The following is a 72,089-nucleotide window of genomic DNA, read 5'->3' on the forward strand; positions in this document are numbered from 1 at the left end:
GAATGACCAAACTCGATTATTTTCTATTAGATTTCAAAAGTTGTTTATTTAGGTTTGATTTTTGTTGAGTTCGTTATATGTTTATCTAGTTTGTTGAGTTTGAAATATGTTAATCTAATCTTATGGAGTTCCTTTCTAAACTTTTGTGTTGTTTCTGTGACCAGGTTTACAAGGTTCTTTGAATAAATATGTGTAGAAGTCAAAATGTAATTGAAAATAGTTCTAATCATCTAGTTAATAATTTTAAAAATATATCTCGCATTTCAAATTATTTGGCTAATATTCCCAATGATTTTGAAAATAATAAATATGTTGACAAAGAAAAACCAACTGATTCTAATACTTTTAGGTGTACTTGAAATGTTGTTTTTAGCTGATTTTGTTTTTGTTTGTATTCTTTGTTTGAATATGAAGTTTACTATATTTTTTATTTTTATAAATTTTTTGTGTTCACGTTGTCTATTGTACCGTACATATATAAGGGCATGAAATTTTTATCTCGCCCCGGGTATCAAAAACCAATGGACCGGCCCTGTCAACTGTTTATACCTCCTAAATAACAAGCATTCTCAAAAAATATGGTCTTTTTAGGGAAAAGGTAAAACTTTTGGTTTAAATAGAAAAAAACTGTACTGTTAAAAAGAACCCAAAGTTATATGCAAATATTGAATAACTTCATAGATACGTGGCTATTTTATAAATTTAAAACATTGAAGGACGTTATATGTGAAAACGAAGATGATCATCACTCTCAAGTCTCATCGTCTCGTCTAACCGGAACCCTAGTCGTGTCTGATTGATTGGGGTATCGACGACCGCTGTTAATTGCTCGGCGTTTCACTCTCCTCTTGAGCTCATCGCCATTACCTTCTTTTCCGAGTGCAAGTAAATCTCTAAGTTCTTATATCCCCCTCTTTGAAACTTTACCTCGCTGATCTGTTCAATATTTGTTGTATTTATTAGTGTTATCATCTCTTCAACCGTTGAATTTGTAATGATGTTTATTCATTGTTTCAATTTCATAATTGCGTTACTTGTTACTCAGCGTTAATTTCGAATTTGAATGTTCTAAACCTAAAGGTGAATATGGAACCTAGTACTTTACAAATGCAAAATTGGTATCCTTTGTGTTGCGAAATTACCGAAATCACTTTGATTTGTGCTTCGCAGTATAATTCAGCTGACTTGAACTGAAGATTGTGATTATAAAAATCTTTTTGCTAGAGACCTAAGAATTGCAAATCATCTGATCATCGTCCTAAAACGGGCTGTTAATACTTTTCTATAAAGAATATACTACTGCATCTTATGTCAAATGTAATAATACTCCATGATTACCACTTATTTGAATCAGAAGTCTTAACGTTAAGAGAAGGAATTTCCAAGAGAAGATAGAATCACAGTAGCATATATACATATATTTTTTCAAATCTTATGGATATGAAAACAGTTTGTTTGTCTTTCAGAAGTTTAATTTCTGGGAAGAAGGCTGTAAACGTCCTTATTGAAAAACAATCTGAATAAACCATTACTTAAACTAATCTTCTGTTCTTTCTTTCAGATTAGAAAAAGATTGATAAGAAATATGAATCACAACCAGCAATCAAATGAAGCTAAACACGATGACGAAACTGCCCTCACAGATTTTCTTGCCTCTTTAACAGACTACACCCCAACTGTAACATTTCTGAAAATATACTTGGTTTTCCCTCTACACTTATTAGCAATTCTTTATCAAAATAGTCTTATCTTCTTCTTCTTCTTCTTCTTCTTCTTCTTCTTCTTCTTTACAGATTCCTGATGAACTGGTGGAACATTACTTAGCCAAAAGTGGGTTTCAATGTCCAGATGTTCGATTGTAGGTATCTGGTATCATCTCTTATGTTCTATGCATCCACATATTACTTGTTGATTTTCATATCTTTGCATAATTGCACAACATTAGGTTTAAGGAAATGAATATTCTTTCACATAATCATATTATTTACATTGTGTTTGTAGAATAAGGCTAGTTGCAGTTGCCACTCAGAAGTTTGTATCAGAGATTGCTACTGAAGCTCTTCAGTAAGCTTTTTAAGATACGTTTCCTTTATTCTAATATGAATATCATATAATTTTTTATTTTTTTATGTTATTGTAGGCAATGCAAGGCAAGACCAGCACCCGTTGTGAGGGACAAAAAAGACAAGCAACAAAAGGTAGATCTTTCAATTCACATTATAAAAGTTATCTTTTTTTTTTTTTTTTTTTTTTTTTTTTTTAATGTGTGAAGTAATTGGGTAAAAGTTTTTATATTTATTTCAATGTTTTAAGCACTTAATATGTGAATTCTTTTACACGTTTTGCAACAGGATAAGCGACTGATTATGAACATGGATGACCTGTCAAAGGCTCTTCAAGAGGTAATCCCTAATGCTGACATGTAATGATTATAAAAATAGTTATCTTTTGAAATAACAAAAGATTATTGTTCTTGTGATTTTCATCTTTTTGTAGTATGGTATAAATGCGAAGCATCAAGAGTATTTTGCAGATAGCTCTTCAGCTGGAATGGAATCTGCTCAAAGAGATGAATGATTTTGTTATATTTTGATGAAAAAAAAAAAAAATCATTCCATATTGTTGTTTTAGCATGAGTTTGTGTTTTCCACCAAGTTTTAAAACATATGATCCTAAATTGCTTATTGTTTATGTCTACAACATGCTTTTACACATTATTCATCATTAAAACTCCAACAAAATACAAGTTATCATAAGGTTCTTAACAAACCAGAAGAAAGACACCAAGATGCAATTGAGGGTCTAATGTTAGAATATTTCTAATTAAGTATAAGAAACTTGTTTTGTAACAAAAAGATAATAGTGCCAAAGATAAACCTGAATTGATTAAACATTGAAACATTGAATTGATTAAACATGAAAAAAACAAAAGTTAAACCTGGCTATATAGTGTTGGTTGTAATTCTTTGTTTACAGCTCTTATTCAGAAGGTTCATGATGTAAAAGAATGTTAAAGACTTTCATATGATAAGTCGTATTGTTGGTAAAATTCTTGCCAATAAGTTGGTTTTGGTTATTGATGGGTAGGTTAGGGTAGAGCAGTTTTCCTTTACTAAAGGGAGACATATTCTAGGTGGCACGATGATTATGAATGAGGTTATTAATCGGTGTAAATTGAATAGAAAAGTCAGCTAAGGTTTTCAAAGTCAACTTTGAAAAAGTTTACGATATAGTGAGATGGGATTTCCTAGATGATATCCTAGGGAGGATGGGCTTTGATGATAAGTGGAATGGTTAGATTCGTTGTTGTCTTCATTGTTTTAGAGGGTCTGTAATGATTAAAGGCTCCACTACTAAAGAATTTAGATTTTTTAGAGGTCTTAGACAGAGAGATCCGCTTTCTTAATTTTCTCTTTATTTTGGCGATGGAAAGTCTTCATGTGGCTTTTCAAGGATTCTTTATCGACATCTTTTTTCAGTAATCGATCTTGGGTGGAATCCTCCTGTTATTGTTTTCCATTTATTTTATGTTGTTGATGATGTTTTTATTGGAAAATGGAGCGATTCAAACATTCAAAATATTGTTAAAGTGGTTCATTGTTTTCATATGGCTTATGGGTTAGAAATTAATCTTCATAAAAGTAAATTGTTACTTTGTTAGGCATTGAAGTGCAAAGTTTCCAAGTTGAGGAGGTGGCGGCTCATATTAGTTATGTTATTGTGAAGACACTCTTTTCTTATCTTGGTCTTATAGTGGGTGGTAACATGACTCGTTTGGAGTCTTGACGTGAAGCGGTGTAAAAGGTGGTTTCTAAACTATCTAATTGGAAAGACAACCCTTTTGATAGGAGGTAGATTGACTCTTATTAAGTTAGTTTTTTCGATAGGAGGTAGATTCACTCTTATTAAGTTAGTTTTGGGAACTATTCCTACTTATTTCATGTTGGTTTATAAGGCTCCTAAAGGTGTCGTAGCTAATTTGGAAGCTTTAAGTAATAAATTTTTATTGGGAATAGAGCTGGATGAGAAGAAAATGTCTCTTTTTAGTTGGAAGAAAATTTTATCTCAAAAAGAGGTTAGTAAGTTGGGAGTTAGTAGCTTGTTTTCTCTAAATCATGCCTTGCTTTTTTAAATAGGTTTTTTATTTTTTGTCAAAACCTTTGGGTTCGTGGGTCTTTGTAATTAATGTTATTCATGGGATTGAGGTGGCATTGGTCTTTCCTTTGCTCCTTGTAGGAGCTCTACTTGGGAGAATATTCTTAGAGAAATGGAAGATCTTAATGTCTCGGGAGTGCACTTGTTACATTTGTGTAACAAGAAGGTTGGGGATGGCGAGTCTACTTATTTTTAGGAGGATGCTTGGTTGGGTTGTCTGGTTCCAAAAAATCAATTTCCCATAATTTATAATTTGAATTCGGTGGTATTGGTCTTTCTTCTGCTCCTTGTAGGAGCTATACTTTGGAAAATATTCTTAAAGCAGTGGAAGATCTTAATGCCTCAGGAGTGCACTTGTAACATTTTTGTAACAATAAGGTTGGGGATGTTGCGTCTATTTCTTTTTAGGAGGACGCTTGGTTGGGTGGTTCCTAAAAATCAATTTCCCATAAATTATAAGTTGGAGGTTGAGAACCAAATTTCGATCAAGTCTAAGATGGCCTAAGACTCTTTGTTGGCTTCTTTTCGGTGTTCTCCTAGAGGAGGTGCCGAGAGCCTCCAAAAGGAGGGTCTCCTCTTGCTAACTAATTCAGTTGATTTTTTGTTTATTCCTGACAAGTGGAGTTGGTCTATTTCGAGGATGGGTGACTTTTTGATGGCTTCAGTCCGTTCTTATATTGATGGTAAGATGTTATCGAATTTTACTTCTCCTACTAGGCGGATTAGGGAGGTGCCTATATAAGATAATGTTTTTCCTTAGAGGTTAGCTCTTGATAAACTGCCTACTAGAGTTCTTCATAATAGTAGTGGTTTGGATATGTCGTCTTCATTGTGTTCGTTTTGTGAAAGGGCTCTTGAGTCGTCTGCTCACCTATTTTTATTGTTTTGTTTTCTGCTAAAATTGTTTCCCAAGTTAGTAGGTGGTGGGGTATTTCGTTTCTTGTTGTTCATTCGTATGGAGATTGTTTGATTTGGTTTATGGCTCTTCGGTTACAAGAGATGATAAAAAGGGTGTTGGAAGGATTTTTTTTATGTTTCTTGGTGGTATATTTGGGACTTCAGGAATGCTTGGTTGTTTGACTTACATAAACCGAGAGCAACTGTCATTTTTGATAACATTGTCACTAAATATTTCTTTGTGTGTAACCCTAGAACTAAGAAATACATCAATTGGGTTGGATGAATCCAAGACCCTAAACTTTTTATTATGTAATTCTTTTTCTTTTCGCAATGAACTATAAACCTAATAGAGGTAAATTTGCAGGCTTGAAGTTGTTGAAAAAACTCTTGTAACATCCTAAAAATTTCAACCAATTTAAATTTTTCAAAACGATCCTTTTACTAATAAAATGTTTACAAAATAGTGTTCTCAAAACATTATTTGAAAATCAGTGCCTCCCAAGATCAATGACATAAAGTCACGATGTGTACGGTCATGCCTGCGCCTTGCCACGAATCTCTGAAACGCCTGAAACCATAAACCCAAAATTGTAAGCACAAAGCTTAGTGACTAGTGAGTTTCCCCCAAAGTACCAACATACAACAGATAACATATACAACAACAACATGTATATAGAGCCTTCAACATGTCTGAACCGTGTCACTAGGCCTTCAGCATATCTGGAACGCTCACAAAACCTTCAGTATGTCTGGACCGCCTCACCGGGCCTTCAGCTCGTCTGGACCGCTCATAGAACCTTCAGCATGTCTGGTCCGCCACTGGGCCTTCAGCCTGTCTGGACCGTTCTCCGGGCCTTCGACCTAACTGGTTCGCCTCACATGCCTTCAGTCTTTCCAGGCTGCACTGGGTTTGTTGGAAATCAGCATAAAGCAGGACTGCCTCAACCAATCACATGTATAAACGATGTCGACATATACATAACAGATAAGCTTACATATAATATACTGATCTAAACATTACTTTTTGACTGGTAGCACAAAGCAATACAGTCTCAACCCAACCATACTATATCAACACATGCGACTGGTAAACATATAGCCATAACAGATAGCAGGAAGATCTAGCAGATCCCTAAGCATAACATCATCCTATTTACCAGGATACGGATCTAACAGATCACCATAGTACTCAATCATACGATAAACCAGGATAACAATCCAAAGGGTTGGCATTGGTGCCTTCGACTCGAAAATATAGTGAGGAGAACTCACCTCACAAGCTGCATAGATCTGACAAGGCCCGACTCGCCAATCTCAACTCTCTACTTAATGCCTATAACTACCATGTGACCAATTTCCATCAAAATCCTAAAATACCCAAAGTACCCTTAAGGTCAACTTAACTAAAAGGTCAAAAGGTCAAGAAAAGTCAGTTTAGCTTGATTTCCACGTCATGGTACCCTTGTACCACGTCGTGGTTCTGGATACGACAAAACAGTCGCGAACCGCCCTGCCACCACTTTGTGGTGGCCTTGCCACGTTGTGGTTACAGGGATTTCAGCAACTTACTGCATTCAGCTGCCTCATTTGATTCCAAAAGGTCTCTAATCCAAATCTGGTCCAAAATAGGGTCTATATGGATAAAGTTTCCAACTTTATCCTACAGAACCCTCCAAATGCATAGATCTCGATTTTTAAAGTCTAAAACACTTCATGGCTTCACCAATAATTGTCCAATCCATGGGGTTACTTGACCAAAGCTACAAGAGAGTCTCTAACACCATAAAAGTCGGCGCTTTTCAGACATGCATGCCCAATGCACATATTGAACTCTTATTAGGTCAAAATAGGGCAAAAAGGCCAAGATTTCATGCATCACCCTCAAACTCAATTCTAGACTAGATCTAAAGAGCCAAAATCTCCAAATGGTCTGGAGATTCATAAAGTTGCAAGCTTTATGAAGTCCAACAACCCAAGGCAACAAGATCTAGAGAAAGAAAAGGAAAAATCCATAGATCTACTCATAAACTTATCAAGATGAAGAGTTTATACCTTGTTGAGATGCTAGAGGAAGGTGAACTCCTGGATCTTCTTTGCCTTGGACTCCCGATGAGGTCTTCCACCACCTTTTCCTTCATAAGCACCAAAAACTCCCACTTTTAAGGCTAAAAAATCACAAAATGGCTATAGGGTTTGCAATGGATGATTTTGAGAGATGGAGGCTGATAGGAGGAGGCTAGAAGGGGGGCTAAGGATCTTTAAATAGGGATCATCCCTTAAACCTTAGGGTTTTCCCTAACAACCACCACCATGTCATGGCGCAATCACCACATTATGGTGGTTCATTAAATTCTGCGACCCAAAATTCATCACCACGTCGTGGTGAGGCTTCACCACATCATGGTTTCCAAAGAAGATTGCCATACATACTCGAAATTCATAAAAGGCCCGAGCCAATGCCTTTCTCGATATCCTTGGGCTTTAAAGTACAAAACGAACCCTTTCATCACATAACGAACATCACCTACATCCAAATGGGCCTAAACCTTCCTTCCCCAAGGCCCTAAGCCTTATGATAACTACTGATCGGGCCATAGTCCCGAATAATGAAACGATTCGAAATCGAGAGTTACATCGAAAAACTTGTAATAGCAAAGAACATGAGGAATTTGAACAACATTTACACAATTCAAGGGAAATAGTCGAGATTAAGAGTACTATTCTTACTATTTCACTACATCACACACTTATGAACTCCGCTTTAAGGAACCACATAAAACAACACCAGAAACGATGAGGATCATCAGATAGATTGAGGTCATGATTTAGTAGCTAAAATGATGCCTAAGCATCAAGTACAACCAAACGATTTGACCAATCATCAATTTTCACGATCATTTAGATCATCTCCAACCCTTAACACTACTTTTTACACTATACTTATACTTATAATATAAACGATAGTGTAAGCACTAAATTCCTCCAACTCATGACATTATATTTAAAACTAAAAAGAATATTTTAGGTATACTCTTTTTTATCCAAATTTTCTAATTGTACAAAAACAACCCTCATATTTATTAGGTTTGTATAAAGTTGACTAGTATTGTAACATCCTGTTTCGAGAAGTTTCTTATTTTGGGATTTTGGACAATAAATGGATCAAGTAAAGGTCTTGGGCTTCAAGGGAATGAGGTTTAGACCTTATTGGATGTTGATAATATTGGTTATGTGATCCAACCCCTTGGTTTGTGTTTTGGAGTCAAAGGTTAAATGGGAAAGTGGCGTTTCAAACTTCTTTCATGAGTTAAGGATTTTAGTTCGATATGGTTTAGGTCAAAAGTAATTAGATAGTATTATAGGGCTCTTCAATACCTTTCCGTGCATATAAAGAACGCTGGAAACGGAGTTGAAACGAAGAAGTTAGGGTCGTTTGAAGTTGAAGTGGAGTTTGGGGAGTTATACATTTGGTACATAGGGTGTAATCGACCAGAGTGCAAACACTAAATTCAGTGTTTTGATCATTATTTAAATACCTTAATCTCCATAAGCCTTTTCCATTCTCAACCTATATCTCTCCAAACGACTCCCTTGAAAACCTAACCCCATATATGAGCCTTGTGAGCTAAAAGTGTGTTTTTGGGTTCCTTTGAAGGAAGAAGAAATTGGTGGTGTTGCTTGGAAAGCTTCAAGCTTTGTGAATCTATGATTTTTCACCTCTCAAACATTCTCTAAGAGGTATAAAGTTCAAAAATTGGTGAATAATTTGTTAGATCTAGTTAGTTCTTAGCTTTATGTCCTTTTTATCCCATATTCTTCTTCTAGTTGAGTATGAGCTACTCCAGACCTTATAAGTAGCATGTAGCACCTGGTTCCTAGTATGTATTTTAATCTAAGTATTTTTGCATTTTTAGCTGGAACTCGGCGAGTTGTAGGACCGACTCACCGAGTAGAGACGAGATATCGAGCACGTTTAAGTTGGCGACTCGACGAGTCCATATCCTGGACTCGGCGAGTCCTCCAGTCTGGATGAAACCCTAATTTCTAAGGTTTGCACCCTATTTAAACATCTTTTTGTGCCTCATAACGGCCCCCATTACGTCCAGAACACCCCTCACGAAGCCCTAACCCCTCTTTTAGTAATTTGAGTGCTTTTGGTGCAATTCCTTGAAGTTTTGGAGAAAAGAAGAAGGTAGATCAAGAGGAGAGGAAGAAGATCCAGAATCTTTGTGCCATTTCAGAGCTTCTAGAGGTATTAGACTCGAAACCCTCTCTGTTCCTTCATTATTATCTCCTTAAGAGCTTAAGATAGTCATTTTAAGGCCTCTTCTAGTCTTGATCTTTGAGTAATGAGCTTATAGTGTTAAGGGACTTCAGATCTAGGCATGATTGAGCTCTAGGAGCTCGGATCTATTGCCTTTATGAGCCTAACTTGTGTATAAGTCCTAGATCTACTCTTCTAGTCCTTGTTAAGCCTTTTATTTCCCTTTTGATGCATGAATACACGTAAAGTTGGAAACTTTACGTGTAAAACCTACCCTAAGAACCCAGATCTATGAATGGAATGCATTGGATTCAAGCATAATCGAGTATATAGTAATTGCATGCATGCGACTCGGCGATTCGTTCTTCGGACTCGGCGAGTCGAGTCACGAGTTCCCGATTTTTCCCTTTTGAGTTACGCTGAGTGGGATCAGTGAGTTTTAGGTGGACTCAGTGAGTCGGAAGCCAGACTCAGTAATGGAAGGACTCGGCGAGTCAATGCCCTGACTCGGCGAGTAAATGCCCTGACTCGGCGAGTCAATGCCCTGACTCGACGAGTCCAAGGCAATCTTCTTGCCTCAAGAACAGACTCGACGAGTTGTTCATACAATTTGGCGAGTCACAGACCAGAGTGTTCATCGGATGAAGATGAACTCGACGAGTTGTTCATACACATCGGCGAGTCGAATGAAGGACTATGGGATATCTGTATAGAAGGATAACTCGTCGAGTCAATGCCTAACTCGACAAGTAGGGACAGGAGTGAGGACAGTCGACTGGATAGGGACTCGACGAGTTAGCGAGCCAACTCAGCGAGTCGGGTCAATTAAAAGTTGACTTTGACTTTGACTCTTGACTTGGTTAGGGGTAAAATGGTCATTTTACCCTAAGGACAGCAGTGTTTGATTGAGTGTTTCGTGGGAATTACAGCCGGAGGATTTCCGGAGCAGCAGCAGCAGACAGACAGTTCCCTTGCAGATCAGCAGCTACTACGAGGCGAGTTACCTTCCAGTAGCGCTGGGTCTACGGCCACAATGTTGGCCCACCAGTAGGAGTCGTATGATTAGATGATTGTCTTTGTGATATCATCTATGTTTGCTACTACCTGATATGTTATATGCTAGCATGATATGTTATATGTGATAGTAGTAGAGTTCGGTTGTTAGGACCGAAGGGTAGGTCAGACACCCCAGATATGTCTGATAATATGTGCTAATATGTTTATATAGGGCCGCAAACGATCCGAGCCGAGCTCGAGCCTGACTAGGCTCGGGCTCGGCTCGTTTAACTATTTATAGGCTCGAGCTCGAGCTCGGCTCGTTCGAGCCTTATGGTACAAAGCTCGAGATCTGCTTGTTAAGAATTGTATGGGCTCGGGCTCGGTTTGGGCTCGGCTCGTATACGGTATACTCTAATTTCCTAAAATGGTATTTATTAAATTATTATTTATTTTAATATATAAAAATAAAAATAATTTTTTTATTATATATATGTAGGCTCGTTTAGGCTCGCGAGCCTAATCGAGCCAAGTAACAGAGGCTCGAGCTCGAGCTTGTTTAATAAACAAGCCTAATATTAAGCTCGAGCTCGGCTCTGGCTCGTTTAAAATCGATCTCGAGTCGATCTTTTAACGATTCGATCTCGAGTAGCTCACGAGTAGCTTGGCTCGTTTGCACCTCTATGTTTATATGCTGGCATGATATGTTATATGAGATTGTGGTAGTAGGAGGGGAATAGTCCCCAAGTTCGGTTGTTAGGACCGACAGGTAGGTCAGGACCCCAGAATGGCTTGACATGGGTAGGACGGCACCCCATAATGGCCGCATGGGTAGGACGGCACCCCAGAATGGCCGCATGGGTTAGGTCGGCACCCCCGAATGGCCGTATCGGGTAGGTCGGGCACCCCAGAATCGCCCGACAGTATGTATGCTATGTGATTGCGTGTTATGTGGTACGATGGGGGAAATCACTAAGCTTCGTGTTTACAGTTTACAATTTTGGTTTCGGGTACCTCTTCAGCGAAGGGGAAGGAGCTGGAGCGGTAGCGGCACATCATACACACACTCTTGTTTTCCGCATCATGAGTTATTCTAGGATTTGTACTCTGACATTATTATGATTTTATGTTTTGGGTTTGCAGACACGAAATATGTTTAAGAAATGATATGATCGAATGTCGTTTGTTTACGAATTTTTTGCAAAGTGTTTAATTAAAAATGAAATTTTTGGACTCGAAAATTGGGTCATTACATAGCATTTCGATACATTTTTGTAGGCATGGAATCATAAAAATGAAATCTTGATCCTTTCTTCCCACCCATGTAAGAGATATGAAGCTTTGGGTTGTGTAATAAGTTAGGGTTTTGGTTTTGAGCACTTTCTAGCCATTCAAAGTCATAAAGTTGGACACTTTATGATTTAGGATGTTATTTGGGATTTGATCTGATTTTTGGAGAAAAGGTATTAAAAGAATAAGTGCTTAATGAATAAATGTAAGATGGACGCAGTACGTAGTACGCAGGGCGTGCCTAAGGAGTACGCAACGTGTACCAGGGTTGAGTCCCATACGCCATGCGTAATGATGGAGTACACATGGCGTACTTAGCCTGATGGGAATTTTGACTTTCTTTGATTGTTGACTTTTTGACAGAGTTTGACTTTGGGTCAAACTTGAGGGTCTTGGACTGTTGATTAAAATTCTATCTGGTTTTGGTGTTAGTGGACTTGCTAGAGCAAGCAATGCAGAAAAGGGAGTACGTCGCAGTGTTACTAGGTTTTTCAGTTCATGTGAGTCTCTTCACTGTACTTGTGGGTCAAAGGCACCAATGCCGACCCACTAGATTATGTTGTAGGATGATGGTTGTGTTTGTGACACTTATTGACATGCCTGTATGTGCTTGTTGTCTTTGTGACTCTTGCTAATATGATTGTATGCTTAGATGTAGGGGTGAAGTAGACTCGTAACGATTGAAAGATACTGAGGGAGTTAGAAGGGACTTAGGGAGTTATAAGGGACTTAGAGAGTCGGAAGGGACTCAAGGTTGAAATAGACCCGTTACAGCTTTAGTTTGATATGTATGGATGATGTGTATGTATGGTATGTGTTATTTTTGGGAACTCACTAAGCTTCGTGCTTACGATTTATGTCTAAAATGTTCTAGGTACTTATGGTTTCAAAAGGAAGGGACCCGACTTGATCGCACTACATCCCCCAAAGATTTATTCTCCACTGAATGTTTGCGAATTTCTCTGATGTTTTCTGAATACTTGAATCTGACCGTATTTTGGAACAATAAAGAAATGGTTTTAACTCATTTAAAATTGAAATTTTTACTTGGTATTTTTGGGACATTACAAGTTGGTATCAGAGCCTTGATTTGAGGGATTTAGGCACACTCTCAGGTGTGGCTAAACTCAAACCGATGAATTCGTAAAATTTTTGAAAGAAAATATTTTTTTTCAAAAAATATTTTTACAAAGAATGTGATGCATGCAATCAGCCGAGCTCAAGTAAGTATTTTCTAAAATACCCATACATGAGTTATGCTTATTGTTTTGGTATGAATATATGAGAACTGCATGCTAGATTATGGCTAAGGATCTGCTTAGGATTGCATGATAGAATGTTAGGAGAGATGCTTGTATATGCATGTTGATTGTGCTTTTTGAACAACATGCTAGTATGGATTTCAAATGTTGGATATAATGGTCTGATTTCTGATGCTTTGTAGCCTATGAGGAATTGGATGATATGAAAAATTTGGAATCTATGTTGGTGGAATTGATTGCTAAGTGTATGTTTTAAAAAATGTATATGATAAAATTGATATAGCCCTAGAAGGACCGATTTGACCTTATTTGCTGTTTCTTGTCTAGTTGTGGGCTTAGGGTAGAATCTTTCATTCGACGGTCTATGTGATCCCGTTTTATGTATAATTTGCATGCATAAGGCAAACGACAGTGTTGGTAGATGTTCCTAGCATCATAGAAGCAAGTTAACTGGAGTATGCCTTTTTATGTTTTATGTCCTATAGAATGTTACTGCATGAGTGTTGCTTGCTTTGTGCTTTGTGGGACCCATATAGATGTAAGCTAACTATTGAACAAATATGTTAAGTTACATGCTGCAAAGGTTAAATAAGTCTAGAATGATTGATTTTTCCCTATTTCACAGCTCCCATTTAAGTCTAACCATTGTAGGGTTGGGTCTTAAGATTATTTAAGTTTTGTTGCAGGTAATTGTATTTATGAAGTATTTAGTTGATATTATTAGGGCTTCTTCAGCAGCTGATGGCAAGGTGAGGTGGGAATCCTATGCGAGCCTAAAAGTGACTTTGAGGAATTGGTGCACTATTTAGTTGTGTGTATTTGTTAGAGAGGGTATATGTGATTGGATCGAACGGTAGTAAACATGAGTAGTTACTTAAAGGGCCCGGAACAATTCTTGGGGAAAAGTACAGATAGGTGTGGAAGGTAGTATTGGGACTGTATAACTAAAAGCACAAGATCCATACTCGAATTGAGGAGGATTTTGTGGATTCTAAGGAGATGGTGGAGGGTGGATTGTATGGTTTGGCACCATGATTCATTGCAGTGTGTTCCCATCTTTATCGACCTTTTAGTTTTGGTTTTCGGAAGGAGGAATGGGTCTGGTGATTTTTTGGGCCTTAGTAGCCATGTCAGTATGGGTTTGAATGGTGTAGACCTAGGTGAATTAGTTGATTTTGGAGGTCTCGAGGGCCTTGCTCAAGGTAGTGACAGTTCATTTGCAGGACTCAAGAAGGAAGCAATTGTGACGATCGGCCCGAGGATTGCATCCGGAGACTGGTTGATTGGTGGGTGGATTGGGATGTGAACATCTTCTACGAGGGTTATGTTCTTTTAGCTTTTCGTGTTTGGAGGAAAGAAAGGGCAGACATGTGATTTTCATAGTTGGGATATAGACCCATCATGGGGCTAGATGGTTGCAGTTTTTGGCAGCAAGTATGGAAGTGTGGGAATGCACAAGAGGATTCTTGTGGTATGATTGCCTTGAAATGAGAACAAGGGTCTTCTTTCTTTGAATTTAGTTAAGTCAGGTGCTAGTTGATTGTTTCCGGTGATCAAGGGAGGTGAAATGGGTATGATAACTTTTATTGTCTCTGATGTACCCTGACTAAGAAAATGATACCTCTTGTATTTATGAATGATTCTCGCGATGAATTGATGGTTGAGGATTTGTAACGAGGTATGGGGTAGTCCATTTTTTTCTAGATAGAGAATCGATGCTATGAATGGATTTTCAGAATGAACATTAATGGCCATTTTCATTAGACGTAGGTTGTAGCAAGCAACCACAGACGGGACTATCAAACTGTATAGATCTATATAAAAAGTTTCCCGTTCCTTACAGATTAATGGTTATAAAAAGGGCTTTACTAAGTTTTTGTATTCTTAGTTGATGAAGAGTATAAATCAAATAGTAAATCCCGACATTGATAGATCCATATGTGTGCACGTATATTTAAGTCCTAAACGTTAACTGAAAGTTTATTAGACAATTATTGGTTTCCTAATTTTAATTCATTCAAATATAGGAACCCGAGTATTAACATTAAATAATAAAGTTTATAAGATTTGATGTTTATTTATTGTTTAAAAACTATTTTAATGTTTCTAACCAAAATCGGGCAACATAACGGTTGCATTTTGACCAAAACCAAATTTCAACCAATGTGAAATCAACCAAAACAAAGCATATGTACAGTTTATTGAGCATATATACATGTTATATGTCTCTCTCTCTCTCTCTCTCTCTATATATATATATATATATATATATATATATATATATATATATATATATATATATATATATATATATATAGAAAATGCAAAAATGGTCCCTGTGGTATGCATTTTTTCTAGGTTTTCGTCCAAACCTTGAATTTTTTTTGGCTTTGTGGTCCTTTTGGTCATGTTTCTATGTGGAAATCGTCCCTCCAAAAACTAAAATGACTATTATACCCTTTTATTTTTATTTTTACATTTTTAATATCTATTTTACTATTTTAATAATTAAAACAATATAAAGGGCCTACACACACACACACACACACTCTCTCTCTCTCTCTCTCTCTGTCTCTCTCTCTGTCTCTCTATCTCTCTCTACCACCATCACCCTCCTTCCACAATGAATCAATCAATCCACCCTATAAAACAATTTTTTTTGAATCTTCCTAACTATGGATTTGGCAGTAGGATCTGGTTCACATGACCCTAGAGAACCTCCAGGCACATCCCAGCCTGGTGGTGCAGTTGAGCCACCCAAAGCCACTGACACTGTGTGCTTGTCCACTTAAACAAGCTTCGGGGAGCCTCAATGCCCTTATCGGCCGGCTCAGGGTAGCGTACGAAGAGAATGACGACTATCATAGTCAACCCGTTTGGTGCGAGAGCTATGAGGATATATTCGATGGAGGTGAAAGATAGTCAAGCCAAAGCTATAGGTATTCCATATGATTTCTTATGTGTGTGAACTCATCAGATCTGATTTCGTGTGTGTGTGTGTGTTTATCAGATCTGATTTTGTGTGTATATATGTGTGTTTATCAGATTTCGCGTGTGTGTTCATCTGATTTCTTGTGTATGTGTATGTGTGTGTTCAAGATTTCATGTGTGTGTGTTCATCAGATCTGATTTCATGTGTGTGTATGTGTGTTTGTTAGATTTTGTGTGTGTGTGTGTCCGTATGTTCATCTGATTTCATGTGCGTGTGTTCATCTGATTTTGTGTGTGTGTATGTGTATTCATTTGATCTGATTTTGTGTATGTGTGTGTCTGTGTTCAACATATATGATTTCATGTGTGTGTTTGTTCATCAGATAGGCGCAAACTCAAAAAAAAACCCAAATTTTGTGTATTATTTTTGTTTCTAGGATGATTTTTTGGCGGAGTTGAAGTGGCAGAAAAAGTTTGAGTGGAGATGGAGGTGGAGGTGGTAGATGGTGGTAGTGGCAGATGATGATCGAGTGGTGGTCATGGAGGACGATGATCGAACGATGGTCGTGGCGGAAGATCTTCTTAACTGTTCTTGAATCTTTAAATATGTTCTTGGGTCTTAGACAAACCTGGATGGAGAGAGAGAGAGAGATAGAGAGAGAGAGAGAGAAAGAGAGTGAGTGAGTGAGAGAGAGAGATGATGTGTGTAGGCCCCTTCTATGATTTTTGTAATACCCGTTCCAAGTACGAATCTAAAATTGAATGTTTATGCTTCCTGGGTGGCCACGGCCTGGTGGAGTTCCACCAATGTGTGGCAATTCTCTTTGGGTTGCGGATTTTGATGGACCACCATGGTATGGCAATAGCTGCCACGACGTGGCTGTCGCTGTAGAAAAAAACCCAAACTTTTAGGGTTTGCACCCTATTTAAGCATCATTAACCCCCAATACCTTTTACCCTCATCATACTCACACTATAGCTTAACACCTTTAAAGTTTGACCAAAAGTTAACTAGTCAAAAGTCAACGGTTAATGGACAAAGTCAACCTCCAGCCGAAACCTACGTCGTGACCACCCATTGGTCCCATCGTGGCAGCTTCATGACAAAAAATCGTAGTTTCGAGCATTGCCATGTCATGGAAAACCCTAGGCCCCGTCGTGACTTCTGGCAAAATACAAAAATCTTCATTAAGTGCTTAGTTCCTTCAGATCAAGGTCCCTAACTTTAGATCTACTCTTTCGCAATGACTTAATGGATAAAGTTTCCAACTTTATCCATTAGGACCTCACCACAAGACAAGATCCTAAACCTTAAGTCCATTATAGCATAAAACCTTCCTAAAACATGCATGGCTCCAAGAGTAAGATAAAAATGAAAACTTTCTAGGACAAGCTAGATTATGAGGTGATAAAATAAGTTCAAAGGGTGCTGGAGTTCACCCAACTCCAAGGCATAAGCTCATAAGGACCAAAAAGGACATATATGATCAAATTACAAGATCTAGCAAACTAAAAGTCAAGATGGAAGCTTTTTACTCATAATGTTCCATAAATGAAGTCCCTTTTCTAGATCTACACTTGAGCTCTTTACCAAAACACTTTGCAAGAAACTTGGTCTTCAAGCACCACACCATAATATGAGAAACGAGTCTTCAATGGCCAAGAACACCAAGAACACTCAAAAGGGCTAGGGTTTTCGAAATGGGGAAATTGGAGGCTGAAAAGGATGCCCTAACTTGAAGTTAAGATGTTTAAATATGGGGAAAACCCTAAAAAATCATGGGCTTGGGCTGCAGCTGTTGTCACATCGTGACCTTCCTTTCGTCACGTTATGACAACCATCCGGTATACACACTCTTCAGTTGAGATGCCATATCGTGACACCCTTTATGTCACGTTGTGGCATATGGTTTTCCTCAAAAAACATGCATTTGATTATGAAAAGTAGTGGTGGGGAGAAGGTTGAGAGTGTGAACAACATAAAGAAGGGCTTCAACCCAAAACTTGGGTGGAAGAGTAGCTTGAAGAAGAAAAGTATGGATGATGATGATAATAGTATGAATATAGTGTTTATATTTTCTATTTTTTTGGGATGTATAGGGGCATGAAAATCTTGTTTTATGAAGTCCGAGCGAAGCAACGAGGAACTACTGTGGTGCGCCAGCAACGTGAAGCAGCCGAGGTGGTCTAAAGTTGATAGAGGCTGTAGTAGAGCTCCAAGAAGGCTCGGAGGCAGAGCTGGACGGATGGATGCTTGACTTCCAAAAAAGGCACGATTTTGTCCTTGAGAACTCGGATTACCTGAAAAGGAATTATAGTTAGTACAAACATTAGATCTACCTCCCATCGGAAGCAAATCGCCAATTATTTTCACCCTTATTAAATTTATTTTTCGATTTTCCATTAGTAGATACAAAGAGTACAACGTAGCGGAGGACGTAATTGTAGCATAAACCAGTGAGATCGATCGACTCTTTACGAGACTCGTGTAAGAGGCGCATGTTCTTTGCTTCAAGGAACAACGAGGAAGGTTTTGTGTTGGTGATCAAATCAATTATGTTATGATAGGATGGTGTTAACTGTTTAAGTATCTGCATAACAAATTTAACTTCATCAATTTTTGAGTCACATTCTGCTAGGGCCTCGGCTAAATTCTTCAAGGAGTGACATAATTATGTAATAGAGGAAGATGCTTTCTTCGTGTTGCAAAATTGCTCTTAAAGTTGGAGCATTCGAGATATTTTGTAGTTGATGAAGAATTCATCGATCTTATCCCAAAGAGTTTTAAAGGTACGATTGTCACTAGAAATTATCTACGGAAGAATAGCATCACAAGTAGAATAAAACCAAAATTTTATTTGGGAATCAATAGCCTCCCAATCCTCATCATTACTTTGAGATTTGGATTTTCCTATGATATGACCATGAACTTTGACATCCTTGTCCTGATGCACATGTCTAGAAATATACGACGCCATAGCTTATATTTCGAGCCATTAACACAAAGTTTAAAGCGAAATTATGAGTAGACATTGGTAAGTGGAAAAACAAGTTGGGTAACGCTCGGTGTCGTGATGACGCTATAGGAGGTTGATGTTAACATGTGGCCAGAGAAAATCGAGAAATAAATAAAATAAAAGCAGAAAATAATTAGCAAAACACTAACCACAAGTAGAGAGATAGAGATTTGGATTTTCCTATGATATGACCATGAACTTTGACATCCTTGTCCTGATGCACATGTCTAGAAATATACGACGCCATAGCTTATATTTAAAGCCATTAACACAAAGTTTAAAGCGAAATTATGAGTAGACATTGGTAAGTGGAAAAACAAGTTGGGTAGCGCTCGGTGTCGTGATGACGCTATAGGAGGTTAATGTTAACATGTGGCCAGAGAAAATCGAGAAATAAATAAAATAAAAGCAGAAAATAATTAGCAAAACACTAACCACAAGTAGAGAGATAGCAATGTACATGTGACCTAATCTTTTGGAGAAGGTAGGTGGGCTTAGGGAGGGTTTTTACGACATAAGCAAAGGAGGTAGAGCACCCTAGCGTCAATGGCCGGTGAGAAAAGCAATACCGGCTGACAGTAGCAGCAAAGACCGAAATGATGACACGGGATTGAGGACGTCGGCACGGGAAAGAAGCGAGCAACATAGGGGTTTGCCGAGAAAAGGAGAATGTAGGTGGACGAGATTCTGGTGGGCACTCACAAGTAGTTATATGTGTGGCTTGATAGTTAATACAATGTTGAATATTGCGGAAACCATAATTAGGGTTGGCGTATATTGCTATGAATATATGGATACACTATTACACAAAGGGTCCGAACTATAAAGAGATGTATAAAAAGTAAAACATACAATAGATATTTAACAGCTCCCTTATGTGCTCTTGTAACTAATAAGTAATAGCAATCACAAACATCTATAAATTTTCCTATAAAAAAATCAATCGGAAGAAACACATAATCAATAACAAACTGCTTTGCTGTTTTTCTGCTTTATTAATTTCAATCCGAGCTAAGTTGGTAGCCACATCAAACTTGTAATAGAATCTAAAAAAGAAATCAAGTGTCATTCACAAAGGATATCATATGACCACATTCTTTTTCTGTAAGAAAACACTTGTACACAAAAGCAATGCATAAATCAAATCATGAAACCTATTTGACTTTAGATGGATCGATGATCCCGAAGCTAGAGGATCGGGATACACTTGTGTTTAATTTTTTTTTTTTTTTTTTTAATTAACAGAAACATGCTAGTACATATTATAGTCCTTTTTTAGCAGGTAAAATTGGATTATAAGACCATAAACTATCAAAAAAATAAGGGAACTTCCAAAACCTAAACAAAAAAATAAAACATAACCAAAGAGTTTATATGGCTATTTTATAATTTTCCATTAAAGTTAATAAAACAATGAAATAACAAAAAACTTAAGTTTTAGCAAAAAAAAAAAAAAATGAGTTATAACATAGATTTTGAAGAGATGCTTTAACAAGGGCTCCACAATCTATAGAAATAATTCAAACACTGATCGATGGCTACCAGTGCTAATTCCGTGTATGTTCCACGATTTACACAAAAAATTGATGACCATATATTATATGTTCTATTATGGCTAGGTTCCAATTTATTAGCACACAAGGCCCAGTGAAAGGTGACATCTAGCCATGTGTCTAATTTTTTGTGCAATAAATCGACAACTATCCGATCGAATGATGTGGGGAAGTAATGACCACAAGTCCTACTCCTACCAAGTCCACCATTGTATATATATACGCATACACATATGCAATTTAATGTAGAGAAAAAGTTTAAGGTTTTGGAAAACCAAAATTCCCAATTCGTTTTTCTTAAAAATTTAATTTTTTAAAAAGTTATTGAGAAGAACATATCCTGCTGCTACTTCACATTTCATTTTCTCAAACTCATTTGTGTGTAGACACGTTTGTTTTTATAGAAATACAGAGGTTATCCGAGGAAAAACACAACCAATTCTACAATTGAGGTAATCCCTTTTCTTCTATATTTCGATATTTATGAAACACATAGAATCCAAGATGTTTATTCTTTTTTTTTTTTCTTCTTTCTTTTCCTTGAAAAAAAAAATAACATTTTATTCTGTCATTTCTACATAATTTTGGGGAAATATTAGGACATGTACAGTCATTTTAGAAAAATTCCTTAAAACCCAAAAACTTTTTCCAACCTCTTTTACGATTTTATTTTATTTTTTTGCCAGAAAATATTCTTGAATGCCTTGGGTGCATGAATGCATAACATTTGCAATGTGATATATGCACATTTCTGGTCAACAAAGATTCATGTGTACATACAAAAAAACATATATGTACATCGGAAAAAAAAAATCCGATTTATTTATTTAATTAATTATTTATTTATTTTTTACAACGAATTACCATTCATACATGCGTCTAAGTTATTTAGGCAGGTTTTATTTTCCTTTTTTTTTCTTTTTGTTTTTTGTTTTTTCATTTTTCATTTTTTTAATTGTTGAAAACAATAAAGTGAAAAAAATGTTGTAAATCATTTTCAAGTTTTCATTAATCCTTGAGGGATAAAAAGAAACAGACACATTATACATATATAGTTAGATGTTTTTTTTTTTTTTTTTTTTTTTTAAAATGATAGTAAGATTTTTTGAAAGAGGTAATTTTTTGATTATTTAAAACTTTCTTGAAAGATATGCATTTAAAACTTTTAAGACTTTTTCATCTTACTATAACAACTCAAAACACATTTTAACTAATAATGATTAATTGATGAACTCAAATGCAATTTAAATTATACAAAATTTATACCAAAATAATCTATATCTATATTTATATCTATGTATATTTATAAAGAAAATATTTTTCATTTCATCATATTCATTTGAAACTCTCATGACTTTTTAAGTTCTTGCTAATAATGATTATAAATTGGTTAATAAGCTTAAATAAATATCAAACCTAAAGTGTAATCATATATAAACTAAATTTCAATATTAAAAAATATATTTGCTTCTACATATAAAGTTATGTTTTTTTTTTACCTTTTAACCTATTATATTTAATTTATTAACTTAAATATATTGTTGGATATAAACTATTATAATTTTAAAGCCATAACTTTTGAACGATTTGTATAAAATACTTAAATTGTTAATTTAAATATAATATTATATGATCAACTTAAATATAAAATTTAGTTGAACTTAAACAACCCAAAAAGTATTTTTTGTAAATAGTTAAAAGTGATAAATTGTAGTGTCTTTATAATAATGATTATAATTTGATTAATAAGGTTAAATAAATATCAAACATAATGTGTAACCATAAATAAACTAAATTTCAATATTAAAATAATATCTTTATTTCTATGTATAAAGTTATGACTTTAACTTTTAACATATTATACTTAATTTATTAACTTTAATATAATATTATATGTAAACCATTAACAAATTAAAGTTACAACTTTTGAACAATTTAGACAAAATACTTAAATTGTTAATTTAAATATAGCATTACAGTGTCAACTTAAATATAAATATCAGTTCCACTTAAAAAACTCAATGGATATTTTGTGAATAGTTAAAAGTGATAAACTGTACTGCTAAATACAAAATCTAAATTGTAATATCAATTTAACTAAAAATATTTTCTAAAGATATTTTTATAATAGTTAAAAGTTTTCAAATAAATAGCTTAAAATAACTTATAATAACAATAGTTAAAAATATAAATGATTATATTGTTACCTTTAAAATAAAAAAACAATGTTTGATGTTTTAAATAATTATAATTATAGAAATTAAAACGTTAAACAAATAAATTTTAAAAAATTAATTAACAATAACAACAACTATAAATAACATTAAACAATATATTATATTTAATTTTATTCATGAGTAACTCGTAGGTAGAAGTCATTCAAACGATTGAGATTATGCAGTTAATATATATATATATATATATATATATATATATATATATATATATATATATATATAATCATATAATTCAAAATAATCAATATATTATATCAAATTTAACAACATTGTTATTCTTATATTAAAAAAGTATATATGTCTGTAAATATTTCAATTATATAGGTGTTTCTGCACAACACGCGGACATTCACCTACTTAAATATTAATAGTGTTGTCACAACTTCCTTTTATTTTGCGTTTGTATTTGAGAAATAAATGTTTAACTCTAAAAGTAAATATGAAAAGAAATGATAGTTTCAAATTAATATGATGATTGAAAATATGTTTCTATTTATATATATATATATATATATATATATATATATATATATATATATATATATATATATATATGGTACGGTTCCAATAGAAATCCAAAAATTGGTAAGAACCGTGATGACTATTGTCCATCGATTATTTCGTCAATGACAAAAACATCAATCTCATTTACTTGGTCATGACGCGTTCGCAAGCGACGTACATCCATGAAACGTAATACAACCTCGAGGGAATAATCATGTGTGACGAATGTCCATCAAACGTCATTTAAATGAAATTTTCTTTTCTTTTTCGTTTTTTATTTAAAAAAACTTTTGTAGGTAATAGTATATTTGGTTTGTAAGTTTTTACTTATTTATTTATTTTAATTTCTTTTTCGTTTATTTTTTTATTTTAAAAAAATAAAAAACTTTTTCTGATCAGTATATATCCGTTCGAGTTTGTGATGTTTAACCATTATAAAAAGTTTAGAACTATTACAATATTATGCATTATACATTTGTGGATCATATTAATTTGGATAATAAAAATTTGGATATTATCATTATGAATTAAAATTTATTGGATCATACCATTTTGAATCATAGTAATTTGGATCATTATGAATCATATGCTTTTGTATTATAGTATATTGAAATAAATAAAGTTTTTTTTTTTTCAATACAACAATTAGATCATTATATTTTTTTTTTCGAATCATTTAATCTTGAATCATAAAATATATAATAATTAAGGATCATAAAATATTTGAATGAAAATACTTTTAGATCATAACAAATTAAGGATCATAAAAGTATTAAATCATAATATTTTTGAATCACAAATATGTGAAATCATATCATTTTGAATCACATTTTGATGAATATATTTTTTTTAACTTTTAATTTTTTAAAATCAAGTTTGATATTTAAGACACCTTAATTTTTTATTTTGTTTTTATAGTACAATGAGTAGAAGTATTCCTTAATTTTTTTTTTAATTTTTGGAGATTCTTTTTCTGGGTCTTTTAGAAATATTAAAAATTAAAAAATATATATTTATTTTTTTCAATATTTCATGATTACATTCATTTTGTAGAGAATTAAATTTTAAGAATTTTGATTTTTTTAAGCTTTGTTTTCAAAGAAAAAATAAAGTTATGGCCGAAAAACCAAATGGATAAAAAACTTTTTTTGTTGAAGATTTTCAAAATTGAGTTTGTTTTGTAGAGAAAAACAAACTAAAAACTTTAGCATTTTTAGTTTTTATTTTTGATAAAGAAATAAAAAAGTTATTGAGAAAATAAAATTCAGGAGAAGAAATAAAAACAAATGTTCAATGGTGGGACACGTGGTTACTCCTAGATGTTTGGTGGAAAAATCTTGTTTATCGGATGAATTATACTTACATAAATAAGGCTGGAGGGAGTGGTATCATCGAAATCGTACTCTCTTCACCGTCACATAAGCGTCACGTCACCTTTTACTACCAAAATATGGTTTTTTGTCACACCAAGCGAGTGGTGCCACACTTTTATTTTATTTTATTTTATTTTATTTTTTGTGTTTTTTTTTAACTATTTTAATTTAATAAAACTTATTTTTTAATAAAAAAACATAATTTTTCATTACTTGAAAATTAAAAAAACATTACATTGAAAATTCAAAAAACATTACATTGCATTACGAAAAAAAAACACACACGACATTAAAATAATCTTAGAAACTTAAAAAAACACACATGTCATTAAAATAATCATAGAAACTTAAAAAAACACAAATAAAATAACTAAAATATACTATATAAAGTCGTTATTCGCGAACTCATCTTCCGAATCATTCGGTGGATCCAAATTAACGTTAATGTTTTGAATCACATAAATGTGTTCCACCAAGTCATTGCGAAGATTGTGAAATGATTTAGTGCAACATATCTCTGCTCTCATGTTCATATACTCTTTGCCACCAATTTCTATTGGTTGTGTCTCTGCTTTGGTTTCTTCCTCGTCAAACTCACATATCGCTCTTCTTTCGTCTTCAATAATCTTGTTATGCAATGAGACATGTATACATGATTTCTTGAAGCTTTTCTTCGCCTAAATTAATTGCTGGTTTTTTCAATATGAACTATTGTTTCTTCAGAGCTCCAAAAGCACGCTCAACACCCTTCCTAGCTCTTTCTTGAGCACTCTTGAATTTTTTTTGTCTAGAATCATGTGGACACGTAAACGATTCAACATTCCAGGAAATCCATGCACACTAGCATGATGAGTTTGCAATTGTAAGATGTCATTACGTGTAGGTTTACGTAAATATTTTGGACCATAAAACCGAATCACAGTTTTGCAGAACTAGAAGAGACTCTCTCGTGCGGTCCTAGCAGACATCCTAAAACTCTCGTCTAACGTATCAGACGGAATGTCATATGCTAACTGACGAAGTGCGGTCGTGCATTTTTGTAAGGGAGTGAAACCGGATGTACCTCTAGCATCATAGCGTACTAGCGTTGTTGAAAAAAGCTGCACTCCCTTGTTATATCTTCAACTATACGTTCGTATAAACGTTTGAACATTCTGAAGCGCCTACGAAAATAGTACTCTTGATAAGTGGCATTCTCTTGAAAATAGTCTTGTACCAAACGTTGGTTGGCTTCTTTACGATTTTTTAAAATATATTTTCGTGTTCTCCGTTGAGAACTTTCAGCTGCGTTATTGCATAAAGCATCATATATTTGTTCCGCCATTTGAGCACACACAACAGCGGCATAAAAAATAACTTGAAATTCTTTAGAATATGAAGAATATGACATTTTCAAGAGAGATTTGTAAATTTTTTTAATAAATTAGATAAAAGGATGTTTTTTGTTTGAAAAAATGAAATATATGTAGCATTTTATAGGAAAGAAAGGAAAAAGGATAGAATATATATATATATATATATATATATATATATATATATATATATATATATATATATATATATATATATATATATATATATATATATATATATATATATATATATATATTAAATGGTCAAATATTTGACCGTTCAAAAATTCCTCCCCAACCAATCAAATTGCACGACTATAAAGGACCACACCACGGCCTAAACAGCAGGAGACCGTAGTCGGGGGGGGGGGGGGGGTGTGCGGCCGAGGTGGCAAAAATGACGGCCAATCCCTCAAGCCTAACATAAAAGTAAACGTATAGTAATATCACATGTGAAATTTTATCGGAAGAGTACAACTGAGACACACGTCCTTTAGCTCGTGGTTACCAATTTTGCCCTTAATAATTTTTACCCTTTCTCGAAATTGATAAAAATTGTTTGGAACGGACAAGATTTATTCTTACGGTTCCTACTAATATTTGAGTTTTTATGCGAGGTATATATATATATATATATATATATATATATATATATATATATATATATATATATATATATATATATATATATATATATATATATGATTTTGCAAGTTGCAAATAGTTTGAATAATTGAAAACATAAATAAATTGAATCGAGTGGTGTATGTGTATATTGTTATACACATCATGAAGACAACTTGATAAGTACCCACATGAGCCCTGCCCCTCTATGTTCAGATGCCGTGGAATAGCAAATTAGCAATTTTTTGACGACCGAAATAGTAAATACTACGATGATGAGTTGGAATTGAGAGAGACAATTAAAATGAATTCAATGCACCTTAACGATATAGTGTGATGATAGGCGCTGGTATGCCCAATTGCCCATCAACGTTAGGTTTGAATGAGTATATAAGTGGAGGCTATTTGTTATTAAATACACAAATATATATATATATATATATATATATATATATATATATATATATATATTGTATGGTGTATAAACATTTGTTTTGCTTGTGCTACCAAACAAAAAGGAGTCGTTAGTTTGAAGTGGAAAGCTGGGTTTGACAACAACAAACTTGTTTTGTTTACTATTACATTGTATTATTTATCAAATCAAATAGAATTTAACAGTACAACAGTCGATGGGTTGTTGTCATAAAACCCAATTTCTATGATTTCTTGCAATATGTCGTAGTAATCTGACTCTTTTGCGTAAGGTTCTAAAAAGTTCGTCATGGCACGCCATGACTTCAAGGTTTGTACTTATCGTCAAACTTTAATAAAATGTCGCCATAAGTTATATATATATGTATAAAAATAAATAATAGTAGAAAAATATATAACATTATTAGTTATATACAAAATTGCCGCATTAAGTCACGTCTTACAAACGACGTGGTCGCCACGGTCCGAAAAAGCTTGAATCTTGAAATTGTAGTCAAGTCACGCTTTACGTTATTTAGAACTTTGTATTTTCGGCATTATATTTCTCCCCCATCACAAATACTCCAAAGTTATTCATCACACGACCCTCACCATATTGTTTGGATTTTCTTTTTGAACAACATTACCACCATCTTAATTTATTTAAAAAAAAAAACCTCACTCCTCGCACCACTACCAGACTGGGTGATAGTTGTGGTGTTGTCAAAAAATATATTACCTTCCAAATATTTATAATAAAATAGAAAATATGGGGTGGGTGAGATTTTTTTTTGGGTTTTTTTTTTTTTTTTTTAATTTGAAATAATGAAGATAATAATTAAAAAAATTAAAAAATAGTAATCCAATAAAATAATATTTATTTTATACATTAAAAATAATAATTATTAGTAAATTATAATCTAATAAAAATATTTAAAAATTTTAATAATCCAACACAGTAATGTCTTTTAATATATAAATATTATATCTTAAAATAATGTATATTAATATATAATAATACAATAAGAAAGAAATAATCTATTAAAAAAATTGAAAAAAAATTAACTAAATGTAATCAATAAAATAATATTTATTAATATATAAATATTGTATATTCATAATGATTAATATATAATAATACAATAAAAAAAAATCTAATAAAAAGAAATTAAATAAAAATTAATTAAAAGAATTAGTATATATAATAATCGAATAAATTTAAAAAGAAAAGATATAGAAATAGTCTGTAATTTATTTGTAGAAATGATTTATAAGAGTAAAATTGTTATTATAAAAAAATTAACTGACAAAAAATTAACAGACAAACTGTTAACGTTAATATTTTTGGACAAAAAATACACAAAGTATCCAAAATTAGACATTTTTACACCACAAAATATTTTTAGATCTAAGCCATAGAACTTTGATAACTAGTACCATTTTTACAATTTTGTCATTTTAAAACATTCACTAAAACAATAATTATATTTTATTCCACATGTTGCAGTAATGTCTTCCACGTGGACAAGTTTTCCTGCAATATTTATCCATTGTAGTAGCTCTTCCGGTAAAAGCAGTATTAATGTTGCATGTGAGAAGCGATTAACTCTACCACAACCCACACTTACGAATGTTATTACGATGCCAACCACTATCAGAAGATCAGCAAATTATCAACCTTCATCATGGTCCTATGAGTATGTTCAATCGCTCGATAGCAAATACACAGTACGTGTGTTGATATTTTAGCAATTTCGTTGTCATGTAGCTTTTTTCGATCTCTCTTTGAGCCAATCAATAGGCTTGCTTATTGGTTTTTGCAGGGAGAGAAGTATATGGAAAAATTTCAATCATTAAAAGAAGCAGTAAGGACAATGATACGAAACGAGTATGAAAAAGAGGAGAATACATCTAGTGCACTCAGTTTGGTTGATGATTTGCAGAGACTTGGCATATCATATCATTTTGTGAATGAAATAAGAGATGTCTTGGAGAAGATTTACTCAAATTACTTCAAAAGTCATGACAAATGGTCGAAAATGGATTTAAATCTGACATCCCTTGGTTTTAGACTCTTACGACAACATGGATATCATATCCCTCAAGGTATGTAGTAAATTAAGGATGTTCTTATATTATCTTGCATTCTTGCTCTTTGGTTTGACTCACAACTCTGAAATGTGAATTACTTTAACTTTTCTGTATTGAGTAGAAATATTTGAGGATCTTAAGGATGAGACTGGAAATTTTAAGGGGCATTTATATGAAGATATCGATGGTATGCTAAACTTATATGAGGCTTCCTATCACTCAGTAGAGGATGAAAGTATACTGGATGAAGCTAGAGATTTCACAAGAACACATCTGAATGAAATTTTGGAATACAATAATATATGTGATGATCAAAATATGTTGTCGATAATAAGTCATGCATTGGCTTTTCCACTTCATTGGAGAGTCCCACGGGTGGAGGCTAAGTGGTTTATTCAAACTTACGAGAGAAGAAGTGTTATGAATTCCACGTTGCTTGAGCTTGCCAATTTGGACTTCAACATGGTACAAGCAATACACCAACAAGATTTGAAAAAAGCATCAAGGTATTGCATCTTTTTTCCTTGTAATTACTATATGACAAAAGAAGTCTCAAACAAATAGATACATGAGAGACATAAATGCTTAATTATTGGTTAAAGTTTGTCCACACGAGCTTCCATAGTATTAAAATAAATTCTATCATGCATAAATTAATGATTACATCTATTTATTTTTTAAGAATAAACGATTTTATTAAGTAGACACCTTTGCAAATGCATATATATATAGGTGGTGGAAAGACACATGCTGGGAGAAGTTAGGCTTTGCTCGTGATCATTTGGTGGAGAGCTTTATGTGGAGTATTGGTCAAAATTTCATGCCTCACTTTCAAGGAAGGGGAACTCTCACAAAAGTTTTTGCCATGATAACTACAATTGATGATGTCTATGATGTGTATGGTACTTTAGCTGAACTTGAACAATTCACGGACATTGTGAATAGGTTTGTGCTGATTTTTGTAGTGGTTGTAGCTCTTAGAATTATCTTGTTTTCAAATTCGCGATTGAGAAATAAAAAACTGTTGAATAGGTGGGATGTTAACGTGATCGAGGAACTTCCTGATTATATGAGAATATGCTTCCTCGCATTGTACAACTCGATCAATGAGATATCATATAACACACTGACAAATCATGGGTTCTTTGTACTTCCCTACCTTAAAAAGACGGTAATTTTCCATCTTACTCATCTCAGATGATATGATCGTTTCACTTCAGCTGTAATATGGAATCAATCTTATATATTTTTTATTGGTTGAAATGTATTTAACTTTGATTTTGATATATTGCAGTGGCAGGATTTATGCAACTCTTACCTAGTAGAAGCAAAATGGTACAATAATGGATATATACCAACCTTGAATGAGTTCCTTAACAATGCATATGTATCAATTGGAGTGGGTGTAGTCGCCATGCATGCCTATCTGTTAACATTAACTAGTGTTTCCCATGAGGAATTGCAAGAAATAGGAAGAGCTGAAAATATTATTCGCCATGCATCAGTTATCGTGCGTCTCACTAATGACTTGGCCACATCATCGGTAAATATATACTAGCAATCTATTTATCATTACACGTGCACTCCATAAATTCATATAATATGCATAATAACATAACAACAAAATATTTTATATGCATACGATTCGGAAAAGATAATGAGCACACATGTATACTTATATTATTTAGGAAGAGCTGGAAACAGGCGATGTTCCAAAATCTATCCAGTGCTATATGCAGGAGAGTGGTGCCACAGAAGTGGAAGCAAGAGAACATATACGACTATTAATCTTAGAGACATGGAAGAAGTTGAATAAAGAACGCCAAACAATTGGTTCTTCATTTCCACAAGAGTTCATTGAATGTGTAACAAACCTTGCTAGAATGGGCCACTTTGCGTATGATGTAAACAAACATACTTACCCGGACATGATGAGAACCCATGTATTATCATTATTTGTCAATCCAATCAACGGGTTGCCATATGCATAAAATGTCTTGCATGTGCCGTAACTTGATAAATGTTAGGATGTTAGGTCTCTTTCTTCTTGTTCTTCTTATTTGTTAAGTGCTTAATGGGTAATTAATGCTTATGTGAGTACGCTATATTAATAAATTTCATTTAATGTAGATGTATATATTACAAGTTTGGTTTGATATTTGTGACGTTGAAGTAATCAAAGAGTATTATACTTCATCCGTTCCAAAATTATTGTCTAAAAAAAAAACATATAAATTAAGGAAATATTAATTACTGCTAACTTTATTAAATGAAATGAGAATCGTATATTTTTGTTGCATTTAATTCCATCATTTTATTGCATTTAATGTCATGGTATATGAATGATATTTTGATAAAAATGATATTTATTTTTAGAACTATATTATTATTTTGGGACAAACCAAAAGGAAAATAGACTATTGATTTGGGACGGGAGGAGTATTATTCTATTTAGAATATTATTTTTCAAAGGACAAAATTGCAAAAATGGTCCTTGTGTTTGTCAAAATTTTGCGATTATGGTCCAAAAAAGTTTGGTGGTGCATCAATGATCCAATTTTAGATATTTCGTGTGTTTTTGGTCCTTATGGTTGACATTTTTGTGCGGTTTTGGTTACCTAAAATGACAAAAATACCCTTAACTGATTCTTTTTTTATTTCTTTTAATTGTATTCATACTATATAATTAAAAAATAAATATAAAATAAAATTTCATCACTCTTAAAGATATTAAATATCTCTCTCTCTCTCTCTCTCTCTCTCTCTCTATCTCTCTCTTCATTGTGTTGGAGACTGGACCACCATCGTTATTGAACCACACCACCTGTTAGACTTCTACCGCCACCATCACTTACCTAAACGACCTAGCGTCCCTTCCAGAAAAACAAGATATGTAATGGAAAGTCAGAAAAATGGGATATGATGTCGTTGTAGAAGATGGTGGGGCTCGACGAAGCTTTTGAGTTTTCAGCCGTCGTTCTGCATCTTTTAGTGATGAGGGTTTTCTTCCGCTACCACCATATTTTTTAGCTTCTGTACATCTCCTTCCACCGCCACCATTCTCATTTTCTGAAACCCTAACGTCGCCACCCTTGGATAAGGGTTTTGGTTCGAGGTTTGGTTAGGGTTCTCCATAGGGATGTAATAGTGCCTAGTAGGGATAGTCATCGACGGAGATTTCCAACAACCTAGCGCTACTGATCTGTTCTTTAAAACTATTGATTTGTTTGATTTAGACTGGGATGGGATGCAAAATCAGGTCTTCATGAATGCTGAGAAGATGGTGGAGCTCGACGAATAGTGGTGGTAGAGGGTCATCAAGTTAAGGAAAGAGAGGTGAGGGTGAATGTGGGGGGATGGAGGTGGTTGATGGCGAATGGTGGTAACAAACGACGCTGGGGGTGGGGTTTAATTTTTGGGTTTGAGCACCCCTTACACTAATTTGGGCACTGAGTATGTTTACGATCACTTGGTTTAGATCTAAGCAAGAAAGGGAGTTGTTAATGGTGGTTTTCAGCTTTCTTAGTGGTTTCCAACGAGGCAGGGCGAGAAAGGACGATATGGGTGGGGTGGATTACGACAAATAGTGGTGGTGAACGATGGTATGGTGGCCGCTGGTGAACTTTTACTGGTTTAATGATTGAGAGATGGGGGTACGGGTGATGAAAATGGAGGTGGTTGGCGGCAGATGATGGTGGTTGGCGGTGAATGGTGGTAGTTGGTGGCGAATGATGGTCATTGGCATCCATTAGGGGTGACGTTTCTAGTGAATGTGTGCGTATGTTTCTGTTGAGATAGACAGAAGAGTAAAAGGGTGGGTGAGTCCTTTTTTATTTTTTTGTAAGTTAAAAAAGTATAAATTAAATTATTTTTGTATTTCAACAATTAAAGAAAATGAAAAATAAAAAATTATAAGGGCATAATCATCTTTTTAAGTGTACAAAGACCAAAAACAATAGAAAGATCCAATTTTGGACCAGTGGTGCACCACCATTTCGTTTTGGACCAAAAGCTGATAAAAATGCCAACCATAGGGACCATTTTTGCAATTTTGTATTTTTCAAAGTATATATGAATTTCACTTTCACTACTAGCATGAAATAAACATTATAATAATAGCATGTCGTTTCTATTATTTTTTTTAAACAACAAAAAGTTTATTGAAAAGAAGATAGCTAGTAGCTAGAATTATATCAATTTGAAACATTCCCGTAAAAGGGCTATTACACCATTTATACCAGTTAAGAAAAATGTCATTTCTATGTCTATTTTTCATCCAGACAAATGCCAACAAATTCTCTTCACTAGCAACAAGTGACACTTTTTAATTTTTCCATTGAAAACATTATCACATTGGTATCTCCAAATAGTCCAGAAGACAGCAGAGAGCACAACCGAGATAGACTCAATATTACATGTGAGGATTTCGGAGTTGGAAGCGAACCTGGTCAAAAAGAGAGTTGCTTGATGTTGAAACCTGATTCAACCAACTAATGATTCTACCACCTTGATGTTGGAACCCGATTCCACCAACTATTGATATTACACATGAGGGTTCCAGAGATGGAAGCAGGAAATTTCCATTATATTTGATAAACAATTCAAATCATGACCAATTGATCGAAAAGCATCATATTTTCGATTGTTCAAAGCATATCTATTTTCTATATATAACTATTGTTTTACGAAACATTCACTGACCATTCAAACCTTAAAACCATACTATTATTTTACAACCATATTTATTGTTCAAAGTAAAGAAAAAATAACCAATATTCAAACAAACAAAATATTGTCATGTCATTCATAATCAAATATTTTCATATGTTCCAAAGATTTTATCAGCATCCTTCTAATGTGTTTCTTACTTGTATCCCTTCCCTCATCATTTTAAAATGGCTCTTATTATCAACCTTTAATTATTCCTCTGCTTTATTTTATTCTTGTAGGAATTATGTAATTATTATTGTTGTATATTATCATTGTAACGTCCCATTTTAAAAAAAATCATTTTTAAATAAGGTAAATTCATCATTTACATAAAATCCAAGTTATGAAAGCTTAGTTGTTCCAAAATACAGTTGTTTGAAAATCAGAGTAATATAAATACTGTGAAATCTGCATTGTTGTTGATAAGTGTGTACAGTCACGCATTTGCCTTCCCATGATCACCAATGGTACCTAAAAAATATTTAATCCACAACCGTAAGCTAAAACTTAGTAAGTTCCCCCAAAATACCACACACCACAATACACATACAATACATATACACATGAGCATTTAGTCTTCCTAGGCTGCCTCGCAGGGACTAGATGATGACTAGACCGCTCTACCGAGCGTACAATCTAACATGACCGCCTCGCAATGCCTACAGTATAGCTAGTTTGCTCCCTTGGGCCTCCAGTCCACGAATGGTCACCCTCCCATGCCTACAACATATAGTTGGTCCACACCTGGCCTACAACACACTGCTGGGCCGCCCGTGCATCTTGGCCTACAACACAAAGTAGGACCGCCTCCAGCCAACCAACCACATATACCGACATATAAAACAAACAAGCAATAGAGGAAGAACATAAACACAAACAACTTCTAAACTAGTCTAATTGTATATCATCTCACTACGACATACCGAGCCTTATACAGTACTCTACATAACTACTGACAAATCACTAATGAATGCATAACTATATGTAATTAGAGGTGGGATAGACATTCAAACATGTTATCCTACTCTAGACCCACAACCAAACAAGGAACATGTAAGAGAGCCTAGATCAAGAGTTCTCAAGCTATCCTACATGACTACGTACAACCCTTAGAGCACTCAAGTAGAGGATCACTGACCCTTGGTACTCTAACCAACATACCATTACTCATTTATCCTAACGTACATATACATATATATATATATATATATACATATATATATATATATACATATATATATATATATATATATATATATATATATATATATATATATATATATATATATACTATAATACATAGTATAGTGAGGAGACTCACCTGAACGAAGACCCATGGAAGTACAACAACACCCCCACTTCCTTGCACTAATCACTCTCACGAACTGAATGACACCGATATAGATAAATCCTTAATCAATAACCCAATTCCTTCAAGTTTGATCCAAAGTCAAACTAGTCAAAAGTGAACGGTCAACCAAGTCAACCCTCACCACAACGTGGAGACCTCCTGGCCATGTCGTAGAAATACCAAGACATAACAGTCATGAAGTAGAGAACCATCACGTCGTGGCATGCCCATTTTCACATTGTGGGAACTGGTAGATTGCCATATTCTTCATTAACAGCTTAATCCTTACAGATCTAAGCCTAAAACTTCAGATCTTCTTCTTTTTAATGACTTAATGGATAAAATTTTCAACTTTATCCATTAGGACTCCATTCTAAGGCTAGATCTACAACCCTAAGTCCATTAAGTTCTTAATAGGGCCAAAACTTGTGCATGAGACCAAGAATCATCGAAACTAAGGCCTTTTTCTCACTCAACATAACTTATTGACCATTAAAGAGCCATATCAAGCTCTAGAGTTCCTCGAACTCCAAGAGAATTCATGGAAAGAACCAAATCCACTCAAAAAATGACCACAAAATTGAACCTAGAATAAGAGTCGTTAGGGTGAGAACTTTATAACCCAAGTAGCTTAGAAAACTAAAGAGAATGATGGATCCAAACCATATCATTGCTTCCTTGGTTCCTTGTAAATTTCCTTCTTCTCAAGCTTCACTAAAATCCAAGGAATAAGCTTCAAATCAAAAGAACAAGCTTACTAATATTCATTGAGGCTAGGCTTTCATGGTGAGGGGTTGGAGGCCAAAGAAGATGCCCTAATCCCATAGATTAGGTGCTTAACTATGAAGGAAACCCTAAAAACCATAGGCTTGGGCTTCACCCACTGCCATGTCATGGAAGCCATCCGGATACGTGTTTCATGTATTGGCATGCCATGTCGTGGTGCTCCATTCATGACGTTGTGACATAAGGTTTTTCCTAAAAACCATACCCTGGATCCCTTTAAGCTCTTAATTGATCTATTTTGGGAAACAGGTTTTACAATTATCCCCCACTTAAGTTAGATTTCATCCTCGAAATCGAACCTTAGAAAATTTCTATTATATACACCATGACTTTCCAGCGGGTCCTTCAGGTCCTACTCCAATTTCATTGGCCGACAATCCTCTTTAACCATGGTTTGCAGTTCCACCCCAATGTCTTCAAATTCAAATTCTATTCTTGAAATACACGCCTAACAATTGATCTCTCATCTGCCACAACACTTGATCGATGCCCCACCCAAACGACCACTTCTAAAACCATTGTCGATTTATTCCTTAGAGAAAATGTACACCCCATCATAGAAACATCAATTAAGCCTATTATGAGAAGCTAATTCCTCAACCATAATCCGAAGACTCCACGTTCATGCCCGATAATCTGGTGAACAATTTCATCCTATAAATCAACCATACCGACTGAAATTTAGAGGTTTGATCTAACCAAGATCTCTCTGGCCCTATGTCGTCCTAGTGATAAACCAAATGTGGAACCCACGGCCGACCGCCATCGCCGATAAGCTCGTATTCAAGCACACAAACAAAAAGAAATCGAAATATGTCACACCCCCAAACCAGAACGGCGGAAACGTCTGGGGGAGGATGATTTTCATGTACAGTATCATAGCAAGTGAATAGTAGCGATCAAAGCATTACAACCATTGTATTGAATATTTAATAAGTTTACATTATGCTCAAAAGCATTGTCTACATGATATCAAAAGCATATGACAAAATAAATAAGGTGATGTGACGATGCCCCATCCTCCAAAAACTCTTTTTGCAAATGAAAGTATTACCCTTCCATAGTGGTTACATTGTGTAAAAATAAATATACCTTTAAATAATTATATGGTTCGTGCAAAATGATAAAGTAGTATTTGTGACCCGTAAACTATAGCAATTATAGTTTATTATGAATGTTTTGCTAAGTCCATTTATATAATCACATATATAAATACATGTAAGTTATCATCTTTAGATGTTTCAAAAGATTATAACATATAAACTTACATCTTAACATAAGTATAAAAACATTTTGTATGATGAAGACAATTTCTAGTTTTTGACTTTTCTGTCCATGATTTTAGAAAAATTATCGTAAGTCGAAATTTGGATCCAAAAACTCTCAGAGCTTATAAAACGAGTCTAATTTGTTCATAATATTTTTCCATGGCCTTAAGTGGTTCCTAACTAGAGTGAAAATGTTCATTTTTATAGCCTGGTCTGAAAATGTTCTAAAATGATAGGCAATTTTGTAAAAATCACCATAAATTGTGGAAAAATCATATGAACGCGTGCGAGTAGTCCTTAAAAAGATATAGACCTGAACTATTTTCATATCGAATATTTTTGAAATATATGAAGTTTAAGCAGCGAAAAACGGTCCGTGAACAGAACACAACTTTTTTTTTTTTTTTTTTTTTTTTTTTTTTTTTTGTAAAAAGTTGATTTTTAAGCTTAGATATGTTTTACTGACATAACTTGTATTTTTAGTTTGAAAATCCTTTAGATCATTCGAATAGGATTTGCTTACTTGTATTTACCCCCCTAAAACTTGGAAAACTCGCAAATGAAGGGGTATGAACTCACCTTGAGTGGGTTTGTGGGTTGTTTGAAGAGATGATGTGAAGATCTTCAAGCCTAAACACTTGAATGGGGTTGATGAACCTCCTTGAAAATGATATTATCGTAAGAGTTTTAACACATATTAATGTGTGTAAATAAGATGAAACTAGTGTAAAAATGGGTAATAACACTAGATAATCAAGAAGAACTTACTAAAACTCTAAGTATAAACTTGGAGGTTTTGAACTTGGAAGATCTGGACTTGATTCTTTGAGAGGATATGGAGTTAATAGAAGGAAGTAATGGAAATGGCGAGGAGTTTATGTGGTGATTTCGGCCTAATGGGTAATAAGTCTTATGGGAAACTGATGTTGGGTAATTGCATGGAATACTAATGGGTAATAAGTCTTATGGGAAACTGATGTATCTATCAAGTCACAAAGTCAACACTTCCATATCCTCTTTCCTACCGAAATAACATTAGGAAAAGGATCAAATTGGTGATTTCGGCCAAGGCATGACCGAAATCACCTTGTACACCACCAAAATCACATGTGATTTCGGTCCTAGTGATTTTGGTCTTGGTGTGATTTCGGCCTAGAGGTGATTTCGTCCTAGGCATGTGATTTCGGCCCATCACAACCGAAATCTCTAGTTCTTGGGTCCCAAAACTGAAAACCCCAAAGGCATGGCATAAATCATGCTTCATGTCATAACTATTTGACTTTTCTTGACTTGTTTTGACTTGCTTTGACTTGTTTTGACTTGTTTTGACCCAGAATAGACGGTTGTTATAAAATACACCCACTATATACCCACTCGACTCTAGGAGCCTTAATCCACTACCCACTAACAACTCTTGGTCTTACCCTTGCTTTACTAACCACTAACAACTCTTGGGCTTACCCTCGATATGCTAACTACTAACAACTCTCGGGCTTACCCCTGATTCGTCAACCACTAACAAAGTCACTCAACCTATCATAGGCATACACTGAACCTACAAAACTTTACTATCCCCATCAGTCCTTTGGGTCATGACTCGGACCCCCAAGTCCCAATCAAACAAGAACATATGAGGAGATCCTCATCGCTACCCTTTTCATGAGCTCCTAGCACTCTAGGACCCTAAATCAAGATGACGCTCTACGTAATACTAACACAACTACAACTAATAATATATGGAAGGAATTCAACAACTAGAGATGACCTCGATGTGGAAATAAGAAGATTATGCAAATGTACGAAAGTCCTAAACTTTGATAAATCTGACTAAAAGTTGCAATCTAGCATAGTCATTTTGCTATGAAATCTCAACTTTCCCCCACTTGGAATATACAAATCATTTGAACCTTGCCAAAACAAAATTAAAGCTCTAACTCGAACCAACTAAAACACTACATATTCCTACTCATAAGGAATAACCTGAGGTGGAGTAAATGTAACGACCCAAATTTTCTCCGTCAGTAAGATTAGTTCCATTATCCAATTTATTCTTTTATTCTAAAAGAAAATTAAATTAAATAATAGTTGATAAAAAAAAAGATATAATAACAATTTATGGTGAAATAATTTAATTAGGTGATTAAAACTCATGGAATGATGTAAATCAAGTTGAGGGGTTTAAGTGTCATAAAAATAAAAGTTGTATCGTCAAGTCTCCTAGGGTTAGGGTTGAAAGGTGCTTGAAATCGAAATTTTAAGGGCTAGGAAGTGAAAATCGGGTATAACCCCTCAAGGGATCGAATCGATTCTAGTCCCTCATCCGTTTCCCCACTCGTGCGAGTTAAGAAGCGAACCCATCCCCTGCCTTCGCTAGTTGTTGGTCGTCGACAAAAAAGGAAAAAAAAAAAAGGAATGGAGGGCTACGGGCGTGGAATCGAGCAAGGCGAAGGTTCCTTGGGGTTGGAGCATCGAAGTGGAGAAAAAGAAGAAGGGACCTCCGATTTTGGTGGTGGTCGATCGACTGGAGGAAGGTTCGTGGTGGTAACTTCAATTGAGGCGAGGAATCAAACATACTCCACTGGTATCACTCTTACTTGATCAAACTCTAATTCCTAGAATTTTGATGGTATCGTGAGTTTAAATTGCCTTCCAATTGATGCAATTAATCTTGTATTTCTATTCTACACTCTAGAACTTATGTTGGATCAGTTTCTAGTCACTTAGAGTGTGTTTCTGGATCAATTTTATGGCTGTGAAAATCACATGAAACACTCTCTCACAAGTTGGTGCTGGTACTCTAATGATAATTGGAATGTTGAAGTAAAAAAAATTTGTTCCTGTTCCTTTTATCTCAAATCCATGTGGGTGATTTCATACATTGAAGTCATGCTTTGGGCACTCCTTAAGACCCTCAAAACAGCCCCTAGAGTCCGTGATATGTAGACAATTATGTTATTGTTTGGACAAACCAAGATTGTCAAAAGTCTAGCTTGAAAGTCCTCACAACTCTTGGTAGTATTGTTTGTATTTTTGGTTTTCAAAACCATGACTTGGAGGCTGAAACAAAAAACTTGAAAACCACAAAATATGTGTCTAAAGTTCCCTAATAGTTCATCCCTATATGTATCTTGGTTTTAACTAAAAGAAGTCTTTATTGGTGTATGTGGACTTTTGGTGTTGATGCATTAGGGCATCTTACTTTCAATCACCTTTTAGTCAACTCTTGGTCTTTTCATAAACCACTTAATTTATGTCTTAATACCTTCATTAAAGCTTTTGGTGTGTTAATTCGTGTTTGTTTAATCTTTTGTCCAAGTCATAAATCATATGGTGATTTTTGACAATTATTGGAAATCTGCACAGCAACTTTGCCCTATCTTGCAAGGGCTGTAGCTGCTAATCTGGGCAGAATTGGCCGATGCCCCTCTCTGGATAAAATGTAGGAAATCGACTCTAGTTTTCAGAAAGTCCGAATTCAGCTCAATCGGAGTTACAGATTCTGTTTTCTGACCAAAACACTGAACAGTGCTCAAGCTGTGAAACTTAAAAAAAATATGTAACCCATTAAGATAGGTGTTAATGAAACTTGGACCCCATTTTGATGATTGCTTGGTATGTGTGATTATTAGGTGAAAACTTGACAACTTCAAGAAGGGTCAAGGCTTGAATTAAAAAGGAGAACACGCTTCAAACATAAGGTGAGTTGACAATTTTTGTTTACTTTAGTGCATAACCGAAAACCACATCTCATAGGTGAATTGTTGATGCAAATTAGGATTCATGCTAGATTTTTATAAATGCTTGTGATAATTATTTAAAATATGTTGTTTGCATCTTATGTATGGTTATTCCTTGGTATCGGTTGATATGGTGATATTCATGTTATGTGATAGCTGTAAATTGCATACGGATATGATGTTTCATGAATTGGTAGTTATGTGCTAAAGTATGGTGACAACTTAATGAACTTTATTACATGAGAATTTCTTGTTTAAGCTGTATGAGTAACATGATTATTTTGGTGTATGCATGCTTTTGTAGGGTATAACGGTGACATGAGTAGAACCTTGCAAGTCTAATGGGTTGAAAGAGCTTAATCCATAACGGTGATTAGTTACACGAACTTTTCTAGATGGTCGTGTGACACGTGGTTCGTGTGCAACTCGGTGTACGAGAACTGGAGTGGTGTTGGCTTTATGGTGTGGCCGGATTAAACATCACGTGAAAATCGGGAGGTGTATCGGTAGAATTGACACCGTTTATACCGATCCTGAACGATACTGTAAAGTACTTGTACTTTGCAAGTCGGAGTAGCAAAAGTGGAAGTCTTGGGGTTGGTGAATTCGGGTGGAAGTCCTGAGCCACTTAGAACACTAAACTGGTTGAGCACACGAGTAGTGAACAGGGTTAAGTTGTTGGGTAGACTATCCCTAAGAAACCCCAAAGTAGTTAATCAGTTGAATTAAAAATTACATATAATAAACGGTGAATCAAATTATATATAATAATCGGTTGAGTTAAGTTGAAAACTATATGATTGAAATAAATTATGATATCATGTTACTTGTTTTTCTTGACTATGTTATTATCACGATTTGCATGGATGACCCTTATAGGAATTATGTGTTTCTTTTTTGGTTGTGTACAACTTGTCGGCTCACGAGGCGGTTGTTGGCACTTGTTTCTTTGTTGAATGCCTTTTGATTGGTACATGTAGCTTAGGAGCATGACTTGGTGAGGTTGGGTTTCTTTTGGGTAGTTAGTTTTAATGAAGATGCCACTTAAGCATGTTTGGTTTTTATTTTCCTTTGAACCCCTTTTTGCAACAGTTAAACGGTTAAATATTGGTTTATGAAAATGGTGACGTGAAGTTTTTTTGGAATGGTTGAAAAATAATAATAATAAATAAAGTCTTCCGTTGCATTTTCATTTTAAGGATTGTTAAAACATACAAAAAATGGAGTAAAATTCACGACGTTATAGTAAAATAGTCCTTCGAATCATTCAACTCCACCGTTGAATCCTCTATAACAAGCTTAGGATCCTCCTTCGAACTTGTGCATCTACTCCCAAGCGTCCATCTGTAATCTTCCAAGCTAAAGGTGTAGGGTTCTACACTTCACCGAAAATGAGAAGGGGAAAATAAGTTCTGATGTGGCCCTCCTGGTCGTAATGAAAACAAACCCGCACACTCTTCCAGCAATCCCTAAGAAAATGCCCTTATTTGCAACATTTACGGCATGTAAAAGATCGACACACCCCAATATGATACCTCTGTTGGAAAGAGTGTCCAAGGTCATTTACTATTGATAATATTTCTAATAATAATAAAGGGTTCTTTTGGGTTGCCCTCAAGGCCCAAATTAAGTAGAATAAATAAAGGAGAAATTGGTTTATTAATTATTATGGTTTATAATTAATTAGAAACTAATTGGAAATATATTTTGGGAATTAATTAACAGTTTAATTAATTAAAGGGTTGAATATTCAATTAATCAATAGTTGGTTGATCATGAATATTCCAGAACCCTTATGAAATTACGGTTGGATGAAAATCACTCCAACCCGCATGGGAAATTTGTGGTTGCCTCCTTGTCCCACATGGGAAAGAGTACAAAAGCTAAGAAGGGATCCAAGGCTATAAATATGGCCTTAGGAATTTCATTCTTCCTTGCACCCTTGCTTGAAGTTTTGCTAACCCTTCTTCCTCCTCCCATATGGATGACATCTAACCCTCTTAGTGTAACACCCCGTTTATTAAACAAATAAATTAATAAATTTATGAAGGTATAGTAATCCAAAAATCAATAATCATATAGCAAGGTGTTGGTCTCGATGGTTAATTGTTATAATTTTAGAAGTTATGGGTTAAAAAGTGCAAGCTCTTGACTTAATTTGCAAAGGATTTCAGAAGCCAGGGTCCGTTTGGTAATTAATGGATTTAAATTGAAAAGATTTGAAGGCTTAGGGGGCTTATTGGTAATATAGGGATCTATTATGAAAGGAATTTATGGGATCAGGGTTTAAAAGGTAAACTTTGGTTTGATGCTGAAAATAATATGGGGAGGAGGGACCAAAAGTGTATTTTTGGCAGTGTAGTTTGGTTTGGAGCCACGAGATGAATCTGATCCCTTCATTCTCTCGTCAAAAGGATGTAGCCAAAGAACTCGGTACCCTTCCTTCCCTCTCATTTTTAATGGAATAGCAAACCCTAACCCTAGGAAGCTCTTATCAGTCGACACCCTTATACCTCCCTCTTCCAGCCGCCTCCCCATTATTGACGACGACAAGCTCAGCTGCCGCTTGATACCATGCCAATGAAACGCCACCGTGACTTCCCGACGTCATGGTTAGAGGAAGCAAGCCCCACCTCCTGTGAGCACCTCAGCCACCATGTGTGAGCATCCCATTCGAGCCATCGAGCGTAGCAACTTTTATCTCCGGACGAGGGCAGTCGATGATGTAACTTCCGGGTGTATGTGTGTCGCCATTTTCCGGCCACCCTCCTCCTCCTCCTTCTTCTTTTTCTGTCGTCGCTCATAGTCCGACTCGACTGTTCCGATGTCATTCCGACCACCTTTCGACATCATCTGCCCAGCAGACGTATGACCGCCGCCACTCCGAGTAGCTGAGATGCGACGCTGATGCCGCCTCTCCGGGGTACTGTCACCGCCAAACACCACAGGTGGGTGGCTGTGTTACTATTTCGGGTAAAGGGTGTAGTGTGTGTGTGTGTGGTTGTATTTCTTTTGTTAGAGTGTTTTTGTCTAGCCGGAAAACAAGATCAGCCGCCACCACCACCGTGAGGTGGTGGCTGCCGCCACGTACCACCGCTGGCCACCACTAAGGTGGCTGTGTGTGTGTATGTTTATGTTAGTTAGTGTGTGTGTTAGTTTGGATTAAAGCATTGGAATTTTAATTAGCAAAAAGATTAATGAAAAGAACCAAACCACCACCGTGAGGTGGTGGCCGCCGCCTTGAGCCGCCATCAACCACCACTACCCGAGGTGGTAGTGGGTGGTGCCCAACTAGTGAAAACCCTAATGGGCTTAAAGATTTGCTTTTGGGCCTATTGGGCTATGATTGGATGGGAAACCCTAATTTTGGATTATGGGCCTTGGACTTATTGGGACCCACATTTGGGGCATTGGAATTGGACTTTGTATTAAGCCCGATTACACCATATGATGTATCTAGAAGAGTAGTGGACTTAATGGATTAAGTGAGAAACACTTAACCCTAATTGTCATTTTATGTGAAACCCTAATGTCACTTGGGCCTTAAGTTGGGCCTTTATATTGGGCTTTGGTGATTGGGCCAATAACGGGTCATTCAAGAATAATCATATGGACTAGAATAATTTAATGGGCTTAAGGGTAAGGCCCATGTAAGGGGTTTGAGCCCAATTTGGAAAGTTGGGCCATAGTTGGGCCTTGGTTCATTGTTAGACTTTTGGGCCTTTGGATTGGGCCTTGGGCTTGAGTCAAGCTAAGTTAGGGGTAAAGTAGTCTTTTACCCCAAGCATGGACTTATGAGTATATGTGGCGGAACCCAATTTTTAATTGGGTGTTATTTTGATGTTGACAGATTCGGGGATCTGTCATCCAGCAACTAGGGTTTTGTCAGTAGGACTTCAGCAGTGTGAGGTGAGTTTTCCTCTAGTAGGAATGGGTCTAAGGCACCAATGTCAGCCCGTCTAGGTAGTTTCAGTATGTCGGGGTAAGCCCGATGTAGTTTATGTGTTTCTGGACTTCGGTGCGATGTCGGGGTGGTCCCGAGAAGTAGTTATGTATGCTTGATGTCTTCGTGATTCATGCATGCTTATGATATGTGTTATATGTGTTATATATTCTGGACTCCGGTCCGATGTCGGGCAAGCCCAATGCAGTATATGTCATTATGTTATATGTTCATGTTTATGTTATGTTCAGTTTATTCCGGACTTCGGACCGATGCTAGGCGGGGCCCGATGCAGTGGGCGGGGCCAAAGTTATTCCAGACTTTGGTCCGATGTCGGGCGGGGCCCGATACAGTGGGTAGAGCCCAATGTAGTGGGCAAGGCCCAATATGTGTTATAAGTGTTATTGTATGGTATGTGGTAGTTTGGGGGAGCTCACTAAGCTTTATGCTTACAGTTTTCAGTTTTGGTTTCAGGTACTTCCACTAGAAAAGGGAAGGGCTCGGGATGATTGTATGACACACACCACAACTTTCAGCCTGGGATTTATTGAGACTCTGATATATTTTCTCATTTGTTTTTGATACAGTAATTGATATGAGATTTTGAGATACATGACACTTGGTTTTCTTATTGATTATGGATGATTATAGTTTCTTATAATATTTTCAAAACGAAATTTTTGGGTCATATTTTTGATGGGTTTTGAGCATTCTAACACTTCCTAAGTGTACAACTGTACATGCAAACCTAATAACCTTGGATCTATGTTTGTCTAACTATAATGCAAAGTTGAATTCCAAGGTTATATTCCTATCTAGCATACATGGGGAGCAATTTTTAACTTAAATGAAAGATAGAATAACTTACCTTGTTGTTGCTTATGATCCTTGAAACCTTGTGAGCCTAGCACCCCAAGTGTGATGCCTCAAATGCTTCACACAACACCAAATTCTCTTGGAAAGACTTTTGAGAGAACACACACTTCTTAAAATCGGCCTAGCCCTCTTGTTTCATATGTGTAGCCGATTTTGGTGGAGAATGGGATTCTTATATAGTGTTGACACATCTAGGGTTACACCATGTAAACCCTAATGTGTCATGACTCTTCATTTCCATGACCCATGGGTTTGTAACTCCCATGGAGCATCCTATGGGTGGAACCCAACTTGATAATCCATGGAGCCTCTTAGCTCACTATACAAGATATGGATGATTTACATAATCAACCCATATATTTAATTAGTTATCTTTTGATCACTTAATTAATTCTAAATTAATTCTTGATCAAACTAATTAAATAATATTATTAATATATTAGAACTTATAATATATTAATAATCTCCAAGTGTTATTTCTCTCATTTAGTCTATCCAATTGCATGGTGCCATGCAACCCAAATAGACCATGCCGGATCGGGTCAAGTACTTACCAGAAATAGTTATGGACTTAGACACCTTATCCAACAGTCTCCCACTTGGATAAGTCTAATAACTATGACTGCAGTACTTCAGGAACCAATCGGCAATTATAGCTCTTTCAACGTCTCTCGGAACTGAGAAGATGATGATACGCCATTTAAGATAAGTGATCATATAATCCTCCGTTCTATTTATCAGCCGGACAAGTACATCGAACAATGTCTTACTTATTGTCCAGCAATTTGTTTCCCGATTTCCGATTTGTTTGACAAAGAACTTAATTGAACACATCAACTTAGTTCTGACCGGGCCCGGTACATAGGTCAAAACAAAATCATCGAGGGGCCCATATATCAGCTTCTAATCCAAGAAGGAACAAATAAACTTCGACTCATATGTTTGTTCAACCACTCATTGAATTATACACAAAGGCACGTTTTATAACACCGAGTTACCAATGCGTTTTCGTACAATCAATGCATAACCAACTCGTATGTAACAAATCATATATCTAGGTTTGAAGACTTATATGATATTACCGTCTCACGATCAGTCGAGATAAATTCCATGAAGTGATTCCAGTGAGCGTGGGTTGAGTCCAATACTCAGAACTTATGAGCAGTCATGATTGTTGTAGCCATGTCCAACACCTTAGACCTCTACAACCAATCATGACAGTCTTGATTCATACCTACTTCCGATATATGACCGACTGTGGAGGTTTGAATAATATGATATACCAAACATAATTATTCTGGAAGTCAAAACATGCAAAAGAAATATAGTAAACGATCGATAAGAGATAACAATACTTTACTCATAAATAAAACACCTTTTATTCATCATCTAATGTCAATTACACTTTACAAATTTCGAGGTTATCTAACTACTAAGTCTAATATCATCCTTCAGCCCTATGCTCTGAGCATGCTGGAGATGCTTAACCCGAGACAGTCCCTTCGTGAGAGGATCTGCTGGATTCTCATCCGATGATACCCTCTTTGCCACGAGGAGTCCTTCTTCTATTCGATGTCTGATAAAATGGTATTTTCTATCAATGTGTCTGGATCTCCCATGATCCCTTGGTTCCTTGGCTAAGGCAACAACGCTTTCACTATCACAGAAAATTTCCATTGGCTCTTTAATAGCTGGTACAACCCCAAGGTCTCCAATGAAGTTCTTCAGCCATATCGCCTCCTTTGCTGCCTCGCTAGCTATAATATACTCTGATTCGCAAGTTGAATCAGCCACTGTCTCTTGCTTGGAACTCTTCCAAGAAATTGCTCCTCCGTTTAAGGTAAAGACCCAGCCTGACTGAGAGCGGAAATTATCCCTATCAGTCTGAAAGCTAGCATCACTATACCCTACAACCCTCAAGTCATTACTCCCACCGAGGGTAAGGACCTAATCCTTAGTCTCCATGGGTACTTGACGATATTCTTTACCTCAGTCCAGTGTACCTTGCTAGGGTTCCCCTGATACCTGCTAACCATGCTCAAGGCAAAGGCTACATCAGGTCGAGTACACGTCATAGCATACATGATCGATCCTACAGCCGAAGCATAAGGTATTCGACTCATTTCTGCTATCTCAGCCTCAGTACTAGGGCTTTGTGTCTTACTCAATCTGGCGTTACTCTGGATGGGTAACTCTCCTTTCTTGGAGTCCTGCATGCTGAATCTCTTCAGCACCTTATCCAAGTAGGTACTCTGACTAAGTCCTATTAGTCTTTTACTCCGGTCTCTCAAGATCCTTATCCCTAGAATATAGGTAGCTTCTCCTAGGTCCTTCATAGAGAAACACTTCCCAAGCCAGGACTTAACTTCCTGCAGAGTTGGGATGTCATTTCCTATGAGTAGTATGTATGTAACAGCCCGGATTTCCAGGTATCTTCTAATCATATAATTTTTGGTGTTTTGTGAGGGGACTCGGCGAGTTGGAGCTCAAACTCGCCGAGTAGGATCGCGGTTTTGGACACGGGTTCGCGCCTTGACTCGGCGAGTCCAGGGAATGGACTCGGCGAGTCCGCGCTGTTTAATGAAACCCTAATTTCCCGGTCCTAAGCCCTATTTAAAGGACCTTATGGCCCTTCATTGCGGCTACCTGGATCTTGAGAGCACCAAAGCGACTGAGGGTTTTTGTGAGTGAGATAAGAGGCCTTTATTCACCAAATTTGTGTGTTTTTGCAAAAGAGGAAGAGGAGGGGAGCGTGGATCTACTTTCATTTCATCAGAGGAGGTTTCTTGAGGTATCATTCAGAGCTTATTCTCGTGTTATTGTTGATATGGTCAAATCTAGGGTTTCTTCATGCCTTATTTGCTTTGTATTTGAAGTGTGAGAGGTCCCATGGGGATATGGTGCTTAGATCTAGACCTTAGTAGGTCCAGAGAGTCCCTAATGTCATGCTTTATGTCCTTCCATTTGGGTTGGAGACTAGGGTTGCCTTCCGATAGGTCATTTCTCCTAAAAGAGCCTTGTAAGTGTTGCATGGTAACCAAGATATGAACTTTACGTGATGAATGAGCTTAGGAGGTCCAGATCTATGAGTTGTTGAAGCAGATCTGACCTCAGAAGCAAGTATGAGTTGATGCATGGCATGGACTCGCCGAGTCCGAAGAACAGACTCGGCGAGTAGGATGAAGATTGCCCTTAACCACTCAGCGAGTGGTCCTGCCGAGTTATGGGTTAACTCAGTGAGTCAGGGAGAGTTGGAGAGGGTTGACAGGTGGACTGAGTCGAGCTGGAACTCGCCGAGTTGTTCTTGAGACTCGACGAGTTGAGTCGTGGTGGCCCCGCGATTCTTGCCAGGTGGAACTCGTCGAGTCAGGGGCGTACTCGACGTGTCGAAAGAGAATCCTAGAGAGTTGGTGAAAACGTGTAGACTCGCCGAGTCGCTTTAGTGCACTCGCCGAGTCCGATCAAAGTTGACCATTGACCGTTGACCGGAGTTGACTAGCGTTGACTTGTTATGGTTAGTCAACCTTAGTTGGGAAAGTGTTAATTAGAGATGTATTGTGTTATAGGAGGACTTTAGCTCGGAAGATCGAGCACTAGTAATTTCTGGGATTTGCGAGCTATCGAGATACGCGAGGTGAGTCTTCTCACTATACTTTACCTTGAGTAGGTAATCAGAGTTATGATACAGTGCTTGTATGCTATGTATGTGTTATGTGTTGCATTGCATTATTCTATGTGATTTATGCTGTGCATGTTACAGAGTTAGAACCTGAGGGTTCACCGAGTTTGGGTGCACGGACCCACAGAGTTATAGCCTCGAGTGGCTAATGTTTGTTATATGTGGTATTTTGGGGAACTCACTAAGCTTTGTGCTTACAGTGTTAGTGTTGTTTGTTTCAGGTACTAGTGATGACCATGGGAAGGCGTCGGCTTGATCTGTACACACGCATGGAATTTTTATGATATGTGATATTGGGATTTTGTATTATGTGAATTGGAGTTTTAAACTTGATGTTTTATGGAAATTAAATGAAAAATGTTTTTATATTATGCGAAAAATTATTTTGAAATTTATGGTGTTACAAGTTGGTATCAGAGCCTTGGTTTGAGGGATTCGAGTACACCTTCGGGCGTATTTGAACTCAAACTGAGGATTTGAGAAGTATTTTCAAAAAGAGTAAAAGATTTTTGGAATAACGCAGAGCAGAGTTGTGTGTACGATTAGTCTGCGCCCGAACGGTGATTTCCCAAAATACCCTCATGTTATGTGATATTGATATTAATATGATGTATTCGCATGCTAGAGTAGGCTAGGTATTCCTATTAGGGCTAGAGTGGCCTGATTTGTGATGCCTTAGCCTAGGAAGAGGTGAGCTGCTATGAGATGCTTGAGAGTGAGTAGGTAGCAGCGAGGGGCTTGTGAGAGATCTATTAGAGAGTGGCCTATTCATGATAGAGTACTTGGAAATTGGGATCCGAAAAGGAGGACTTGGGGTGTATTCTGATACGGTGCGGACAGTAGTATTGGGCCCGTACTACTGAAAGCACCGGAGCGGTGTACAGCACAAGTAAGAATCTTTGGAATACCAAGGACCAAGGAGGAATGAGTTGTCGAGTGTGAGTATACTCGAATGGGTTCTAATTTATCGTATGTCGTGTTTCAGAGGTAGATCATGGTGAGGACACGTTTGATGCCTAAGAGCAGTGGTACCAGTGATGAGGAGATCCGCCGAATCATCCACGAGGAGGTGGCTGCGGCCATCAGGGCAGAGATACTAGAGATGTTCGGGTCTATTAAGACCACGCTGATTGAGACCTTTTACGAGCGTTATGCCGCTCTTTCCGAGGCTGCTGTTGCAGCGGCCACCGCAGCTATTGCTGCCGCGAGGCCGCAAGGTGGTGATGCGTTGCTGTTCCGGGAGTTCAGCAACACAAAACCACCAAAGTTTGATGGGACCCTGGATCCGGTGGCAGCCATGAGGTGGATTTCTGATATAGAGGGGTGTTTCTTCACTTGCTCATCTCCTGAGCATTTGAAGGTCCGGTTCGCGCTGAACCAGCTTCGCTTGGGAGCGAAGGACTAGTGGAAGTTTGTGACAGCGCATTTTACGCCTGCTGAGATTGTGGCAGTGACCTGGGAGAGGTTCACTTCCATGTTCCGTGATGAGTACGTTCCCCAGGTGGAGAGGGAGTGTCTGGCCCAGGAGTTTCTGACCCTCAAGCAGGGTACTGAGTCTGTTACAGTGATCACCAGGATGTTCCATGAGAGGGCGATGTTCTGCCCTGAGCATGTGTCTACGGAGCAGGCACGTATGATCCGCTATCTGAGTATCTTGAGGCGAGACATTCGGGAGTTCGTGCCGAACTCCTCGTACCGGACATTTGCCGAGCTTCAGGCAAATGCCCGGAGGAGAGAGATTAAGCTAGAGACTCAGGCCAGGGAGGAGGCGGAGTCTCATGGGAGGGATCGGCGACCGGTGCAGTCTCAGCCGGCAGCCAAGCGGGCTAAGCCCGCTGATCCCAAACCAGGGAGCCAGAAGGGCCGCACTTGTGGGAAGTGTGGCAAGGGTCATGATGGAGTCTGCAGAGCGGGATCTTGCTACAAGTGTGGCAAGGAGGGGCATATGGCCAAGGACTGCCCCAAGGGGTTTGCGGTGTGTTTCCACTGCAATCAGACCGGACACTGGAAGGCGGAGTGTCCGCAGTTGCGAGGATCATCTCAGGGAGCACCTCAGGGATCTGCCCCTGCCGCCATCAGAGCTACCGAGAGTCGGACAGTGAAGGTCGAAGCGCCGAGGGCACGAGGGAGAGCTTTTCAGCTGACCGCGGAGGAGGTCCGCACAGCGCCCGATGTCGTGGCTGGTATGTATTCTTTCATGTATTTATTTTCATGTTGAGATATTATGCTTATGTTATGTTGTGCGTAGGTACTTTTCTTGTGAATTTTGTACCTGCCTTGGTGTTATTTGACTCGGGATCGAGTCGGTCTTTTGTATCTTTGGCTTTTAGCCAGCATATCAGTGTTAGTCGTGAGGCGCTGAGTCGGCCTCTGAGAGTTTCCATAGCTGATGAGAGGGTGATATATGCCACGGAGGTTCTCCGAGGTTGCGTAGTCGAGATTTTCGGTGTTGAGTTCCCGATTGATTTGGTCCCTATTGCGATGGGAGATGTCTGTGTCATTGTGGGGATGGACTGGTTGATCAGGTTTGGTGCGGTTATTGACTTCGAGCGTCAGCTGGTGACCATACAAGACCCTAGTGGGGGAGTTCTTTCGATGTATGGCGAGGGTACGCGTTCAGGATCAACGTTTTGTTTGGCCGCTAGAGCGAGGCAGTATCTACAGCAGGGCTATAAGGGTTTTGTGGCGTATGTGATGGATACGCAGGTGGGTTCCGAGAGACCGAGTTCAGTTGAGGAGGTTCCGGTGGTGTGTGAGTTCTCGGATGTGTTTCCCGAGGAGTTGTCGGGTGTGCCTCCTGTGAGGCAAGTGGAGTTCAGTATCGATTTGGTTCCGGGGGCCACGCCTATCGCCAAGGTGCCTTATCGTCTTGCACCTCCAGAGATGCAAGAGTTATCCTCGCAGCTTCAGGAGCTGCTGGGGAAAGGGTTTATTTGGCCGAGCAACTCGCCGTGGGGAGCGCCTATCCTGTTCGTCAAGAAGAAGGATGGTTCACACCGGATGTGCATTGGTTACCGGGAGTTGAACAAGCTGACGGTCAAGAACCGTTACCCGTTACCGAGGATCGACGATTTGTTCGATCAGTTGCAGGGAGCATCTTGGTTCTCCAAGATCGATTTGAGGTCTGGATATCATCAGGTGAGAGTGCGGGATGAGGACGTCCAGAAGACAGCGTTCAGGACGCGTTATGGGCATTATGAGTTTGTGGTGATGCCTTTTGGGCTCACCAATGCCCCGGCGGTGTTCATGGATCTCATGAATCGAGTATGTCGGCCGATGTTGGATCGGTCGGTGATTGTATTTATCGATGACATTCTGGTATATTCGAGGTCTAGAGAGCAGCATGAGGATCATTTGAGAGAGGTTCTTGGGGTTCTGAGATCAGAGAAGCTTTATGCCAAATTCTCCAAGTGTGATTTCTGGTTGCGGGAGGTCCAGTTCTTAGGACATCTTGTTAACCAGGAAGGGATATTGGTCGATCCGACCAAGGTTGAGGCGGTGATGAGTTGGGAGGTGCCGAAGTCACCCTCGGAGATCAGGAGTTTCCTAGGGTTGGCAGGGTATTATCGGAGATTTATCAAGGATTTCTCCAAGATCACAGTACCACTCACCAGATTGACCCGGAAGGGTGTTGCTTTTTCATGTGGCCCCGAGCAGCAGGCCTCCTTTGAGACACTTCGCCAAAGGTTGTGCGAAGCCCCGGTGTTAGCCCTCCCGGATGGGATGGAGGACTTTGTGGTATACTGTGATGCATCGATTATGGGGTTGGGAGCGGTGCTGATGCAGAGAGGGCATGTGATAGCATATGCATCGAGGCAGCTGAAGCCTCATGAGACGAGATATCCCACCCATGACCTAGAGTTGGGGGCAGTGGTGTTTGCCCTCAAGATTTGGCGTCACTACCTGTATGGGGTTCGGTGTGCGATATACACGGACCATAAGAGTTTGAAGTATGTGATGGATCAGCCCAACCTAAATATGCGTCAAAGAAGGTGGTTGGACGTGGTTAAGGATTATGATTGTGAGATCCTGTACCACCCAGGCAAGGCTAATGTGGTAGCCGATGCATTGAGCCGCAGGGCGGAGAGCACCCCGCTGGAGGAGGTATGTTTGAGATTGATCGTGATAACTCCAGTATTGGACGCCATTCGTGGGGCACAGGATGAGGCTGTGCAACCTGAGATGCAGAAGAGGGAACGGGTTGTTGGTTTGGTTTCTGAGTTCGTTACCGATGGTCGGGGGCTTATGACATTTCAGGGGAGTATCTGGGTGCCGTTTGTGGGAGGAACGCGTACCATTTTGATGGAGGAGGCTCATCGGTCGAATTTTTTGATACATCCGGGGGCCACTAAGATGTTTTTGGATCTGAGAAAGGAGTATTGGTGGCCCTGTATGAAGAGGGATGTCGCGTGGTTTGTTGAGAGGTGCTTGACCTGCCGTAGGGTTAAGGCCGAGCACCAGAGACCACATGGTAAGTTGCAGCCATTGGAGGTTCCCGAATGGAAGTGGGAACAGATCACTATGGATTTCATCACCAAATTGCCGAGGACTGCCAGAGGAGTTGATGTAATTTGGGTGATTGTGGACAGATTGACGAAGAGCGCTCATTTCCTTGCTATCAGCTAGAGTTCTTCAGCAGAGAAATTGGCAGAGGTATATGTGAGGGAAGTGGTATCTCGGCATGGGGTGCCGATCTCGATTGTTTCAGACCGTGATGTGCATTTCACTTCCAGATTCTGGAAGAAGTTTCATGAGGAGTTGGGTACTAGTCTGCATTTTAGTACCGCATATCATCCCCACACAGACGGTCAGAGTGAGCGGACGATTCAGACGCTCGAGGACATGCTTCGAGCATGTGTATTGGATTTCGGGGGCAGCTAGGATGCATATTTGCCCATGGCAGAGTTTTCCTACAACAACAACCATCATTCGAGCATTGGTATGCCACCCTTTGAGCTGTTGTATGGGAGGAGGTGTCGGACCCCCATTTGTTGGGGAGAGGTTGGACAGAGGGTGATGGGCAGTACGGAGATCGTGCTTCAGACGACAGAGCAGATCCAGCAGGTCAGACAGAGGTTGTTGACCGCTCAGAGCCGACAGAAGAGTTATGCAGATAGACGCCGGTCCGAGCTTGAGTTTCAGGTCGGCGACCTTGTTCTCCTGAAGGTCTCCCCTTGGAAAGGGGTGATTCGATTCAGGAAGAGGGGCAGGTTAGGACCCCGTTATATCGGACCTTTTCGTGTGATCGCGAGGGTAGGCCGGGTAGCCTATCGTTTGGAATTGCCAGCAGAGTTAGGGCAGATTCACGACACTTTTCATGTGTCGCAGCTGAGGAAGTGTATAGCCGACGAGTCGGCAGTAGTTCCATTAGAGGATATTCAGGTGGATGCGAGCCTGAATTATGCCGAGAGGCCAGTGGCCATCAGAGATCGGAAAATCAGGGTTTTGAGGAACAAGGAGGTACCTCTGGTGTTAGTTCAGTGGCAACATCGGAAGGGATCAGAGATGACCTGGGAGCCGGAGCGTGAGATGCATGAGTAGCATCCAGAGCTATTTGCAGAGCGAGACTTCGAGGGCGAAGTCTAGTTCTAGTGGGGGAGAATTGTAACAGCCCAGATTTCCAGGTATCTTCTAATCATATAATTTTTGGTGTTTTGTGAGGGGACTCGGCGAGTTGGAGCTCAAACTCGCCGAGTAGGATCGCGGTTTTGGACACGGGTTCGCGCCTGGACTCGGCGAGTCCGCGCTGTTTAATGAAACCCTAATTTCCCGGTCCTAAGCCCTATTTAAAGGACCTTATGGCCCTTCATTGCGGCTACCTGGATCTTGAGAGCACCAAAGCGACTGAGGGTTTTTGTGAATGAGATAAGAGGCCTTTATTCACCAAATTTGTGTGTTTTTGCAAGAGAGGAAGAGGAAAGTCAAGCTAGAAGAGTTGGGGAGCTTGGATCTACTTTCATTTCATTAGAGGAGGTTTCTTGAGGTATCATTCAGAGCTTATTCTCGTGTTATTGTTGATATGGTCAAATATAGGGTTTCTTCATGCCTTATTTGCTTTGTATTTGAAGTGTGAGAGGTCCCATGGGGATATGGTGCTTAGATCTTGACCTTAGTAGGTCCAGAGAGTCCCTAATGTCATGCTTTATGTCCTTCCATTTGGGTTGGAGACTAGGGTTGCCTTCCTATAGGTCATTTCTCCTAAAAGAGCCTCGTAAGTGTTGCATGGTAACCAAGATATGAAATTTACGTGATGAATGAGCTTAGGAGGGCCAGATCTATGAGTTGTTGAAGCAGATCTGACCTCAGAAGCAAGTATGAGTTGATGCATGGCATGGACTCGCCGAGTCCGAAGAACAGACTCGGCGAGTAGGATGAAGATTGCCCTTAACCACTCAGCGAGTGGTCCTGCCGAGTTATGGGTTAACTCAGTGAGTCAGGGAGAGTTGGAGAGGGTTGACAGGTGGACTGAGTCGAGCTGGAACTCGCCGAGTTGTTCTTGAGACTCAGCGAGTTGAGTCGTGGTGGCCCCACGATTCTTGCCAGGTGGAACTCGTCGAGTCAGGGGCGTACTCGACGTGTCGAAAGAGAATCCTAGAGAGTTGGTGAAAACGTGTAGACTCGCCGAGTCGCTTTAGTGCACTTGCCGAGTCCGGTCAAAGTTGACCATTGACCGTTGACCGGAGTTGACTAGCGTTGACTTGTTAGGGTTAGTCAACCTTAGTTGGGAAAGTGTTAATTAGAGATGTATTGTGTTATAGGAGGACTTTAGCTCGGAAGATCGAGCACTAGTAATTTCTGGGATTTGCGAGCTATCGAGATACGCAAGGTGAGTCTTCTCACTATACTTTACCTTGAGTAGGTAATCAAAGTTATGATACAGTGCTTGTATGCTATGTATGTGTTATGTGTTGCATTGCATTATTCTATGTGATTTATGCTGTGCATGTTACAGAGTTAGAACCTGAGGGTTCATAGAGTTTGGGTGCACGGACCCACAGAGTTATAGCCTCGAGTGGCTAATGTTTGTTATATGTGGTATTTTGGGGAACTCACTAAGCTTTGTGCTTACAGTGTTAGTGTTGTTTGTTTCAGGTACTAGTGATGACCATGGGAAGGAGCCGGCTTGATCTGTACACACGCATGGAATTTTTATGATATGTGATCTTGGGATTTTGTATTATGTGAATTGGAGTTTTAAACTTGATGTTTTATGGAAATTAAATGAAAAATGTTTTTATATTTTGCGAAAAATTATTTTGAAATTTACGGTGTTACAATGTCATCCAGATACAATACCAAAAAGCTAACTATACTCCCACTAGCCTTGACATATACACAAGATTATCTTCACTCCTAGAAAAGCCAAATTCCTTGACTTTCTCATCAAAGCAAAGATTCCATCTGCGAGGTGCTTGCTTTAATCCATAAATGGACTTCTCAAGCTTACATACTCTATTAGGGTACTCTATATTGACAAAACCCTCTGGTTGACTCATGTAAACATCTTCAACCAACTTTCCATTAAGGAAAGCGGTTTTGACATCCATTTGCCATATTTTGTAGTCATGAAATGCGGCTATGGCTAACAGAATCCTAACAGACTTAATCTTGGCCACTGGAGAAAAGGTCTCATCATAATAAACTCCTGGAGTTTGTGAGAAACCCTTTGCAACCAGTAGTGCCTTATAAGTGTGTACTTTACCATCCATGTCGGTCTTCTTCTTGAAGATCCATTTGCACCCTACTGTCTTACGACCTGGTACATTCTCAACCAAGTTCCAAACTTGATTGTCTTGCATGGACTGTATCTCGCTGTCCATTGCCTATTTCCACTTGGCTGACTCAGGGCCTGCCATGGCTTCCACGTAACTGTTAGGTTCATCCAGACCTATCAGTGTCTCATCACTGATAAGTGTATCACCTTCCGCAGTAATATGGAATCTATAGTAATGCTCAGGTGCATTCCTAACCCTTGTGGAACGCCTCAGAGGTACAGACTTGTCAATTAGCTCAACAGGAGTTTCCTCCTGAAGTTGAGTGCTAGGGTTTGAAGTTCCTTCACCGCTTAACTCTTGAATCTCTTCAAGGTCAACTTTCCTCCCACTGTTTCCTTGGCTTATGAACTCTCTCTCTCTCTCTCTCTCTCTCTCTCTCTCTCTCAAAAGAGCGCCCTCCTAGCTACAAAGACCACATTTTCACTAGGTCTGTAGAAGAGGTAACCAAAGGATTGTTATGGGTAGCCGATGAAAATACACCTCTCGCTTCGAGGTTCGAGCTTATCATGAATCTCGCGTCTCACGAAAGCCTTGCAACCCTAAATCTTGATGTGGTCTAGTTTGGGTACTTTACCAGTCCACATCTCATGAGGAGTTTTGGCAACTTTCTTTGTAGGGACTAGATTAAGGATATGGACGGCGGTCTCTAAGGCATACCCCTATAATGAGATAGGTAGCAAAGCTCGACTCATCATGGAACAAACCATATCCAACAAGGTTCGATTACGCCTCTCAGCCACACCATTCAATTGCGGTGTCCTGGGAGGTGTCAATTGTAAGACAATCCCACATTCCCTAAGATAGTCAAGGAACTCTGAACTAAGATACTCACCACCTCGATCGGATCGAAGCATCTTAATGTTCCTGCCAAATTGATTCTCGACTTCCTGTTTAAATTCCTTAAACTTTTCGAAAGTCTTTGACTTATGCTTGATTAAGTAGACATATCCATATCTACTGTAATCATTAGTAAAAGTCAAATAATAACGATTGACATCCCTTGTGGCATGTTTGAAGGGCCCACACACGTCCGTGTGTACAAGATCCAACAAACCTTCACCCCTCTCACAAGAACCTGTGAAGGGTGACTTTGTCATTTTTTCAAGTAAGCATGATTCAGAACTATCATCTGACTTTAGGTCAAATGACTCCAAGACTCCAACCTTTTAGAGTTGGCCTATGCGTTTCTTGCTTATATGTCCAACACGACAATGCCACAATGATGCTTTATCCAAGTTATTATTAACAGAATCAATACACAATACATTATTTCCTAAGTTATCAACCACAGATACTGTTTCATACACGCCATCACAAGGTAATGCTTTAAAATAAAGAACATTATTAAAGAAAGCATTAATCGAACCAACTTCATTATCAAATGAAAAGGTGAAACCTTGTTTATACAATGCATGAAAGGAAATAATATTTCTTGCCATTTCTGGCGAATAACAACACTTATTCAAATCTAAACTAAACCCACTACTTAGCGATAAAGTATAAACTCCAATCTTGGTGACAGGTAAAGCCTTCCTATTCCCAATGATTAAGTTTATTCTTTCTTGCTCCACATTCTCACTTCTTCTTAGTCCCTGCAAATCAAAACAAATATGAATACCACAACCGGTATCAAGGACCCAAGAGTTAGAATGGGGTGAGTTATTAGATAAGATAGTGTAAATACCTGCATGGTTGGGTTTAACTTTCCCATCATTCACATTTTGCTGGTATTTTGGGCAGTTCCGCTTCCAATGTGATTTTTCATAGCAATAGAAGCATTCAGCCTCTTTTGGGTCAGAAGAAGGAGTGACAAAACCTTTCTTGGTTCCACTTGAAGAAGAGTCATCAAGGGTCCTAGCCTTGGTACCCTTCGAAGATCTCTTTCTCTTATTCCCTCGACTTTTCCCGATTGCGAAAAACGGGGCGGAGTTTGGAGTAGGAGTGTTAACAACCAACTTCCCCTTCATACCTGTTTCTGCGGTCTTGAGAAGACCCTGAAGTTTGCTGAGTGTGAACTCTTCCTTATTCATGTGGTATGTCATGCGGAATTGATCATAGCACGATGGTAAGGAGTGCAAAATGATATCTATTGCAAGCTCCCGATCCACATACCTTTGCATTTTCTGCATGTGGCTTGTGACGGATTCCCCATCCTTCATCATGGTTGTTATCATGGAGTAGATGATTTCATACCTCTCTTTTTGTGCACTTTGATGGTATCTTTCCATCAGATCTTGGTGCATTTCAAAAGGGTAGAAGTCCTCATAGGACGTTTGGAGTATCGCTGTCATCGTGGCCATCATGATGCATGCCACTTTGGTAGCATCCCTTTCATGTGCCTGGAAGTCAGCGATCTCCTAGGGAGTTGTAGTGGTCTCATCAATCTCCTTAAGCTCCTTGTCGAGGATGTATTTTTTTTCCTCGTAGCGGGTAATCATCCTGATGTTTCTGATCCATTCATTGAAGTTTGATCCATCAAAAGTGACTTTCCCACACAAGTTCATAAGGGTAAAGGAGCCATTAGGATTAGAGCCAGAAGCAGCATTGTTTGAAGACATCTGAAAGAAGAGGACAAGATTAGTTTAGATATTAAGAGAGTCCTTAATAAAACAGCCAAATGTAATATTAAGGCTAGGATCCAATCACAATATATTATAACTTAGAAGAGGTATGCCGTAATCCAAGCTATAACATATTTGAAAGGTAGGTGAATGACGATTCACCATTTTCCACCATGAAAAACGAAATATTAAATATTAGGTTTTTGATTGGTTCTTAGAAATTCCTAGATTCTTTTGAGATTCAATGAACTTTTCAAAGGCATGTTTCAATCTCGAGTGTGCCCTCCAAGTTTTGTGACTGGGATACCGAGGATCACAAAACGAGGTGTGAAGTAACCATGCAAATCACTTGGTACCCTTAAAGTTTATCACTCAATCGATGTGCCGGTAAACCACACACGCTCCACCGATACTATGATAAACCTTAAGTCACCCTTTACCTACCTTGTTAAGTCCAACTTAGTGCGCCGGTTAACCACACACGCTCCACCAACGACTTAAACAAAGTGTAAAGTGTAATTTCATGTATTAGCACCTTATTCACATTTATCCTAAAGTAACTAAGATTGGGAATTTAATAAAATTATTTAGTTACTTTAATATATTCATCATACTTTTAATGAGAATTTATAAGTCCTTGTCCTACCTGTTCGGCTAACGACCCTCCACCGATCAAGGAAGCGGTGGGTGAGAGTGGACACTCATTAAGTTGCCATTTTATAGGCAACAACCTTATACCCCCTTATAGACCGACTTCGTGAATGAGGCGTACTAGTGGTAAGACGACTTGCTCTTATATACACACACACACACACACACACACATATATATATATATATATATATATATATATATATATATTATTAAATTATAATATTATAAAGTATAAGGGTTGAATTTTAACTTTTAAAATTCTAAGGGTTGGAACTAAAGTTTTTAATCAAGACTTTACTTGTTCCAAAACTTGAGGGCAAGTTTTGTAAAGTTTCAAAACTTTTCATTTATTGTAACTTATGAGTTAATAGAGTATTAAAAATGAAGACCCTTCATTTTTATAACTCATGTGTTTTTTAATGGCTTTTAACAAAGTGACTTTTGGTTTTCCATAACTTGAGTACAAGTTATGGACTCCATTAAAACACATAATGATCAAGAATTAAACTACCAAGTAGGTTACAAATAATTCCTATGATCATCTAATCTTCATAAGTTCAAGAATATGAATATTAACATTTTTCAAGAATCAAAATTACACTTAAAACTTTGTAATTTTGATAATTGTCATTGTAAATGGATTAGCATGAACATTACACCATCTAAAACAAGTTTTCAAGTACCAAAACAGTTTAGGGTAATGTTTCTTGTCCATTTCTAGCAACAAAAGTCGAAAATCTGCATTCTGAGGCTCCTACTCATCGAGTGCACGAACCTACTCGGCGAGTAGGATGAATTTACACATGAACTCGGTGAGTCCCCCCATGGACTCGGCGAGTTCATCAGGCAGATTGCACAATATCGACTTTTTTCAACAATTTTGCACAAATAACAAACAAACAAGCTTAGGCTCTGATACCACTGATGGGTTTTGAGCATTCTAACACTTCCTAAGTGTACATGCAACCCTAATAACCTTGGATCTATGTTTGTCTAATTATCATGCAAAGTTGAATTCCAAGTTTATATTCCTATCTAGCATACATGGGGAACAATTTTTAACTTGAATGAAAGATAGAATAACTTACCTTGTTGTTGCTTATGATCCTTGAAACCTTGTGAGCCTAGCACCCCAAGTGTGATGCCTCAAATGCTTCACACAACACCAAATGCTCTTGGAAAGACTTTTGAGAGAACACACACTTCTTAAAATCAGCCTAGCCCTCTTGTTTCATATGTGTCATGACTCTTCATTTCCATGACCCATGGGTTTGTAACTCCAATGGAGCATCCTATGGGTGGAGCCCAACTTGATAATCCATGGAGCCTCTTAGCCCACTATACAAGATATGGATGATTTACATAATCAACCCATATATTTAATTAGTTATCTTTTGATCACTTAATTAATTCTAAATTAATTCTTGATCAAACTAATTAAATAATATTATTAATATATTAGAACTTATAATATATTAATAATCTCCGAGTGTTATTTCTCTCATTTAGTCTATCCAATTGCATGGTGCCATGCAACCTAAATGGACCATGTCGGATCGGGTCAAGTACTTAACAGAAATAGTTATGGACTTAGACACCTTATCCAATAATTTTTGGGATGTTTCAAATTGGTATCAGAGCCTTGGTTTGAGGGATTCGGGCACACTTTCGGGTGTATCTGAAATCAAACTAAGGAAGTGGTATAAAGTTTTCTAAAGAAAAATCAGGTTTATAAAAGGATTTTGAAAATAGAAAATAACTTTGAAAAGATAAAAGGGTGTGGTGCATGCAACCAGTCGAGCTCAAGTAAGTACTCCAAATTACCTATACAAGTTTATGCTATGTTATGATTATCAGCTTTATTAGAATAGCATGCTAGAATAGGACTAAGGATCTAGGAAGGAGCCTTATGTGCCTTCTATATGTGTTTCAACTTTATGAGAACTGCATGCTAGTATAGGATTGTCAATATGATAGCTAGAGTAGTATATGCTCGATTATGTGTACTCGATGCTCGAATGTTGCTTGCTTTGTGCTTTTAGGAGTCTTAGTTATCTTTTACTAACTAGTAAATGAATATGTTACGTTACATATTGCGAGGACTAAATAATTTCAGCAGGTTAGGTCCAGCCCTATTGCGCAACTTTTGTCTTAGTCCAAACGTTGTAGGGTAGTTCGAAGAATTATCTAGTCTTAGTGATATGTGTAAGATGAAAGGGACCATGCACTCACTTGAAAAGGTGGTGATTCCGAACTCAGACAGCGCTTCGTTTCTTAAAAATAATTTCCTTCGACGAAACCTAGTATTATTACCACTAGAGTTTAGTCTATTATTCGCCGAGACTAATTAATAGTCTAGCTATTATTACTATTATATGAGCGTTAAAAAATACTTATATAACCTATAATAATAGCCCAAGTACTTATCATAAGTTCCTAATAACGTTACTATAATTAAATAAACGATATATTAAAAATAGTGTAGGCGTAGCTCACTTACAGCGGGTTTTATAAAAAACCGGGCTTTGCTTGGAGCAGCGTTCCCGAGCCGAAAAGCTCTTCTTCTCGGAGCCATCGAGCACTCCGAGGCTTCTGCCTCGTGCTAGGGAGGTTCCCTAGGATTTTCGGGGGGTTTCGAGGCTAGAGAGAGAGAGTAAAGAGAAGAAAGAATGGGAAAGGTGTGAAGAAAATGAGGGTGGGAGAGGTTCTATTTATAGGGTGAAAAATGGCTGAACTTGGTGCCACATGTCACCATCTAGTGGCAAGACTTGGGGAGAAAGCGATGGCCAAGATTGTGCCACATCACCTATTTTCGTACATCACACTTCCGACTTCTAAAATCTGTAACTTTCACATACAAGCTTCGTTTTTTACGTTCTTTATATCCACGCGTAGGTAAAAATAAGATCTACAACATTCATTTTGACTCCATCGGCTAACTCTCGACCAATCTTAAATTTAACAGTACGAGGAGATTATACTTATAAATGTCCGCGTAAAATTCATAACTTCTACACACGGACTCCGTTTTCGTCTGTCTTTTTATCGTTGAGTTCCTATCAATGAGATCTTCAATTCTAATTTAGGTCGCGTAGGCCAAAAACCGTTCGATCTAAAATTCGAGTTTCGGGTTGTGCACTGCTAAGCCAAATCTTAGAAAATTCATAACTTCCTCATACGAAGTCAGATTTGGGCATCCTTTTTTTTGTATGTTCTCGGTTTAACATATACTACAACTCTCGTTTAGATTTATAAGGCTAAAATTCGTTCCATCGTAAATTTACTATTTACGCTTCCCGGTGTCGTGCCGGTTTTGCCGTAAAACTTCGACGGGCCATAACTTCTTCGTTATACCTCGGATTTCAGCGTTCTTTATATGTACGGAAACCTTGAGACATATTCTACAATTTGTTTAAGACTATTTTTTATAAATTATATATTCCTGAAAAGTCATTTTCGACACTTATTGCCTCTAAATTGACTAGCCTGGATCTACGGGCGTTACAAAAGGAGCCTGTGGAGATTTTCTGCGATAATGAAGGGGCTGTCACCTTAACCAAGGAACCGAGAGATCATGGAAGATCCTAGCATATCGACAAAAAATACCACTTCATAGATCTAGTAGAAGAAGGACACCTCGTTGTGATGAGGATATCATCAGAGGAAAACCCAGGAGATCCCCTTACGAAGGGACTGAGTAGGGTTAGATACTTGCAGCATGCAAGGAGCATTAGGCTAACAGATGATATTAGTTTTAGTGATTAGATAAATATATAGAAACTTGTCAATTATTCAAACTATCCATAGTCGATCATACTTTGGAAGTAGGTTATACGGCTAGGTTGTCATAAATGGGCTTGTAGATTGTCTAAGGTGTTAGACATAAGAAAAGTTTTCTATAAACATTCATGAGTGCTCGTGAAATAAGATTTGAGTATTGGATTAAACCCACACTCACATGAATTACTTCATGGAATTTATCACGAGTGACTGTGAGACGATAATATCACATAATCTTCAAACCATGATATATGAGTTGTTGACTATGAGTTAGTTGTGCATTGATGGTATGAAAATAGATCAGTAACTTGATGTTATAAAACATATCGTTGTGCATGATTTAACGAGTAGTTAGTACAAGCATGTAAGTCGAAGTTTATCTGTTCCTTTTATCCTAGGAGGATTAAAAGCGATATATTTGGCCCGTCGATGATTTGGTTTTAGCTTATGTGTCGGGCCAGGTTAGGACTCAATTGATGTATTCAATTAAGTTCTTTGTCAAACAAATCAGAAATCTAGAAATAAACTGTTGGATAATGTATATGACTATGTTCCATGTATTTGTCCACACGATATCTTGTAGAACAAAGGATTATACGATCCCTTATCTAAAGGACGCATCACTGACTAGATCAGATTGAAAACTACAATTGCTAATCGGATTTTGAAGGTGCATTGACAATTATAGTTATTAGACTTATCCAAGTAGGAGACTGTTGGATTAGGTGTCTAATTTCATAACTATAATTGGTATGTACTTGACCCGATTGTAGCATGGTCCTTTTGGATTGCCTTCACTAAAGCAATTTGATAGGATGTACTTTTTGAGAAGAGGTTATTTGTGGTTTATTAATATATAATAATTATAATGTATTAATTGAGAAATCATATTATTTAATTAGTATTGATCAAGAATTAATTTGGAATTAATTTAGTGATCAGAAGAGACTGATTAAATATATGGGGATTGATTATGTAAATCAATAATACTTATAGTTGGGCTAATGATCCATGGTTAGTTAGGGTGGGCTAAACATATGTGATAGTCCATAAAGGTTTAACCCATGTAACCCATGAGATATGAAGAGTCATGTTAATTAGGGTTTGCATGGATGTAACCCTAGACTTTCCCACACTATAAAAGAATCCCCATAGTCACCAAAATCGGCCCCCAAGAATTTCCAAGAAGAACATGACCGATTTTGAGCTTCCTAACCACTTTTCATAAGCCTCCTTTTGCACTTGGTGTTTTTGACACATTAGAGGCATCACATTTTAGGTGCTGAAGCTTTTGAAGGCCAAGAACTCTAAGCTTTCATCTACTTTGGTTTTATGTTGTATATCTCAAAGTTTTGTGTGCTAGTTTAGGCTTCATGATTTGGAAACAATATTGCATGTATAATAGACAAAACTTAGATCCAAAGCATCTAGGGTTGCATGTGCACCTTAGGGTGTCATAGTTCTCAAAACCCAACATTAACACGTCCAATTGCATATCCAAGGCTAAAATACTACCAAGATTCAGAAAGTTTCCAACTTTATGACTTTGCATGGCCATTAAATGTTTAATACACAAAATCTCAACATCTTAATGCCTTAAGACCTTCCATAGCATGCATGGAGTAACACTAAGCATTAAGACCACATTTTTGTGACTCATGACTCCTCACAAGGTTTGAAAGGATGACTTATTTTCTTAAGAACATGTAATGCTCAAAGTCACCCTATTTAGGACCAAAAGTGCCCTAAATGAAGAAATGGTTAGATCTACAAGATAGAATGATCAAGTTAGATGTTTTTTACCTCCTGGAAGTTGCTAACAAGTGGAGAATCCCATATCTAAGTTGCTTCCAAGCTTCAAGGTCCTTGCACGAATTTCTTCTTCTTCAAGAACACCACCAACACACACAAATGAGCTCAAAATTCACTCTTCTCACTTAGCGTTTGCTAGAGGGTCGTTTTCTCAGGTAGAGGCTGATTAGGGTGAAGGTAGTGGGGCCATAAAGTTGTTTAAATAAGGTTCAAACCCTAAAATTTAGGGTTTGGTACCCTTGCACGTATGTCCAGCATACGAAGAGTACACCCAACTTCCTAAGTCCCTCGCATGTACGCCATGCATACGAAAAGTACGCCCAACGTACTAAGTTCCCGCTAGAAATTACCAAAATGCCACTATAGGCCATTTTGCACTCTTTCTTTTGCACTTGGACTAAAATGCAATATTTAATCATGCTTGGGGATAAAATTGAAATTAACTCGTCATTGAGATGTTACACATGGCAATTGTCACATCCAACTGTTATGGCATGTATAGATTGATCCAATTTCTTCATTTGCCTATCCATATTCTCTAGTTTAGCAATGATTGCAGCCATTTTCTCGTTCCCTTAATCTCCTTTACCTATAGTAACATCTTCTCATGGGTTATGATATCCGCGTGAGTTCTTTGAAAATTCCTCAATTAACTCTTTAATGGTGGTCAACTCTTTCTTTGTCACTGGTCCTTGAGAGTCAAGAAGCCATCTTGTTGTAACATTCACCCCATCATAGAAAATAGACACTTCTTGTTAGACATTTAAATCGTGTTGAGGATAACTACTAAGCAACCCTGTGTATCTCTTTCATGCGTCATATAAGGATTTGACATTATTTTGTTGAAAATTAACAATATTTTTCTTTAGCTTTGAGATCTTTGAAGGTGGACTGAATTTCTTAATGAAGGCTTCACGAAAATTGGCCTGAGTCGTAATGGATTCGAGCGCGAGTGATTTCAACCAAAATTTAGCTTTGCACCGGTAAATGTCACCGAAAGCATCCTAAGTAACACTTAGTCATTTGGGATGTTTGGAACATTGATGTAGTTTCCAATGTCCTTTACTTCATCGATGTGTTTGAATGTGTCTTTGTATTCTTTCTCGGAAAAAGGTATTTCCTTGAGCATTGATATAATGTAGCCCTTGAGCTTAAAACCTCATGACACAAGACCTGGAATGTTATCCTCATGGATCTGCTGCTTGTAATCTCCCTTAGTCATTGTTGTGATATCTGTCATCTCTTCAACCTTGCCTTTTATCTCGTCTTCTGAACTTCCTTCAGTAGATATTTCTGGATCATATCCTACTACCTTCTTGTTTGGAGTCTTTTCAAAAATTTTGAATTATTCAGATTGAAAAGTGTTGCTAGACTCACCGACCTACTTGTCTTTCTTCATGTGGAAAGCTGGTTCTGGATTTTTCAATGGTGGAATTATTGGAGTGCTGGATCCCCGGGTTATAAATCACTAAAACAAAAACAAAATAAAACAAAACGTGTAAAACGAATAAAAATAAACAAACTAAAGATTGACTGAAACGTAACCATGACGTGGCTAAGATGACCACGACGTAGTTGTTGCTCAGGCAAAAAAATAAAATGCAAAGAAATAAGTTTTTGCCATTTAACCTAACTAACTTAACTAATATTTGCACCTATAGGTAGTGTACCTAGTCGGATTATAGAATAACTTGGGTAAGTCGAGTGTCGAACACAAGGAACATAATTTAATTAACTAAAATAACACATGCTAATTAAAATAAGAAAAAAGACTTAAATTGGTGATTTTTACTGATTTTGCAAGATCAGAAGAGCTTATATCAAATCACTAGCAATTTACCAACTAAGCAAGAAAATAAAAAAATTACTTAAAAATTAAATAGTTCCTCTGTTCAGTTGCGATTTCCCCTTATCCTATGGTTGATTTCTAGTGGATAAAATATATTGATTACTAATTTATTAAATAGATATTATGATCAAATATCTAGAAACACCAATTTATGAATTACCATGTAATGATTAAGCATAAGTTAAACACCATATCGATAATGAGCACAAATTAGACTATGAATGATAATTGTTACTTTCCTATAATCAAGTTAAGCAATCAAACAAAAATTAAGATTAACTATGCTTTCTAACATAATTAAAGTTACTAGCTTTAATTACTTTATCTAAGATGTGATTAATCCAAGCTCTAATTATTTAATCATCATAAACAATTAGGTGGCAAATCTGTGCAATTAGAATGTTCAACTATCACACCTTACTTGATTAATAAGCAATAAAAACTAGAACTAAAACATGCTAGGGGTTTAATTATCAAACACAAGTAAAATCAACATATATCATCCATAAATCAAAATCAACCTATAAGGATCAGGTTCATCTTCACCAAATAGAAATATAAGGTTTTTAGGCTTTCATAAAAGTAAAAAAACACACAAAATCCATGCAAATAAGACTAGGCATGAGTATTTTAGCAAAGTAATTAGATTTATGTATAATTCTTCTAATTCTATTAAACTATTGAGCTCCAATCAATTCCTGATCTTCTCCAAGGATTCTAGAGGGTTTTATTCATAATCCTTCTAAAAAATCAGCTAGAAGTCCCTCCATTCGAACTAATCATCAAATATATATTGTTTCCATATATCTGGTCACCATAACGTGGTTGATAGGCATCGCGTCATGGTCCTCATGCATATCTCGTATTCTCCAAGTCAATTATTGGTCAAGAATCTACCATTCACCACGTCGTGGTGGATGATCACGACGTCGTGGTTTTCTGCCATCAACCCTGCTTTTTCTTCGTTCTAACTTAGCCCATATTTTCCTTCTTCTAGTTCTTCATTTCTTCATTTTTATCCCGAGCATGTTTTTGCTACTACAAAAAAGATTTCAACCATAATAAGTACCTTATGTCCTAAAATAAACATAATTGTAGCTAAAAGTATTAAGACAATGTATGCAATATATAGTTAAATATGCACATATCAAAACACCCCACACTTGGATTTTGCCTGCCTTCAAGCAAAACTGATTATATTATTATCATACCATCACATTAAAACCCTAGCTACTAACATCGCACAAGACAATCCGTTTTAAACCTCTCTGTTACATCAAGGCCGCAATGCATGTATTTGTTTCTAAATTTTCCTAAGAACTTCCCTAATCCTATATACTCACAATCCACATAAACACTTCCGCGCTTCTTTTTGAACAACGTTCATTTTACGCATCCCATCGAATACATCCCCTTATATCTTTCTTAACTTCAAGGTAATTTTTGATTAAGCCCCCAAGAATACATATGGAAAAATAACCTAGAAAGAAAAATTACAAGAAATAATAACTTGGCAAATTGCCTTATTCTTGAATCTTTGATTTTTGAACTTTTCTTCATGATATTTCTTGTTCTTCATAGCTATGTAGACTCTTATTCTCTCAACTTTTGCAACTCTTTTTTTTTCCTTTCTATTTTTTCCCCTTTTCTCACCTTTTTCACTCAAAATTAAAATCCTATAAAAACATGTGCTTATGTTTTCTAGACTCTACTAGGATCTCCGCATCTCTATCAGGCGCTCTAACAACAACTACGTGATTTTACTGAGCACATACTAAAGTTTTCTAGACTCTCTCTCTAAGATCCATCCCATGCATATGCCTGATCTAGCATATTATAACACCTTTCATAGGTTAGTAGGAATTCCATTTCCAAACCCTTTGTAGAAATTCTTTCCAATATAGCGCCTAATCTGCAGGGAAAATTACACATGGCTTTACTCTAATGGAGTGAATAGCATGGAAACAAACGATACTAGTACTACTTGTACCATATCTTGACACATGCTAGTCGACATGCATATCTTTCCATTCTTCCGTAACATCGTCATTCCTTTATAGTAAGGAGTCCTAGGGAATGTGCATGTCAGCCACATCTCTTTTCACATCCACTCGATTGATGTCAATATTATATAATTTGCATCTTATTTGCACCTCAACATGTTCCACTAGCTTCAACTTGGTTCTTTGTCATCACCGACATCAACATCTCTCCCCGCACAACACCATATACCGATTGCCACTTTGGCTAAGTACTTTAACTTACTAAACATAAATTTATAAGTACATTCTTTACTTCACAATCTAACGACTGTTTTCACAATCCTAGTCTTGTATGTTAAATTTGAATTAATATATAAAGGAATTCAGTCAAGGATGGGATGGAAGTCAATTATCACTCAATATTATTAAATACTAGGTCATAGTATCCTGTATATGGTATAAATCAGCTCTTAATACATCACTTGAACTACACGCTACCTAGTATAGACAACCAAACACTTAGTGTAACAACCCGTTATTTCAAGTCAATGTAAGTGAAACTTGTTCAAATAAAAGTCTAAAATACAACCGTATACAAGTGAATTCACATCCTAACAATGATACAATAAGAACTTTGAATGCCATAAGGGCATGTTTATATAATCATTGTATGAGCATACTTTGAAAACCATACTTATATAAGTTACATATACTTATATATTGAAAACCATGCACATATATGTTTATATAGGTTGGTATATTTATACATACTAAATACCAAGTTGAAATGGGATAATATGAGTCAACATAAGTCAAAAGGTCAAGTTAAAATCGAAATTTAACACCATGGTGTTTTCAGTTTTAAGCATCTTAGACCACATAAGGTTTTCGGTTTTGAGCATCTTGGAACAAGTTGTGTTTTCGGTTTTGATCCCTCCAATAAGCCCGAAATCTATCATATATGGGACAACCAAGGTGATTTCGGTCATGCTAGGGCCGAAATCAACATTCTAGTGGCTGAAATCCCCCTTTTTGGTGGATAAGATAAGCCGAAATTCCTCATTTTAAAGCGGCGGCAAACATTCCAATTAGATAATTTGACATCCCAATGCACATGTCAAATCAATTTCAATCCTACATATAAATATGTCAAACGAAATCATACTTCATTTCATATAATTTCCCAACGAAAACTCTTAAATTCTCTCTCAAAATTCAATAGAAAACCTTCATATCTTCAAAGCACTTACCCAATTAACCTTCAAATCTTCATATTACATTCAAGAACACTTCACATCTTCATCCAAAATTCTTAGAAAACTTGTAAGTTACTTTGAAATAGTTTAGTCTTTTAAAACACTTAACATATAATGTTAACTAATTCATACATAATATTATGTGTTAAATATTATTAGGATACATTTATTTACACGTGTTCTAACCCGAGGATCATCGCAACCCTATCATACCCAACATAGAACACACACCCGAGGTGAGTTCATACACCTACGCTTTTATGATTTTTCATTGTTTTAGGGGGGGGGGGGATACAAGAAAAACACAATAAATCTTGTGTTAATATCTAAATGATTTCAAATATTATCAATCGTTGTCGTTACTATATATATATATATATATATATATATATATATATATATATATATATATATATATATATATATATATATATATATATATATATAAAATTAAGATTCAACAGGCTTAGAATCGATGATTTTGCTTTATTTCCTGTTCCTTGTTTGGTTGTGGTCTTAAGGTAGAATCATTTATTCGATTGACTTTTTAATCGTAATTATATAAGTATAAAACTATTTAAACATGTTAAACAAAAACAATATTTTTTCAATCTATTTTAGTACCAATTGGACGTAAATGTTAAGTTTCACGAAATATCTTTATCAAGGATTTACGATTTCAAACTTTCAAAGTCGTTAATAATACAAAGGTTTTCATTTCAATAAAACATACACTATAAATTATAATAGGTATAATTTATGGAACTTACATATCATTTAACCAAGTTCGAAATACAATACATAAAGAAACATATAAGCTATAATAGGTATAGTCTATGGATCATATGCACTATATTACCAAGTTCAGAATACATTACGGAAAACAAACATATAAACTAGAATAAATATAGTTTATGAGATATACATACAGTTATTCATTACAAAGGACTTTTCATTATTCTACACATAACCGTCAATATAGTTTTGTGAGACACACTTCATGTACTTATCAAAGTACCAATGAAAGCCTTGAAATTATCACCAGAGTCTCCTGGAGGGAGAGCGTGATACTTGTGTATAGATCTACACGGGACTGACAATCCTGCACCT

The 72,089-nt window shown here is 37.1% G+C and overlaps 2 protein-coding genes and 1 non-coding gene across 3 annotated transcripts; all 3 read left to right on the forward strand.

Moving 5' to 3' along the window:
- Positions 1-726: 726 nt before the first annotated feature.
- LOC111893120 (transcription initiation factor TFIID subunit 10) lies at positions 727-2,750 on the forward strand. Its single transcript, XM_023889196.3, has 7 exons — positions 727-885; positions 1,562-1,678; positions 1,794-1,858; positions 2,002-2,064; positions 2,141-2,198; positions 2,352-2,402; positions 2,497-2,750. Exons 2-7 carry the CDS (start codon positions 1,586-1,588, stop codon positions 2,575-2,577), a joined length of 411 nt encoding a protein of 136 aa, XP_023744964.1. The 5' UTR covers positions 727-885; positions 1,562-1,585; the 3' UTR covers positions 2,578-2,750.
- A 17,852-nt stretch (positions 2,751-20,602) lies between these two features.
- On the forward strand, positions 20,603-31,089 carry LOC111893062 ((-)-beta-pinene synthase, chloroplastic). The gene is made up of 8 exons (XM_023889139.2): positions 20,603-20,820; positions 28,377-28,597; positions 28,693-28,975; positions 29,082-29,466; positions 29,693-29,905; positions 29,993-30,131; positions 30,255-30,503; positions 30,649-31,089. The coding sequence occupies exons 2-8, from the start codon at positions 28,379-28,381 to the stop codon at positions 30,949-30,951; spliced, it is 1,791 nt and encodes a 596-aa protein (XP_023744907.1). The 5' UTR covers positions 20,603-20,820; positions 28,377-28,378; the 3' UTR covers positions 30,952-31,089.
- Positions 31,090-66,657: 35,568 nt separating this feature from the next.
- LOC111893129 (small nucleolar RNA R71) lies at positions 66,658-66,764 on the forward strand. The gene has a single exon (XR_002850800.1). It is a non-coding gene; the product is annotated as a small nucleolar RNA R71 (small nucleolar RNA).
- The last annotated feature ends 5,325 nt before the right edge of the window (positions 66,765-72,089 follow it).

Source organism: Lactuca sativa, chromosome 6, assembly GCF_002870075.4.
Source record: "Lactuca sativa cultivar Salinas chromosome 6, Lsat_Salinas_v11, whole genome shotgun sequence".
In the NCBI taxonomy this organism is placed as follows: Eukaryota; Viridiplantae; Streptophyta; class Magnoliopsida; order Asterales; family Asteraceae; genus Lactuca; species Lactuca sativa.

Coding starts and splice junctions, on each gene's coding strand:
- LOC111893120 (XM_023889196.3), top strand. CDS start 1,586: ATGAATCACAACCAGCAATCAAATGAAGCTAAACACGATGACGAAACT. Junction 2,065..2,140: donor ATTGCTACTGAAGCTCTTCA/GTAAGCTTTTTA, acceptor ATGTTATTGTAG/GCAATGCAAGGCAAGACCAG. Junction 2,199..2,351: donor AAAAAGACAAGCAACAAAAG/GTAGATCTTTCA, acceptor GTTTTGCAACAG/GATAAGCGACTGATTATGAA.
- LOC111893062 (XM_023889139.2), top strand. CDS start 28,379: ATGTCTTCCACGTGGACAAGTTTTCCTGCAATATTTATCCATTGTAGT. Junction 28,598..28,692: donor CGCTCGATAGCAAATACACA/GTACGTGTGTTG, acceptor TGGTTTTTGCAG/GGAGAGAAGTATATGGAAAA. Junction 29,906..29,992: donor TTCACGGACATTGTGAATAG/GTTTGTGCTGAT, acceptor ACTGTTGAATAG/GTGGGATGTTAACGTGATCG.